This window comes from Pyrus communis, chromosome 13 (genome assembly GCF_041283825.1).
Source record: "Pyrus communis isolate YQ-2024b chromosome 13, ASM4128382v1, whole genome shotgun sequence".
Classification (NCBI taxonomy): Eukaryota; Viridiplantae; Streptophyta; class Magnoliopsida; order Rosales; family Rosaceae; genus Pyrus; species Pyrus communis.
The window spans coordinates 5,406,914-5,479,002 of NC_142577.1; the positions used below are offsets into that span (position 1 = coordinate 5,406,914).

At 37.4% G+C, this 72,089-nt stretch overlaps 1 pseudogene; it reads right to left on the bottom strand.

Moving 5' to 3' along the window:
* Positions 1–28,723: 28,723 nt before the first annotated feature.
* LOC148691649 (uncharacterized) lies at positions 28,724–43,830 on the bottom strand (annotated as a pseudogene).
* Positions 43,831–72,089: the final 28,259 nt, after the last annotated feature.

Sequence of the window (72,089 nt, forward strand, 5' to 3'; positions counted from 1 at the left end):
ACTTTTCAATTTTTTTTTCTTTCATCATTTTTTTTTTCTTTTCTTTTCTTTCTTTCTTCTTTTCTTTTTTTTTTTTTTTTCTAACCGTGCCTATGGCACAAAAACTCACATCCATAATCCTTCCCCCACACTTATTTTCTACACACATTAATCAAAGGGAATTCATTCATGCTTACTATGCTTCAAGAACAAGGGTACGGATGGTCCTAATCTAGGCTAGGTGAAGATAATGTGGGTTAACAAAGAAAGTAGGCTACACAAGGCTCAACGGGGTTAAATCCTACAAAACAAATGAAAAGGGAAATATGGCAATTTGGCTATGGTGTTCACTACACAACTTCATCTTGAATACATGTTATGCAAATCAATGACATGCTTTGAATGAAATGGGCATGAGTTCTAGCATTTGGAACTAAGTGATGAAACGCCTTCTAAGTAGTAACCAAGCAAAGAATAATGAGATCATGCAACGACTTAGACAACAATGATGCAAAGATTATAACTCTCCAAATAACGTTTAGGCTCAAGTCTCACAGGGATGCAGCGTTAGTTTGAGTTCCTTCCTTCAAGCATGTTACAAAAACTAATTTTTTCCTTTGTGATTACATGTGAATTCGTAAACTATAACAACAACCAAGCATAAACCAAAGAGTATATCAAACGTCCAACCATGTTGGTAACTTTCTTTAACCATCATGCAATTAAAAACCAAATCCTCATCATTGCGTTGGAAGGTACCCTACGACACAAACAAACACACAAAAACAACTCTTTTTGGGTTTTTCAAAACAATTTTTTCAAATTTTTATGGTATTTTCGGATTTTTTTAAGTCAACACACACTAAAACACTCTAAAATAGCTTAAAAACACATAAAAACAGTGGGAAACCAGTTTAGACATGTTAGGTGGTAAAACTCTACGAATTTCATGCACAAATATCTCAAAACAGAATGTTACCCCCCCACACTTAAACTAAACATTGTCCTCAATGTTTTAAACACAATTAAAAACATTACAAATAACATAAAGTAAGCAACAAAGGAAAGGGTTTAGGGACGCAAATCTGAGTGTGGAGCGATTCCCAAGTTCTTCCTTTGTTGATTGCATGGGTTGCCTCCCACGAAGCGCTTGCTTTACCGTCTTCCAGCCGGACGATGCTCCCTTGAAGGTTTATGGAACCCCACGGCATAGAGGGGTGCAACTACAATCTGTCCGACGAACCACTTCATGCTTTGGGTCCTTGAATGGAGTGGGATAATGATCCTTTCTTATTGTCGTGTTTTTCTTTTCTACATCAACACGAATTCTCCCACGACGTTTAATTTGATTCGGTACCTGCACCACACGAGGTAACAACCTATTAGTTGAATTGGGAATCGAATTTGGAATAGGTGGCTTACCTTTGTTCGGCAAAGAAGTGGTAGCACAATGGACGGATGCACAAGGGTTGCTCATGGCCAATTGTGGTCCTTTCAAGATTGGAGCCGTGCACTCCTTGTTCTCTACTCCAAGTTCCTTCTCGGTGGTAGTTCGAGAAACATCCTTCTTGATCTTTGTTGAACACTCCGTCCCTATGTGTTCAATTACATTAATGGCACAACAAGAACGAACATCATTAGTAGTCTCAATCGATTCAGGAATCTTAAAGTTAATCATATCACCACCAAAGGCCATAGTGACTGCTCCCTTGGCCACATCAATCTTGGTTTGAGCTGTTTTCATGAAAGGTCGTCCAAGTAAGAGTGGTGATGATGGAGAGTGTGCCGACTCTTCCATGTCAAGCACATAGAAATCTGCAGGAAAAATCAAATGGTCTACCTGCACCAAAACATCCTCCAAAACTCCTTTCGGGTATGCATTAGATCTATCAGCTAATTGAATAATAACACCATCCTTTTTAAGCTCTCCTAGATTCATAGATGCATAAACAGAATATGGCATGACATTAATTGAGGCACCTAAATCTAGCATGGCATGTTCGAACTTTGTATTTCCAATTACACAAGGAATAGTGAAACTACCTGGATCTTTGCATTTGGGAGGTAATTTGCGTTGCAAGATGGCAGAGACATTCTCACTTACATGAACCACCTCTTTTTCTTGAATCCGTTTCCTTGTTGTACAAAGCTTTTTCAAGAACTTCGCATACTTCGGGATTTGCTTGATTGCATCCAAAAGGGGTATGTTGACTTGAACTTTTCTAAATGTCTCTAGAACATCTTTTTCCTCCTCTTCTTTCGTGGATTGCAAAAATCTGCTAGGAAAAGGAACATTGGGTGGAACAAAGTTAGAATTAATCAATTTTGACCCCAACTTACCTTTGGTGGCCGAATGAGATGAGTTGGGTGCATTAATGTCCCTTGGTAGTTGCGGCAAGGGTGTTTGTACCCTTGTCGTGGGCTTGCTTGCTTCCTCCTCTTCATGTTGCAGCTTTTCATCCTCGTTATGACCTGTTTTTGATGTAGGACCTGCCCCAACTTCCTTACCACTTCTTAGGGTGATTGCTTTAGCTGATTCGAAACCTCCATTCGGATTTGGAATGGTGGAACTAGGGAGTTGTCCGGGATCTCGAAACTTACCTACAAACTCGGCAATCTGCCCAATTTGTTTCTCAAGTTGATCCACCCTCTTATCTTGGTTTTGCATAGCCTTCGCTTGATCTTCCTGCCCATTAGACAACTTAGTTAGTATCTTAATAAGTGTATCATTGTCTAAAGAGTTACCTGAACTTGTTTGGGCAGATTGTGGAGGTGCTTGTGTGGGTGCGAATGGCTTGGTGAAGAAGCCCGGAGGTTGTTGCCTAAAGCCCCCTTGTTGTGGTGGTTGTTGGGGCTCTCTCCATTTGAAGTTTGGGTGGTCTCTCCAACCCGGATTGTAAGTGTTCGAGTACGGGTCGTTCCTTGGTTGGTTTTGACCCTGAAATCCAATCGCGTTGGCGCTTTCCCATCCACCATTTTCTATGAGTTGCGGGCACTTATCAGAAGCATGTCCTTGGATCGAACACACCCCGCATACAACCGGTCCTTGCATCCTCATGCCTTCAGCCATCTGAGACACAATGGACGTAAGATTAGCTAACTGGGAATGAATATCGGGGGTGGAACTTACCTCATGCACTTGCTGCCGTGGGGGTCCTCTTTGGCCTACTCCCTCATATTGTTGAGCGTTCAACGCTCGGTTCGCAATCAAGACCTTGGCCGCCATGGGTGTCTTGTCCACCAATGCTCCACCCGCCGATGCGTCAGGCATTTGTCGTTCAATTGGCAGGAGCCCCTCGTAGAAGTATTGCAGAAGCAACTCTTCCTTCATCTGGTGCTGTGGACAAGAAGCAACAAGAGATTTAAAACGTTCGTAATATGTAGGAAAAGACTCACCATCTTCTTGCTGTATACCACTTATCCTTTTTCGTAAAAGGATGATTCGAGAAGTTGGGAAAAACTTCTCCAGAAAGGCCCTCTTCATGCTCTCCCACGATGTGACGGTTCCGGGAGCTAAATCGTACAACCAATCCTTGGCTTTGTCCATCAAAGAAAATGGAAAAGCCTTCATCTTCAATATACTTCCGTCAACGTTGACGGGAGTCATACTTGAGCACACCACCTCAAATTCCTTTAGGTGCTTGTTCGGATCCTCCATGGACAACCCATGGTACTTCGGAATATGATGGAGCAAGCTTGACTTCAACTCAAACTCCTCGGTCTTCCCTTCGGCCGGTGGGGGATATTGGATGCACAAGGGTGCTGCATTAGCCAATCCCGAAGCGGAAAGCTCCTTAAGTGTCCGGTTGTCTACGGCCATGTCTTCTGGCTCCTCAAAGATCCCTGCCGTGGCCTCTTCTTCCTCTTCTAGGCCTTGTTCGTCAAGCTCAGGTTCCGGGCTTGGCGGATTTGATTCGTGATGCTTCTTCCTTCGTCTCAAAGTCTTCTCAAAGTCACTGTCAAAGTCCGAGATACGCTCATGAATCGGTTGAGAACTCCGAGTCATGCACTAGTACCTAAAACAAGGAAAACAAAACAAAATCAGAAACTTCAACAAAATAAATAAATAAACAGAAATTAAACAATCCAAGGGATTAGCAAAGTTGCTAATCCCCGGCAACGGCGCCAAAAATTTGATGCGAACTAAGTAAGCACACAAATTAAAACCCTCTTGTGACAATTGTAGTAGAGATGCAAGTAGGGATCGTTCTAGACCGGGGATTAGGAGGGATTACTAAATCACTTGGACACTGACTCAAAAACGTAAAACAAACGTTAAAAACACTAAACTAGACTCAAAGAATGCAAAACTAAACAATAAACACTAAAACAAACCAAAAGACTCAAAGAATACAAAACACTTATAAACACAAATTAAGACACTTTCTAACTAAATTAGACACTAAGGTAAAGGGGGATTGAGGTTTTGACGAAATTAAACTAAATGCAACGATTGTAATTTAAAGGCAGAATGTAAATATGAATGTGATGAAAATATGGATGAATGCTAGCTAGAAGGTTCTTCTCCACACATGTCACACTTGCATACAATTTGATTTTCAGTTGGTCTTTCGATGAATTATGAAACTCAACACCCCGGGTTAATTAGGTCCGCTTAAATTAACCGTCAAGTTTTCCTTAATTTAATGAATTGGATGGGTTAGCGCAACGCAATTCAAAACATTCTCTAAAAGTCCTTTACGTGAAAAGCACAATAAAGATACAATCAAAGATCATTAAGCATCATGAAAACTATAAGTGTTGACGAGGCATTCGTTACTATGATGAGCATGAAACTAGTGCCAAGAATTCATTTAACGCGATTGTTTATAAGCAACCTCCACTACTTGTGAAAATAAGTTCATAACTATTAGGTGAAATTCAATTATATTCTAGCGTCATATTCATGCATGAAAATTAAGCGTACACTCTCAATCAACATACAAAAATAAGTTATCGATCAAGCAGTTAAACAAATTGAATTCACCATTCATGAAATTCCAACCAAAAGTAATCAAATCATATTGCAAGCATAAACATGGTTTCGAATCACCCCCTAGCTAAATAGGGGTTTAGCCTCTCATGTTCACAACAAGAAAAATAAAATTGAATTTAAACATAAAGAACAAAGGATTGATTACACCTAGAACGCCCAACGAATCCACGTGAATTGGTGCGCGTCGAAGCTCCTCTTTCCTCTTCTCTTTATTGCGGCAGAGATGGTCTAGGGAATTTCTGGAGGTTTTTCTGATTTGGGGATGGATTTAGGGAGGTTGGGTGGTGCGGCAAGGGTGTGTGGAGGTGTGTGGAGGTGTGGAATGGAGGGAGAATGGATGGTGGTGCTGCGGCAGGTTTGGAATGGAAGGGAGAATGGATGCGGCTGATTATGTTAGGGTGAAAGTCACGGCAATCATAATGGGAATTGGCTGCTGGATGGATGAATATGGAAGTGCTGCACGGTTTTGGGATTAAAATTAGGTTGAATGATGAATGCGGCTAAAAGCCAAAAAAATGGGATAATGGGCTTTTTCGGATGGAATGGAGAAAAAGGTGAATAAAATAATGGAATGAATATTGTATTAGGGTTAATGGCATAATCACGGCTTAGGGAAATTATAGAAAAATATTGAATGGTGGCTGCCCTAAAGGACAAAATATTAGGGTATAAAATAGGTTATGGAATGCACGGGTTATGGCCAGGAATGGTGGGATTAATGATTAGAATGAATCACGGCTTAGGGAAATTATTGGGAATATTAGGGTGAATGTTTTTGGACACAAATGCCCCCCCTTGCACGGCAAGGGAAGGGGAGAAAATAAAAAGGCACGGCAAAGGGTTACAAAGTGGCTAGGGCCTTCGTTTTGTGTCCTAAAGCGCCTACAAGGACTTCAAAGTGGCTAGAAAATACGGACGTTTAAGATTAGGAAAGGTTACCAAAACGGGAAACTTTGGGTTAACTTTCCTAAAATAGGAAACCTTGTTTGAGTAGGATTCCTCGTTTTGGTAAGAATTCAACGTTGGAATAGGAATTCGTCGTTTCTTCACGTCTTCAACTCATTCATTCCTCTTTCGCTCCAAAAGGCTCCAATTTGCATCTTCTTGCACACTTTGGCCTTATAATCTGAAAATACAAAAAAGTGGCCTTAAACACTAACATAGATAAGTAAACACAACATAAATGCACGAGAACAAGCTAATTAAGTCGCATGAATATGCTCCTATCAGTGAGACTTCTTTCTCTTTGGCATTTAGTTCAGAAGCAATCATTCATCCTAATGTCATCGTGCCAAGTATCAGCACTCTACTGCAAAGCATCAAGCAGAATAAAAAAGAGATGGCCATAAACTTAGATCTGGCAGAGGACAAACGTGAGAAGGTCATCACCCGCATAGCAACCTACCAGCAGCAGCTTATTTCTAGCTACAACAAAAGGGCTAAGATTCGATAGTTCTTGTCGGGAGATTTAGTCCTAAGAAAAGCCTTCATCACTTCCCGCAGAGAAGGCTCTAAAAAGATGGATCCCATCTGGGAAGGTCCGTACAAGATCAACAAAGTAGGCGGCAGGGGTAGTTACACCCCCGCCAATATGAATGACAAAGAGATCGAAAAGCAGTGGAACGCCTACAATCTGAGGAAGTACAATGCACGACCTCCTGATACATTAAAGCCTAAAGACTCAAGCAGCTCAACGAGGAATTCAGAAGTAATTTACAACTTGGCTCAACTACATACTTACAACAACTGATCACTCATGCACTTCAAAAAAAAGATCGCGCCCTTCTTAGGGATTTATCGTAGGAATTGCACCCCCTTAGGGACCAACTATGCTCTCCAGTACGAAAGGGTAAACCAATTCCCTAACACCCACATGGGTTTGCTCTCTGATGCAAAAGGATAAACTATACACTCTGAATATCCAGAAGTGCATGAGTTAAGCTGCCCTGGTGTAACTAGTGTTGGAAATGTGCCATAAAGCCAATCATATGATGATACTTTACGAACATTTCACATGTTAAACTAATCTAGTTTAATATAAAAGGCAAAGATTATTGTTTAAAGCCGTCTCATATAAATGTTATGCAATTGGGAGAATGTGATCTAAACAAGTTAAATTCATGAGACCATTTTCTTTTGTATACATATCCTAAACATTCATGATCGTAGGATTACTAATTGGGCATTAACAGTCTGTTAAGATACTACGTGCTATGTCTTATCTTAGAGAGAGTGACTGGTCTCGAGTCATTGGTGTGACTGACGCCAAGACAAGCGTGTAGGTGCTCAATACAGAATGAGTCCATTAAACGCGATCAATAAGGAGTTCTTATACTCATGTCACATGAAAACTCATGGTTGAGATAATGCAAAGTAGTCATTTGACCTGAGGCATCATAGATGTCTTATGGTTAGGTCCTTGATCTTTGACTATGTCAAAGTCACTCCATCAAAGGGTGTACACGACATAGTTGGGGTTAAACCATTTAGCCATGGAGGCAAGTGAATGCACAACAAAGCATCTCTAACCTTCAAACCGTTTAAGGAAGAATACTTTATGATATGATTAAGAATCTCTGGCCAGAGTATGAATGAGCTTTAGTAAGTCATTCCAAATCACATTCAAGGTAATCATGTTGGAAATGTGCCCTAAAACCAATCATATGATGATACTTTATGGACATTTCACATGTTAAACTAATCTAGTTTAATATTAAGGGCAAACATTATTGTTTGAGTCGTCTCATATAAATGTTATATGCTTAAACGATAAGTCCAAGGAATATGTGATTGGAAGAATGTGATCTAAAGAAGTTAGATTCATGAGACCATTCTTTCGTTGACACATCCTAAACGCTCCTGATCATAGTATTGTCAATTGGGCATTAACAGTCCGTTAAGATCAGTACGTGCTATGTCTTCTCTCAGGGAAAGTGACTAGTCTCAAGTCACTGGTGTGTGTGACATCAAGACAAGTACGTAGGTGCTCAATAGAGAATGAGTTCACTGAACACGATCAACAAAGAGTTTTCATATTCATGTCACATGAGAACTCATGGTTGGGATAATGCAAATTAGTCTTTTGACCTGAGGCATCACAGTTGTCTTGTGGTTAGGTCCTTAATCTTTGATTATGTCAAAGTCACTCCATCATGAGGGTGTCCATGGCATCGTTGGGGTTAAGCCACTTAGCCATGGAGGCAAGTGAATGCGCAACAAGGGATCTGTAACCTTCAAACTGTTTGAGGGAGAATACTCTATGATATGATTTAGAATCTCTGGCCAGAGTATGAATGAGATGTTGGAATGCGTTCCAGATCACATTCAAGGTAATCATATAAGTACAAGATTCACATTGGATAGTAGACATGAATAAACTATCAAACCAAACAATGTGGTCAAGAGTATTGTATTAGAGAAAGACCGTATTGCATTTGTAATCCTAAACTGAATAGGTTCTCCACCTCTTCTGATTAGCTTGGGCAACCATGACATGCTGCTAGGCGTCAACCATGGTTTGTGGAAGCCCTAAAAGTGTATTATCACTAACGGGAGAATTGAAAGTAAGTTTCAATTCACAATCGATTAGAAAGAGTTTTAATCGCCCACTGCCTCGCTAAAAGGAACCTAATGGATCGTTCACCGAGTAAGGTAGAGTTTGAAGAAACAACGGAGATGAGTAAGAATAATTAAATGGTTTAATTATTTATCTAAGGCTAGGATTAATTAATATGTTAATTAATCAAACGAATAAGTTCGTTAAAGACCTCGGGTTAGTTTTGGGCCGCAAGGCCCAATGGGATTTGAATGTCAAGCCCATTAACTCAAGTTGTATGACAACTTGAATAAAACAAAGGGCTTGAAAGCCCAATAAACCTATAGGCCGGCCATGTGTAAAAGAATAGGGCTTTTGGTCCATTAGGTCACTTATTTGAAGGGACTATATAAAGGACTTTATAGCCTAAAATTTACTAAGGGTTATTTTTGGGGAAAGGATGAGAACACAAGCTCTCATTTCTCTCAAAAATTTCGGCCACCTTGGAGGGATCATCTAGCAATCAAACTCCTCCAAGGTCACTCATTTCTTCTTCATTATGCCTTGGTGATGAATCATTAGAGGTTCTCAATTTTGGGAACTTGGAGAAACCTTTTCATCCATCCAAATCCATGGATCTAAGATGCAAGGAATGAAGGCCCTCTCTTTGGGTGATTAGCCTTTGCTTATGCAAAGAGGAATCTACAAAGGTATTGATTTCTCAACTCACTTTGTTTTGAGTTGAGTCTTGGTTCACCTATCTACTAGGCTTTGAATTTCATGGGTAAATGTTTTGTTTTAAGTGCATACAAGCATGATTCCGCCTTTAATTGTTAATTGCATGCTATTGATGTTGCTTAAATGAACATGTTTTTCACAAATCTTCCTTCAAATCATACAACTAAGAGAATCACATTGGATAGTAGACATGAATAAACTATCAAATCAAACAATGTGGTCAAGAGTATTGTATTAAAGAAAGATCGTATTGCATTGTAATCCCAAACTGAATAGGTTCTCGACCTCTTGTGATTAGCTTGGGTAACCATGACATATTGCTAGGTGTCACTCATGGTTTATGGAAGCCCTAAAGGTGTATAATCATTAAAGGGAGAATTGAAAAGTCAGTTTCAATTCATAATCAAATTGAAGAGTTCTAATCGCCCACTACCTCGCTAAAAGGAACCTAAAGAATCGTACACCGTGTAAGGTAGAGATTGAAGAAACAACGGAGATGAGTAAGGATAATTAAATGATTTCATTATTTATGGCTAGGATTAATTAATATGTTAATTAATCACTACTCACCATGACCGGGCACCCCTATAATGGAGGTACTATTGGGGCTTTTATGCAATTACATAAAGTTTTGACACTTTTGTGTATTTGCACTTTGACCCAAAAGTTTACGTTTTTACGTAAAGGCCCAAAATCACTAAAGGACAAATTGTTTTGCTCCTTTAATGAAGTTTTTGTGTTTGTTGAAATTTTTTTTGGGTTCTAGTTGTAATTACATGAAGTAGTGGACTTTTGTGTTTTTACAAAGTGACCTAAAAAAGTTTGTATTTTGCAATATAGCCTAAAAATTGAGGGATATGGAATTTGCCAAAAATAGTGGGTGGTGCTATTTTATTTAAAGACCCAGATCAAATAGCTTAAAATCAATCAATTCATATTCGTTATATATTTATTTACCGATATATTTGCAAACGCTATCCAAAACTTGACAAAGAAAAAGCCGAAGACTTTAGTTTCCGGACTTGGTACCACAATACCATAAGTTGTCTTGAATGGATTGTATATGTACCTAAGTAGTCTCATCCTCACAATCTTCCTATTGATAATGTGTGATTGGAAGAATATGTTAGATAAGTCTATCATAAAGAGGACAACACAAACAACAAATGCTTATTGCTTTGTTGTATGAACAAAGGAACTTGAGAAGATTAGCACAAAACATGGACACTTTTAGTGTCATAATTCTTCTATTACAAATCGTTGTATGAAGAAATGAGAGTTGCCTTAAGCAACTCTTGAAAGTTTGTAATCATATTTAGAACATAATGGTTGATTGACAAAAATAGTCCATCAACATGGACTTATGATGATTTTGAATCATTGGATGCTGAAGTGTTAAACCGCATGCTTTCCAAATCGTTTGATGTGTATAACACAATTGAAATAAGTTTCAAGAGAGATAGTGGGAGTTTAAGGGACATTACTATTGTAGTCAATGGAGAAGTCAAAAGAAGAAGGCGAAATAACTCCACGAGAACAAACTTTCTTTATGAAAGGATGGACATTGGAAGGGGTATTTGCAAGAAATGTCTTGCAAGTGTCAAGAACACACCTTTCGAAGGTGTTGTAAATTGTTCTTGAATAGTTCAAAATAGTTGGTTCTTCTACTTGAATGCTTGATTCCGTATTAGTAACTATGTTTTACAATCGTTGTAAAAGTGCGGGTAATAAGAAGAAGAAGATTAATGAGAGAAGAGAAAGTACTTCATATTCAGAACGTGAATAAAATATAGATCTCTGCGAAAGCAAATAATACTTACTTCCTTATATGAACTACTAAAGAAATTGGAAAAACAAAGATTGTCTTTACATTCCAATTTGAATAAGGAACTTAATTCCGTCACTATAATTTTAAGAGATGGATGAATGTTTTGTTTGGCAAAACATTGTCCTTTATTAATGAATGATTGGATTATTGTAATATGATTGATTGTCACTATAGTAGAGATGATGTGGTAGTGTTAACTGTTTAGAATATAACTATGCTTAAAACCCAAAAGTTTGCAAGGTAGTGACTAACCCCACTGAGTTGTGACACCTCTAAAACATCAATTACAAGTTGGTCATAGATGGATGCTTTGGATCGTTAGATCTGGATCCAATGCCTTAATTTTAAAATTGTATAGAGGCGAATGTTGGAAATGTGCCCTAAAGCCAATCATATGTTGATACTTTACGGACATTTCACATGTTAAACTAATCTAGTTTAATATAAAGGGTAAAGATTATTGTTTAAAATCGTCTCATATAAATGTTATATGCTTAAACAATAAGTCCAAGGAATATGTAATTTGGAGAATGTGATCTAAAGAAGTTAGATTCATGAGACCATTCTCTTTCGTATACATATACTAAATGTTCCTGATCATAGGATTGCCAATTGGGCAATGCCATTCTCTTTCGTATACATATCCTAAACGTTCCTAATCATAGGTTCTCCACCTCTTCTAATTAACTTAGGTAGCCATGACATACTATTAGGTGTCACTCATGGTTTGTGGAAGCCCTAAAGGTGTATAATCGCTAAAGGGAGAATTGAAAAGTAAGTTTCAATTCACAATCGATTTGTAGAGTTCTAATCACCCATTGTCTCACTAAAAGGAACCTAATGGATCGTACACCGTGGTAGAGATTGAAGAAACAACGCAGATGAGTAAGGATAATTAAATTGTTTAATTATTTATGGCTAGGATTAATTAATATGTGTATTAATCAAACAAATAAGTTCGTTTTAGACCTCAAGTTAGTGATGCGAACTAAGTAAGCACACAAATTTAAAACCCTCTTGTGACAATTGTAGTATATAAATAAGTAGGGATCGTTCTTAACCGGGGATTAGGAGGGATTACTAAATCACTTGGACACTGACTCAAAAACGTAAAATAAAGTTTGAAACACTAAACTAGACTCAAAGAATGCAAAACTAACAATAAAAACACTCAAACAAATCAAAAGACTCAAAGAATACAAAACACTTATAAACACAAATTAAGACACTTTCTAACTAAATTAGACACTAAGGTAAAGGGGATTGAGATTTTGACGAAAATAAATTAAATGCACAAATTGTAATTTAAAGGCAGAATTTAAATATGAATGTGATGAAATATGGAATGAATGCTAGCTAGAAGGTTCTTCTCCACACATGTCACACTTGCATACAATTTGATTTTCAGTTGGTCTTTCGATAAATTATGAAACTCAACACCCCGGGTTAATTAGGTCCGCTTAAATTAACCGTCAAGTTTTCCTTAAGTTAATGAATTGGATGGGTTAGCGCAACGCAATTCAAAACATTCTCCAAAAGTCCTTTACGTGAAAAGCACAATAAAGATACAATCAAAGATCATTAAGCAACATGAAAACTATAAGTGTTGACGAGGCATTCGTTACTATGATGAGCATGAAACTAGTGCCAAGAATTCATTTAACGCGATTGTTTATAAGCAACCTCCACTACTTGTGAATATAAGTTAATAACTATTAGGTGAAACTCACTTATATTCTAGCGTCATATTCATGCATGAAAATTAAGCGTGCACTCTCAATCAACATACATAAATAAGTTATCGATCAAGCAGTTAAACAAATTGAATCCACAACTTATGAAATTCCAACCAAATATAATCAATTCATATTGCAAGCATAAACATGGTTTCGAATCACCCCCTAGCTAACTAGGGGGATTTAGCCTCTCATGTTCACAACAAGAAAAATAAAATTGAATTTAAACATAAAGAACAAAGGATGGATTACACCTAGAACGCCCAACGAATCCACTTGAATTTCTGCGCGATTTTAAGTCCTCTTCCTCCTTTCTTCTTGCTGCGGCAGAGAAGGTTTATTGTGTTTTTGGGTGATTTTCTGGTTTAGGAATGGGTTTAGGGAAGTGTGGTGGTGCGGCAAGGTGGTAGGAAGGTGTGGAAGGGTGTAGAATGGCTGGAAGGGTGGAGAAGGGTGCTGCGGCTGTGATGGAAAAAGTTGGGTGATATGGTTGCGGCTGTTATGAATGAATCTGTGCAAAAATAATTAGGGTGCGGCTGTTTGTTGGATGAAAGGCACGGGTTCAATTTGATAATGGGAATGGGCTATGGTGGTTGCGTGAGATGGAGGAAAATGAATGGGATTATGGCTTGCGGCTGCAAGGGTTTTTTTATGGGATAAAGTGGCTGTTAGGGTGAATTATGTCACGGCTTAGGGTGAAAGGTCCATGGGGGCCATGGCAAAAGTAAGAAAAATAAAAATGGGATGGTGGCCACGGGTTAGGGTTTTAATAATGGGTAATTGGAGAAATATGGAATGGTTTATGGGATATTAGGGTGATGGAATGGATGCACGGATTATGGGAGAAAATAAATCAGATGCTAGGGTGTTTTAAAAGGGTGCGGCTTTGTATGTAAAACCTAGGGTTTTAAATATGTTTGGTTCCTAGCTTATTTTTATTAACGAAAATAAATTCAAAGGCTTCTAGAATTAGGAAATAAAATCAGAAATTAAAGAGGGAAAGATTAAAGGGTGTGGCTAGGGCCTTGGTTTTGTGTCCTAAAGCGCCTACAAGGACTTCAAAGTGGCAAGAAAATACGAACGTTTAAGATTAGGAAAGGTTACCAAAACGGGAAACTTAGGGTTAACTTTCCTAAAATAGGAAACCTTGTTTGAGTAGGATTCCTCGTTTTGGTAAGAATTCATCGTTGGCGTAGGAATTCGTCGTTTCTTCACATCTTCAACTCATTCATTCCTCTTTTGCTCCAAAAGGCTCCAATTTGCATATTCTTGCACACTTTGGCCTTATAATCTGAAAATACACAAAAATGGCCTTAAACACTAAAATAACTAAGTAAACACAACATAAATGCACGAGAACAAGCTAATTAAGTCGCATGAATATGCGCCTATCAGTTAGTTTTGGGCCTCAAGGCCTAATGGGCTTCGAATGTCAAGTCCAATAACTCAAGTTGTATGGCAACTTGAAAACACAAAGGGCATGAAAGCCCAATGAACGCACATGGCCGGCCATAGAGAGTGTGAGGGAGCATTGGTTTTAATTTCAACTATGTCACTTAATGTAAGTGGCTGTAGAAAGGAAATTATAACTCATTCCCTCATAAGGGTTTTCTAGAGAGAAAAGAGAAAAACACAAAAATCTCTCTTTTCTTAGGAGGCCGGCCACCCTAGGTAGAATGGACTAGCATCTGTCTCTTCTTAGGTCACTCATCTCTTCCTCAATGCTCTCCTTGGTGTGGAAACATAGAGGTTCCCTTTCTTGGGAACTTGGAGAATCCATTCCTTCATCCATATCCAAAAGTCATGGAGCCAAGAAGCAAAGTTCCTCCATCGACATCCATGGAGCCAAGGAGCAAGGGGACCATGGAAAGAAGGCCTTTACATAGGTGAATATCCTTTGCTAAGCAAAGAGGTGCTTCAAAGGTATAAAAGTTTCTCAACTCTTTTCTTTAAGATTTGAGTTGAGTCTTGGTTCATCACAACTACTAGGCCTTGAATTTCATGGGTAAAGTTTTGTTTTTGAGTGCATACAAGCATGATTCCGCCTTTAATTGTTAATTACATGCATAGATGTTGCTCAAATGAACTTGTTTTCAAAAAAATTTCCTTCAACTACGTGCACAATGGCCTACGCCGGGATTCCTATAGGTAGCCACAATGATCTTTTTCAAGGCTTAGCTAACTGAAGGATTTTTAGTCTCTTGGCCTATAGGCACTTTACGCAGTACACCTTATGGATGATTGCCTTGGAATCCTAAAGTTGCTACCAAGTGCACTAAGGTAGCCTATGATTTCTAGAAGACTACCTACGACTTGCCCTTCGAGCAGTAAGCCGCACTAAACTTATACAACTGCACATTTTTGTGAAAGGTTAAGCAGTTAGTGTTCATATACAAAGCTCTATCCACTGCTAACATGCTTCATAATCAATAAGCTTCACCTCTGCCAAAGCATGGAATGATCGTTTGGATTTACACTAATTCCTAAAGTGGTGTGATACTTGCTACGTAACCCACATAATTGGTTACATAAAGAGAAAATAGTTCTCTCGGACCTTTGATTTTGAAATTCCATACAATTGCGTACTTTTGATACGAAGGGTTAGTGAATTTCATGACCCAAAATTTTTTAGTACGTTGCGATGCGGGCCACACAACTCAAAGGATTGAAGAAAGCCAAGGTTAACAGCCAAGTGGTCACGTGGACTCATCTGCTTCTGTAAGTAAGGCGTTCGACTGCTGACCTTATGGCTAACAACTTTGTAAAAGTTCTACACCAACATCTACAGCTGTATAGGCTACATGGGCCTGTCTGCTTATAGAAAAGCAGCACGTCTGTTGTTGGTCTAAAGGTCAAAGGTTGGGCGTAAACAAAAGAAGCAAAGATGAAAAAAAGAGAAGAAAGCAACTTTATTAAATTTCCTAGCAAAATTGATAAACAAATACCAAAGGTCGAATGACTTCAAGCAAAATAAAAAGCAACAAGGAAAACAAAGAAAATCATAAAGGCTATCTAGAAGACTACTCCTTAGCAGTTTGGACATCCCACAACTACTCGGTTGCCACACCTTTAGCAGCCGCGACGCTCTCAGCAGCGGCATCATCCAGCGCTTCACCCCCGGCTGCCCCAACTTGGGCACCAACTTCTCCAAGTACTTCACCAATGGAAGCCTCAAAAGTAAAGGCAAACAAGTATTCCGAAGAAATAGAGAATGTCTTGAAGTCTTTCCCAACAAACTCAAAGTCAGACGGCCTACCAAAAAGATGATCTACATAACCCAACTTGTAGAAATTGGCCTAACTCTAAACAAGCGAAACCTCGAGCCTAGCCTTTTCACCCTTTAGTTGTTCGTTCTCCTCGAGCAAACAAACACGAACACATTGCAGCTCATCCACTTCCTTCTTCAGATTTTCGTTGATTTTTAGTGCACCTTGGAGTTCCAACCCTTGGGGTTCAAGCCTATCGACGACCTTCTTAAAGTGGATCACTTGATTATAAGTAGTAATCAACTCCTCATCCTTTGTGTAAACAGTAGAACGAAGCTAAAAAACGGCACGCTTAAGATCTTGAATCTAAGGTATGTAACATCCAATCTTCTTCTCTGCACCTTCATACTTAACTTAATTTGCATCAAGCCTAGTCTTCAAGTCAACGATATCTTGGCGAGCGGTCTCAAGCTACAGAGAAGTGGGGGTAGAGATATTGGACCCCTTCAAAGCAATGAGCTCAGACTCCAACCTCTTGATCTTCTCGGTAGAAGAATAAGCTTCGGCTGCCATAGTCATTGCCATTTCCTTGTAGTCTTAGTATCCTCTTGGCCAAGGAGCATGGACTCGGATTCCAAAATTATCGTTTTTTGCATCATAGTGAGCAGAGCAGTCTTCCTATATTGGGTCATATGTTTCACAAAGGAACTTGGGCAAATAACTCTCCTAACACTATCAACAAGTTTTGGACACGCGTCCATGTCTTCAAGCATATCTGGCTTTAAAAGCGCACAGATCTCAACAGCTTCTCTAGAAAAAGGTTTGGTAGATTTCTCACAACTGCCCACCCAAGCAGTCTCTTTTCTCAGTAGGCAAACCAATCTCAGCAACCGGCTCATATCTAATGGCCTCATCTTTCTTCCTCTTTGAAAAAGTCAAGTTAATCACAAGCCTATCGGCAGCAGGCAGACCCTCACGAGCAGTGGAGGAAGCCTTTGACTTTTTCTCAGCCAGCATTTCTTAAGCAGTAATGGAAGATCTCTTATTTCCACCTTCATTCACAGCAGGCTCCACGATAACAATTGGACTAGCTAATACTTCTGCCTTGATCTGCTTTATCTCCTCTCTCGGGGGTAGCCCATCTTTCTCCCGACTCTGAGTTCTAAGCAGCTAATGCCATTCACAGTACTCAACAAGGATACCTAAAACAACATGTACCTTTTTGATACATAGAGAAGTCTTGGGAATTGAGCCGAATTTCGAATCTATATAAATGGAAGAGGATAATCAACAAATCAGATAGTAGCTCAGCAAAAGCACAAAGCAGCCTAAAGACTAAGTAGTCCACTTATCGATGATGAAAATCATCAGAACGCGCAGCTCAGGGGAAGATTCAGACTCCTACTCTCCACTTATCTCGAAAGTCTCCTTGGCCCAGTCATGATCTCCCTTGCTCGAATGATCGAATAGCCTATGGTGGGGTCGCAGCTGACAACTCCATCAATATGGCCTATGTCAAAGAAGTATCAGAATTCATTGACGATCAAATCTAAGTCAAAGAATTGGCTTAGATTGAGGAATCCTACCATTATATAGACCGTATTTGGAGAACATTGAGTAGGGGCATACTTCATGGAGCAAAGCACTTTTTGGAAAAAACGTAACATGGGAAAAGTAAATCTTAAGGCGAAGTAGTAGGGGTGAAACTTGATGGCTCTCCAAGCCCCACTACATGGCTCATGGTTGTTCCCCTCCTTGACACCCTTCACGCGCACCCCAGACGAAATAGCATGCCAATATGCTTCAAGGAAATCTTTGAACGAGTCATCAGAACTAATTTTGGAGTGAGCAGCCTTGAAGTAGCCCACTTTATTCAAAGACCCGTCTTGACAATACAACGGCGGCACACCATCATCACTCTTGTGGCTTGAAGACATACTCGAAGAAAGTCTACAAAGATACAAGGAAGAATCATTAAACGGCTAAAAAAAAGGCAACGCACAGGCCCCACAGCCCAAGACTGCAAGAGCCCAGCAGCTGCGCCATGCCCCACAGCCTGATCCATCTCCCTCTCGACCCGCAGACTTCATTCTCTCACTTCTCGCATGGGCCAAGCCCAATTGTCCGCAAGCCAACCCATAAAGGAGGCTCGAGCCTCCCTTCATCTTTCCAACATGAGCCCAGGCACAACGACCCAGCCCAGCGCCCTACCAAACCACCCACTTAGCCCAACCAGCCGCCACCATACCAAACCACCCACGGCAGCAGCTATGCCGTGGCTTCCCAAACATTTTTTCACACATCCTCGACTCCTGTCGAGCTAAATTTCAAGCGCTGAGGCTCCAAAAAATTATGAAGACAAGGAAAAATTAATTTTTTTCTTACCTTGGTGCGGCATGAAGACAAAGAAAGCAACAAAAGAGATCCTTTGCATGAGTAAGTGCAAAAATATTGCTAGGGGAGGGGGAACAAATATCCTCTAGCTTTCTCTCTCTTATAGGGTAGAATAAATTGCTCTCTGAAGTTGATTTAATCATCTACTTAAGGTAGATTTAAATAGACTTTGGAAATGATTTATTTTCCTTTCCTAGAAGGATCTAATTTCCAATTAATGTGGGAATCTACATCAAAATTGGAGACAATCTTATGTTTCCTAAAGCAAGGGAAGATCCCTACACCTGTTGCCCTTTCCTGCAAGCAACCCAATGGGTATGGGAGGATTTGGTGAAACCAAAAATAATCAAGAAAATTATGGAGGTGACACGTGGACTTTTGGGTGAAAATGACAAAATTACCCTCAAGGCACACCGAGATTCTCACGCGCATGCAACAGACAATAATGGCTCAATCAAGGAAGAGTCAAAGGTGATCAAAATGGTATTTACTCAAATACCTTTCATCACTTCTCATCAAATCTTTATTCAAAAGGTAACTCCCAATTTTCCTATTTAATTAGGATTGTCATGTTAATTGCAAGATATTATTTCACATAATATCTTGCAATTATTCACACAATTTCACCATATATGGCCGGCCACTACTCTCCAAATAGGGTCGGCCACTCCACTATAAATAGCTCTACTCTCCCACTAAAATGGAAAGCCATTGGCTACCCACAAACTCCTAAACACATTCTTTTCATAATTCTAACCCCCAAATTCATCTTCGGGGCATGAGGCTTTTGGCCTTAATCTTAGGTGTTATTATTTTGTAGGTGCATTTTTGTCAAAGGAGAAGATGGTGGAAATTTGCATCCACACTTAGGGGTTCCTAATATCACTTTAAAACTCATTTAACTAGACAAACAAGAACCCAAAAAATCACCTTATGAATTTGGCCGAAAATACCAAGTACAAAGCCCTTGATTTTTAGATCCAAAATTCATGCTCTATTGAACTACATCTACAACTCTTAAGATAAGAAATTTCTCTGCAAAATTTGCAAACAAAGAGGCAAAAATGAAGTTTGTAACTATTACGACATTCAATTTACAAACTATGAAGTAGTGAATAGTGAACCATAACTATAAAACTACTCCTAGTTAGCCGGCTATAGAAAGAGAGAAATGGAGAGTTTGTGCCTCCAAATTTTCTCTCAAAGAAACCCTAATGAGCTTATGAGTTATAATTTCACTTTTATACCAACTCAAGTTTGAGTGGCATATAATTGAAATTAACTTCTCCTCTAGGCAAGGCCGATTATCTCATGGTTATTGGGCTTGTGTCCCATTTTGTTTAAGTTGACATACAACTTAAGTTGAATAGGCTTTATGGACCAAAACTCATTGGGTCTTGAAAACTCGACACTAATTTAAAGCCCAATTCGAACTTGTTTGGTAGACTAATTAACTTACTGAATTAAACTATTTAATTGCTTATCCATCTTAATTATAGTTTTTCATACTTACCCTTATACTGTGTACGATCCACTAAGTTCTAATTAGCGAGGCAGTGGACGATTGTAACTCTTAATAATTCAATTATGAATTAAAACATACTTTCAATTCTCCCTATGATGAAGATTAATGATTGCTAATCTTCAGGGCTTCCACAAACCATAAGTGACACCTAACAATATGTAATGGCTACCCAAGCTAAGTAGAAGTGGTTGAAGAACATATTTAGTTACAACTGCTATGCAATACGGTCATTCTCTAATTCAATACTCTTGACCACATTGTTTCGATGACAGTTTACTTCATGTCTACTATCCAATGTGGTTCTTCTCTATATGATTCTAGTAAATATGATATGGAATATACTTTCTAAATCATATTATTCATGTGCTTTGGCCAAAGGCTTATGAATCATAACTTAGAGTATTTTTCTTCCACTATGGAAGGTTAGAGATCCCTTGTTGTACACTGACATATTTATATGAATACATCAATGACCCCAACAATGCTAGGAATATGCCCAAGATGAGACATGTTCTTTGTTTGTCAAATGATCAAAGACATACCCATAGACAACTATGGTGTCTCAGGTCAAATGATTACTTTGTATTATTGAAACTTATGAGTTCTTATGTGACATGTATGTGAGAACTCTTTCTTGATCGTTGTTTAGTGTACCCAACAACCTTTTGAGCACCCATGTGTTTGACTTAGTGTCTAACACCAATTACTTCAGCCAAAGTGCTATATTAAGGTGAGATAACACATGCTAGCCTTAGTAGATTGTTAATGCCAATTGACAATCCTATGGCTAGGAACGTTTTAGGGATGAACATAAGAGAAAGATCTCATTGATCTAACTTACTTAGATCACTTCTTTCTTGGGTTGATTAAATTTCTTGTATTCTGGTATCTGATTAAACTCAAAATACATTAAGCAGTGATTAACAATAAACATTGCCCTTCCATTAAACTAAATAAGAGTTTAACATAATAAGTATTCCATTAGCTATTACATCAAATAAGTGGCTTTAAGGGCATACTTCTAGCACTTGAAACTTAACATATTAGAACTTAGCAGACATAAATCTTTGATCAACAACTTGTTTTCCTTTCTACTTGACTTGAGCATCAACATTTTACATCCATTTCACCAGCTCCATTACTTCCTTGATTCTTTAGAGTTCTCAAACTCTCTCGCAAACATTTTAGGATCTTCCTCCTTGTCTAAGATGATCGTATCCTGCTCATCGTCATCAGCAAGTGGATGCACTTCCAATTCAATAGGATAAGGAAAGAAAAGTGTGTGATTCCAATTATATTTAAAAAAAATAAGTATTGGATGAAAATTTAAGGGTTGTGATTTCAGCTTGAAGGGCTAAGAGTAAAGAATGAAGAAAGTTAATGTGCTGCTTGATTGGTAAATCAGACTGACTGACAGTAGATTTAGAAAAGCCAAATCGATTCTTCAGAAGAGTGGAACTTACCTTATAGCTTTGTAGAATGGGTTTGGGGAATAAGAATCACTTCAAAACTACCGAAAGGCTTCACTGTTTCACTTACACAAATCTCAGGGATCATACATGAAAAAGGTACACAAACTCTGTCCTTGGGACTGTTGGATGTATAACATAAAAGCTATCAAATATTGATGAACTATTTAGGGTGATACAATGATTGGCCCATAATTTAATCACTAGGCAAGATCACTAGTGACAGATTACCAAATTAATCTCATTAGTGAGTTCATGGATACCACTTACTTACATAACAAAGAGTTAACTTAAGGATAAAGTTAAAGAGACCAAATTCCTTTGTGTTATCTTAAAACTATTCCCAATTGTTGGATTAATTGATGAATATCTAATAATCCAGTAGGTAGTACTATGTTTGCACAATTGTAGGATACGAGTGCATAACTAGTGTGTAGGTGCTTAATAGATATTACATATACATACTAAATGCATATTCATGTCAATAAGAACTCGATAGTGGAAATGATGCAAATTAATCCCTAAACCCAAGGCAACACTGTCTTTTGCAAGTTTTCTGTCAATTTGCTTGGATAGAAATTTGCATCCACATCAGTTTTTAGATTTGAAGTTGAGTTGTATAAAACATTGTGTAGTTTCCGTCATTGAAATTTTACAAAAGTATTGTGTGAGTGAGTTTATAAGCATAGTTTTTTATCCGTTAGTTTATAGAGATTGGTCGGAGAAAACAACACTAAATGCATGGGATCCGAAGTGCAGCCGTGTCGAGAGAATTGGTTCGCTGAACAAAACCTTTCTTCCCACTAGCAAATATGTCAATGCGATATTCTGGGTTTTAAAATCATTTAAGATGATACTATTTACGTATATAACATGTTTATAGAGACAGATGATACTATTTATAGTGCTGCATTTAACTATACATCGGATTAGCAGTATATTTCAGCTTGAAGGGCTAAGATTATTGGAATAGAAAAAGTTAACGTGTTGCTTGAGTGGTAAGTCAGACTGACTAACAACGGACCTAGAAAAGTGATAGACACGTATTTATTACTTTTGTTATCTATTATTTATATTTGTTAGTGCTTCAATTAGATTAATTAGGAGTTAATTACTATACTTTTGTAATTTATAAGTATTAGGATGTGTATTGATAAAAAATGGAATTTAACAAGATTTTGACGCATTTCATACATTGTAGTTTTCCAATCACATTGACTTTATTCATTTAATTAATCGTTATTTACTTGTAGGTTGAAAATCAATTGGTGGTGTGCTTTTTACTTATTTGGACCACGAGCTAATACCTGCAAGGGAGGGCTTTTTGACTTATTTGAGACTGATGGACAAGATGATTACATGAGGCGATGGAGATATCTTAGGAAAGAATCTCAAATTGATTGGAACTCCTATTTTTTAGCAAATTTGGACTGGAGGCATAGATATTAAGGGGAAGATACGATTAGGAAAGGAGGAAATTTGGTTCTTGAGTTTTATTTTATGCATATTTTCCATAGAACTACCATGAATTCTTTGTTCATGGGGTTCTAAACTCTTAGCTAAGGCTAAAATGAAGCACTAACAACGAGTACTTTAGTTACCTGATTATTTGATTCATGGATTTCAGATTAATGATTAATTTTCATTCATTAGTTGAATTGCAATTTTGATTTTTGGTTCTTTGTGCTTGACCATAGCCTAGGATTTGAGTATTGAAATTATTTGCATATGAATTTATTTCTGACCATGAATTGGATTGTATCAATGCTTTGTGAATGAGAACCATGAACTTATATTTTTATCCTACTGTAGACGAATATTGGTTTGTGTGGTTTCCTAGAAAATTAGCTATTTGTTTGACACGACCAAGTTGATAAGTAGTTAAGTTGTTTCTCACTGCACTTAATTGAATTTCTGCTTGTTTGTGTATACTGGACCATGGATATATAACACATAGGTATAGTTGAGTTTATGCATGACCACAGTAAAGTTCACATCTTTTTGGTAAATTATTGACATGTATACCTAACCATGGATATATGTACAAAAGTTGTTTCCATTAAACTGATAATTCATGGATTCAGAATTGGATACTCGTGACACACCCTAACCCGGAATGTCCACTAGGACTCCGAATCGAGCTATGCTAGCCGACACCTTGAAAGTGACGAAGCCATAAAGTACGGTGATGTGGAAAATATGAATAAATTTAGCCCTAAAAGTGCCTAAGGACCAGAGTGCACTGCGAGCGAAAACGAGCCCGTTTCACACACAACGTCAGAGCATAAGTAAAGTATAGTAGTGTGGGTAAAGATCATACCCTCAGAGGTAGCCACCTATACTGAGATTCGCCACAAATCCTCGTCGATATGAACATCCAACAACTAAAACCTGGAGGGGCACAAAAACAAGGGTGAGTGGGCCTGAAAATAAATTTTTTAATAAAAACTTTTTTGAAAACATTATAACCCCTCGCCATAAAACACATATAATTTCCCAGAAATTAATAATACATGTGTATATAGAAATCATGCTCGAGAGTAATGAAAACCAAGTATATGCCATGTCAAGTATCTCAGTAATGAAATAAGTAAGCCAAGTGAAATAAATCAATGTAAAATGATATGCCAGCCGGAGTCACCTAATGTGACCAGTACAGCTAAACCTATAGCTCATTAACCAATTCCTGCACACGAGTTGGAACCGCCTAATGTGGTTTGTACAATAGGGTGGGTGTAAATAAATACGCTCAAGGGCTACGATCACGTGAAGGCTGTGCCAAGCATTACAAGTCACCTACGAGTCGGAACCACCTAATGTGGTCCGTACAACAAGCTAGCACCTGCCCTGGATCCAAGGTGAGCATACAATGTGGGTGGTGAACGATCACGTGAAGGCTGGCCCTGACCTCGGGTGGAGCACTACCACCGGGGTGCAGGATAATGAGTACCAAATGCATCTAGGCATAACCATATACATCACAACCACTAACATCATAATGTACTCACCTGTAGCTTACCTAGGCTCTGCAGCATCATGCAACGTTATACATGACTATACCAATGCATATACTAAAATATAACGCATATATGACATGGCATTTCAATCACATTTCATTTAAAAAAATTTATGGGAAAAACGTAAAGTATACATACGTATATATGGGAAAAAAATTTATGGGAAAAACGTAAAGTATACATACGTATAAAGTATACATACGTATATATGGGAAAAACGTAAATTTATGGGAAAAAAATTTATGGGAAAAACGTAAAGCCCACTCACTTGGAGTCCACGCTACAACTCCCTAGCACAACATCAAGGCGTCACGAACTACTGGCGCCTAGAACAATTATCAAATCATGTCTTAGAATTCTTATCAATAGAACATATAACTTACATATCCTAATTGGGAAGATCCGTATGTCGGATTCCCAATTCGTAAGTTTCTAATATCCTCCAATATTACGTATTATAACGTATCAAAGTTTTGTGACAAACCAACGATCGGATCATCAATTGCTATAATAATCAAGCGGTAGACTTTCATGGAACTACGTTCAAATGACGAAAAATTGTCAATCGGACTTCACCAATGGAATCAGGGTACTCAAATTTAACCTAGGAAGGTCAGGGGACATCTCGGCCCACGCGCCGCCGCTGGTGGCGGTTGGCCGCGCCGACTCGCCAGAAAATTCAACTATTTCTAAAAATTCTCAAACTTCACAAAAATGAAGATCTTAGTGAGTGGAGCAACTTTCATACCTATGACTAAGGCCAATTTGGCCGGTAAAAGCCCCAATTTCATGAAAACCCTTCGGCACCCTAGAAATGGGTGGTTCTTGATTCGACTCCATACAAGCTCCGACGCCTCCAAGGTTGATTGCACTTTGTTTCTGGGTTCATGGAGAGTCTATTGGTATTGTTAATTGAATGAAAATGTTTCAGGTTTGGTGGATTTCGGCCGAGGGTCCTCACGACACCCATGGTTCCCGTTGGGATGTTTTCCCAAAATACTACCAAATTCATAATAGGTTTAGGTGGAAAAGGAAGAGGGAGGGTAATGGAATGTTTTCCAGGTGATAGATGGCTGCAATTTACTGGAAATCCGATGAAAAACCATCGAAATCCATTTGCGCTCACCCGTTCGTGGTGACGAGAAGTACGAGGATACACCAAGAAATTGAACCTTATGTGACACAACACGGCAGTCAACAAAAATCAACATTTTACGTCGAAGGGCATTTTCGGAAATTAACACTTAAAAATTATAAAAATTATAATAATTGGGGACGGGTCGTTACAACTCGGGTATGACAATTAATGGTGGAATCAAAGCCTTAGTGTTTTCTTACATTTGTTTTCAATCATATTTTTATTTAATCATTAGTAACTATAATTCTTCTTTATACAGACCCAATCTTTATTTCAAGTAATAGATATAGGATTAAATTGTTAAATCAATTTTGGTGGATTCTTCTTTATACAGACCCAATCTTTATTTCAAGTAATAGTTATAGGATTAAATTGTTAAATCAATTTTGGTGGATTCGGTCTCGTATTTACATATTTATACTACAGCTGATTTGTGCACTTGCGAGTAAATTTGGTTTGAATTAATCTATTTATTAGGTTAGTTTAAATTCACATCAATTGTGACAGCCCATCCCAGAAATTTTAAAACGTAACGTGAAATGACGATTTTGCCCTAGCGTGAATTGTCGTTGCGTAGTTGTTCTTTTGGCTTGGTGTGGCTGGTTTGGCACCACACACTCACCCTCATTATTTTCTCCCTTTCCCTGCACCTGTCCCGAGCCCCATTCCTTTCCGATTTCCATTGAAATGTACGGACACACCCATAAACCTATCAAACCTCCACAGATCAAAGAAACCAAGCACATATTCGGACTCGTGAGGCTTGTAGGAGTCCAACCATGCCCATTTCAGGTAAGAACACCTTCGTTTTCACGTCGATTACACGATGTCCGATTTGAGGTACTGTTCATGCACACGTGATTTCTCACGTTTTAGGGAATTTCAAGCTTGTAGGTAGCTTGGTGAGGTCCCTAGGAGGCTCGGGGTGGTTCGTTTGATGGTTTTGGACGTCGGGATCACTAGTTTCGCAGTTGGCCGGAGTTGGGTTGATTTTCCAGGTGAGATTTCATGTTTTTTAGCACTTGAAAGTGGTATGATTGTATTCCTCTAGTTCTAAGCTTCATTTTGGTACCAATTTTGTGAAATTTGGTTGAAAAACGAAGGAGGTAGGACGTTTTAAAGTTTTCGCGATTTTCCGGCGCCGGAGGCTCGCCGGGGAAGACGAAGGAATATTCCGTCAAGTCTGACAGAATATTCCTGACGCCGTTGACAGACTCTGTTAAATCTGACGGAATATTCCCTACGGCGTCAGTTGACGCCGTTAGCATTATTAGTTGTATATATATACATATGCATATTGGGTGCTGCGGACGCACAGGTAAGTGCCAGGTAAGTGTTATTCATGTTTACATTCAGTAGTGATTCGAGATGCTTGGAGAGCTCATAACATGCACCCCCGGTGTTAGTGCTCCCGCCCAGAGTAGGGCACAGTCCTTCACGTGTTGTTCACCTCCCGCACCACATACTCAGCTTGGATCCAAGTTAGTTGCACAGTCCTGTCGTACAGACCACTTTAGGTGGTTCCGACTCGTAGGTGACCCGCGATTATTCGTACAGCCTTCACGTGATCGTAGCACTAGAGCGTTTATATACATTACACCCAGGCCTGTCGTACAGACCACATTAGGTGGTTCCGACTCGTGGGCAGGTTTAGTTATTGAGATTGAGATTTGAGCTCTAGATGCAGCCGTACAGGTCACGTTAGGTGACTCCGGCTGCCAGACTATATGTTATGGATATGATTTATACCCGTGCACTTGCATTTCATTCTGGGGTTCCGACATGGCATATTCTTAAGCATGATTGGTATATATATATATGTACATATGTTTATTTTCTGGGAAGTATACAGGTTTTACGGCGAGGGGTTAGAACTTTTGTTAAATGGTTTTCAAAAGGCTTTGTTTTTGCCCACTCACGCTTTTGTTTTGCACCCCTCCAGGTTCTAGCTATCTAGCAGGTTTGGTGGTTTCCCAGAGAGCTTTCCCGGCATTTCTGACAGACAATCACCAGCGTAGGGCCACCTTCGGGTGTACTGTTGTCGCGTCATTTTCGTTTGGACTGCTTTAGGCGTTATGCTCTGAACTTGTGTCTCACTTACGCTGGCACTTATTTCTATTACCTTATGTATGCTAGTTTTTATTTATTCGTATTTTTACATTACTATTTTATTAGCTTCCGCACTCTGCACATGGTTACGTCACTTCTACATGACGGCCAGCATGCCCTGATCTCGATCGGGGTGTGTCATCAATTTTTTGGCACCGTTGTGGCTAGGGATTGTTTTTCTCAATTTAACTCTTAAATTGTTGTTTATCATAGTTAGTCTACAGTTCTTTTTTGTTAGCAACTTCTTTTTCTCTTCTTCCGTGTGTTCTAGTTTAATTTTTGTTTATTTTTTTAGGTACCATTTTATTACTGCTTTATTTTGGTGGATGCAAGGACGTTGATCGCTCAATCTATCTCTTATTCCCATTGATCATGAACTGGACTGTACTCTACGCATCCTAAAGGGGCAGCAACGATAGCAATTGATTCCAAAAGAAGCGAAGATGGCTGAGCAAGAGCGGGAAATTGTGCCGGTTCGAAGGCCTATGAGAGATTTTTTTGACCCTCAAGATTTGGATCGACCCTAATGTATTGCATTCCAACCTAAAATTGATGAGACTTGTATTTTATCTCCTCCGCTACTCAACATGCTTCCTCACTTCAATGAATAATCTCTCAAAGAACATCCTTATGCGCACATTCAAGTCCTTTGACATATGCAAAACACCACACATTAAGGGACTTAGTGCTGATGAGATTAAATTGCTTTTATTTCCCTTCTTTTAAAAAAAAAAAAAAAAGGAGATGCCAAAAAATGGTTGTGTTCCTTACCTCCAATTCCATCACTACTTGAGGACAATTGGCTAAAAAGTTCATAAAGAAGTTCTTCCTTGCGCACAAGAAAATAAAATTGAACAGAGAGATCCAATCCTTAGTTCAAAGAGACGGCGCCCAATATTGTTGTATAAAAAATATAAAAAAAGGTGGTTTTATCTGAAAAAACAAGAGTGCAGAAAATTTGAGCCAAAATTTTATATACCAGGTGACTAGAAAAGTAACCCTTGACAGGCTGGAAACAAACAGAGAGATTGAATAATCAAGGGATAGCACCACCTACCTTATCATATCATCAAATGAACGCGTCTCGCGAATAATTTTCTGACGGTTCATGATGAGGATTGCTGCAACACAGAAGACGGGTAATTCATCATCCCCATTCCTAGTTGATGAGACCGCAGTGCAGATGTGCATCCGGTCAATCCTTGACCAAAAATTCCTTGTCAACCCGCAAAAATGATAGGCTGATCCAGACGTCAAATAATGCGCCTATAACCCTATAACCAATATTATGAAATATGACCCTTTGACGTCAAATAATTCAGGAAAAGTCACACAGCGCGAAAAGAAGAAGCAAGCCATCATTTACTCTATGGAGTATGGCAAGGTCACACAATTAAAATTTGCATCTAATCAATGCAGGCTCTGTAGTCCAAATTTTCATAAATGCTTTGGGTAATTTACCATATCAATCATGAGAAAGCAACTGAATATCACAAAGCTCCCACATACAAAGAGCATCATTAAAAGACAACTCCCGACGAAAGAGAATGAGCAGCATTTGGAATGCAAAATGCAGGCTTTCAGCACCTATGTGTGACAGGTGTGCAACTATTTCCCTGTCTGAGTTCCAAGATATTCCACAATGCTTGCAACTGCTTCATTACCCCAGTCGGTCCTTCCATTTGGAATTTTTCACGCTGAATGAAGGGTTTGAAAAGAAAATGTAAGTGATCGAGTATAGAACTATCAAGCTCAACATATTTGTAAAGCTTGGAATACCATTCTTCTTAGAAGCATATTAAAGCACCAAATGCATCAGCATTATCCTCAAAGACAACGACAAATGGAGACAGCAAGTCACTCATAACTAAAATACCAAATTTCCTTTCAAGTCAAACTTACATCTGCAGCTTTTGAGATAAGTTGGTAACTTTAGATTTTACCGTACGAAAGAAATTATGTGGCGACAGAAAAGAGCATTAAGAAAACAAAAATAATAACAAAACAACCTTAACAATGTCCTGTAGCTGGATCCACCCATGCATAAACAGCAAGTATATGACATCCTAGCTAAATTTTTTACATCCTCGTAGAATTCAAGATGACTATCTGTTCTTACCACATCTGTTGAGTTGTAAGTTATGAGCTGTTTTAGAAATAACCCTTTTCCTAAATTGTGTATTCACTTAGTCTAGAATCTTAGGTTATGATTGAATGAGTGGCTGAAATCATTTGGTTGTAATTGTGAAAATTCCATCTGTGTAACTAACTGGGATACTGAGCATATATTGCTGCAGCCCCACGTTTTCAGTGTGAATGAAATGGAAACATTCTTCTGCTAATTTGCAGAGAAGAGAATATCAAAATCAGTCTCTTGCAAACCACCCTTATCTTCTTTTTCTTAGATCATCATTCCTTCTTTGAATTAGAAGTTTGCATCTCATAATTTCCAAGAACACTAAAATGGCCTTAGAGCCAGGTTGCATCGCAAAATCTGGGCATAATCTGTGAAATTGGAGATTGTTTGGTCTGAGAATCAAGCTCTCAAGTATCTGGGCTTGCTCAAAATCCGAAACAAAATTTATTGAAGCTTCGAAGAGGTTGGAATTTGCCTTAATCCAGCAAAATCGAAGTGTGAAATGGTTGGATTTGGAAGCTCTGGGGTACGAACACCGATTTTCTCTAGTGAAAATTATGAATTCTGGAGAATCAAGTTGGTAACAATATTTAAATCTCATGGGCTATGGAGATTAGTTGACAAGGGGTCACAATCCTAGATTCAAAGAAAAAGAAGAAGGTCGAAGGGAGCTCAGGAGATGAAGATGATGAACAAGCAGCGGCTATGTATATGCAAGATGCAAAAGCTTTGGGTATTATACAGAGTGCATAATCTGATTAAATATTTCCTCGAATCGCCAACGCAGATTCAGCGAAGATGGCCTGGGATCTGTTATATGGAGAATACCATGGTGATGATCAGGTACGATCGGCTAAACTTCAAAATCTCCAACGTGAATTTGAGTATACTAGAATGCATGATGATGAATCATTATCTGGGTATCTTACTTGTTTGAATGAATTGATTAATCAAATGAAGACATTTGGTGAGGTGTTATCCAATGAAAGACTTATGCAAAAGGTTTTAATCAACCTTAGCAAACCTTATGATCCCATTTGTCTTGTGATTGAGAATACAAAATGTATAGACTGTTGAATTACAAGAGGTTGTTGCTATCCTCAAAAGTCAGGAACAACGTTTTGATTTGCATTCATCTGATACCACTGAGAAAGCAATTGCATCTCTCTCTGTGAGTCCAAAGAATCAGGTTAGGGGAGCACTCAATCTAATGCTTTCAAGAGTCAAAAGAACTGGAATTCTAGAGGAAAAAAATGGGAGCCCAGAACTAAATTTCAACAAAAGAATCATGGCAATTCAGCTCAAAATGCCAATTCATCACAATATGTAACTTAAGGAGTGGGAAAACCATAGTGCAAAGTGTGCACTAAGTACCATTTTGGTGAATGTAGGTACGAAGGCAAAACCAAATGTCACAACTGCAACAGGTTTAGACACTGGGCCAGAGATTGCACAGTTGGAAAAGCCATTCAAAAGGCAAATTGTGCGAATCAAATGGAGGTTGCAGGAAATCTATTTTTTGCAAATAGTGTAGTCAATGATACAAAAGTCAATGGAGAATGGTACATTAACAACAGGTGTAGTAATCACATGACAGGGAATGCAAATCTCCTTGTTGATGTAAGAGTAAATATAGCAGGAAAAGTACATATGCCAACTGGAGAATTAGTAAATGTTGCAGGAATGGGAACACTGGTGATTGAAACCAACATAGGCAAAAAATATATCAAGGAGGTTATGTACTTACCTAGTCTAAAGGAAAATTTGCTACAGTATGGGGCAAATGGATGTGAATGGATACTATCTTTTATTTTGAGGAGTATGTGTTGTGTTTTTGACAGTCTATCACTTAACAGTCTTGTGATAAATATGAAAATGAAAAGGAATCAATGTTATCCATTGTTTCTCTTGCCTGAAGATCAACTTGTGTTGAAAGCCAATGTTACTCACTGCTTTAAGATCTGGCATAGAAGATTGGGGCACCTGCATTCTAGAGGGCTCACTAAGCTAAGAGTAAAATCTGGTGCATGGACTACCATACTTGGAAGAGTATAATGAAGTGTGTGAAGGTTGTCAATATGGTAAGCAGCACATGGAAAGTTTTCCAAAAGAAAAAGGTTGGAGAGCTACTTCTCCACTTGAATTGGTTCATGTAGATCTTTGTGGACCAATGAAGAATGAATCTATTGCAGGGAACAAATATTTCATGCTGCTAGTAGATCATTGCACTAGGATGATGTGGGTATATTTTCTAAGGTATAAATCAGAAACTTCCAATTGCTTCAAGAAGTTCAAAGCCATGACATAGTTACAATGTGGCTTTAAGGTGAAATGTTTGAGAAGTAATAGGGGTGAAAAGTTCCTATATTCAGAATTCACTCAATTTTGTGACACTAAGGGTATTCAAAGGCAGTTGACACTTGCCTACACTCCACAACAAAATGGAATGGTGGAAAGAAGAAATAGGACTGTGGTAGAGATGGAAAAATCCATGTTGCATGACAAAGATGTACCATATTATCTTTGGGCTGAGGTTGTACATACTACAGTTTATATTCTAAATCGTTGTCCAAGCAAGGCACTGGACAATATAACTCCACTTGAAGCTTACAGTGGAAGAAAGCCTGGTATTGCACACTTAAGGATATTTGGTTCACTTTGTTATATGCATGTACTATCTGAGTTAAGGCACAAGCTTGAGGCTAAGTGCTAAAGGAGTGTTTGTCAGTTATGCAACATGTGAGAAAGGACAAAGAGTCTTTAATCATATCTCTAAGCAACTTGTGCTATCAAGAGATGTTATTTTTTATGAAGATGTATCTTGGTGCTGGAAAGATAACTAAGAGTGTAACAACCCGTCCCCAATTATTACGATTTTTAAATGTGAATTTACGAAAATACCCTTCGAGGCAATGTGTTGACTTTTGTTGACTGTCGTGTCGTGTCACGTAAGGTTCATTTTCTTGGCATATCCTCGTAGTACTCGTCGATACGGACGCGTGGCCGCAAACGGATTGTGATTTTGGAGTTATAACAAATAAGTTATTAACATTTAAAGTCGAGGGCAAAATTGTAAATTTATTTATTTCTAGAATGCTCCAAATTTTTGAAGCAAAATCTGGTGGAGCCACGTGTGTGGCCCAGATTAAAAGAAAAAAAGATGAGCGGTGGTGATGAATTATAAAGGAGAGAAATCAGGGGGATGTGAGACCAATCGGAAGAGGAGAAAGAACTGAGGTGGCCAACCAGGAAAGAAAGAAATGAAGGGAAAGGAGAAAGGTGAGTGGCACCCAACCCAGACCTCCATCCCCTTAACCCGTATACCTATGGATCCGACCGGCGGTGCCGCTGGGTTCAAAACAATTTATTGTAACGACCCGTCCCCAATTATTACGATGTTTAAATGTGAATTTACGAAAATACCCTTCGAGGTAAAGTGTTGACTTTTGTTGACTGTCGTGTCGTGTCATGTAAGGTTCATTTTCTTGGCATATCCTTGTAGTACTCGTCGCTACGGACGCGTGGACGCAAACGGATTATGATTTGGAGTTATAACGAATGGGTTATTAACGTTTAAAGTCGAGGGCACAATTGTAAATTTATTTATTTGTAGAATGCTCCAGATTTTTGGAGCAAAATCTGGTGGATCCACATGTGTGGCCCAGATTAAAAGAAAGAAAAATGGGCGGTGGTGATGAATTATAAAGGAGAGAAAAGAAGGGTATGTGAGACCAATCGGAAGAGGAGAAAGAACTGAGGTGGCCAATCAGGAAAGAAAGAAAGGACGGTAAAAGAGAGAGATGAATGGCACCCAACCTAGACCTCCATCCCCTTCACCCGTATACCCATGGATCCAACCGGCGGTGCCGCTGGGTTCAAAGCAATTTCCAGCGATTCTCACCCATTTTTCAGGTGATTTTCACCCATTCACCACCACCAAGCCTCATCACCATATACCAACATCCAATTCTAGCCAAAATTGACACAAAATGGTGGAGATTTCACGAAGAAACCCCGTGGGTGCCGCGGAAGACTTGCTCCAAATCCACCAATTCTGAAATGTTTTCCTTCAATTACCACCACCAGTATACTTCCCTTGAGCCTAGAAACAATGCCCAATCATTAGTTAGAGCGTCGGAGTCGATTTGAGGACGAATCAAGTGTCACCCTTTATAGGGTTTCTGATGGATCGAGGGGAATTTGAGGTGTTTCCCGGCCAAATTGGCCTTAGTCACAGGTATGAAACTTGTTTTACTTAGATCTTCATTGCTATAAAATTTGGTAGATTTTACAAATAGTTGAATTTTACGGCAAGTCGGGGCGGCCAACTGCCACTTGCAACAGTATGTGCGGCGATGCATGGGCCAAGAAGTCCCCTGACGATTTGCCGTTGGTGAAGTTCGATTGACGATTTTTCGTCATTTGAACGTAATTCCATGAAAGTCTGCCGCTTGATTATTATAGCAATTGATGATCTGACTGTTGGATTGTCACCAAACTTTGATACGTTATAATACGTAATATTGAGGATATTAGAAACTGACGGATTATGAATCCGACATGCGGATCTTCACGAATAGGATATGTAAGTTGTATATTCTATTGATAAGAATTCTAAGACATGATTTGATAATTGTTCGAGGCGGCAATCGTTCGTGACGCCTCGATATTTGTTCTAGGGAGTTGTAGAGCGGACTCCAGGTGAGTGGGCTTTTAGTTTTCTATATATATACGTATGTATACTTTACGTTTTTCCCAGAAATTATTTTAAATGAAATGTGATTGAAATGCCATGTCATATTTGCGTTATATTTTAGTATATGCATTGGTGTAGTCATGTATAATGTTGCATGATGCTGTGGAGTCCAGGTAAGCTACGGGTGAGTACATTATGATGTTAGTGGTTGTGATGTATATGGTTATGCCTGGATGCATTTGGTACTCATTATCCTGCACCTCAGTGTTAATGCTCCGCTCGAGTTCAAGGCCAACCTTCACGTGATCGTTCACCTCCCACACTGTATGCTTACCTTGGATCCAAGGCAGGTGCTAGCCTATCATACATACCACATTAGGTGGTTCTGACTTGTAGGTGACTTGCGATGCTTCGCACAGCCTTCACGTGATCGTAGCACTTAAGCGTATTTATTTACACCTAGTCTGTCGTACATACCACATTAGGTGGTTCCGACTCGTGTGCAGGTTTAAAGCCGTACAGGTCACGTTAGGTGACTCCGAATCTTGTGCAAGTTTTAGAAGAGCACTTTGATGAATACCCTTAGATTTAAAGTGAAGAAATTCCCTGCCTAGGAAAGATGTAGATTTGAGGCAAGTTGATGGCCTTAAGCAGGGCTAATGTATCAGTAATTGTGTATCATCAGAGACTTTATCAACCAATTTCATCCCTATCCTCTAGCCATCAGTATTAAACTTTTCGAGATTAGAAATCTGAAATAGTTTTGATTCCTTGGCAGTATCCGTTAGAATACCACCTATTAGAATTCCTACGAGTCTACTTTTGTCAAGACTCTAGAAATGTCTCATGTGATGATGGTGCTAAAGTGGTAGCACTCAACGGAATAACATCTTAGGAAAATCACTTTTGGCCATGATAGCTCTAATACTTTTGTGATGTTACTTTTCAATCATCAAGAAACCTTATTAGCCCATTCTTAAATTAGATCTTTCTACTTTTGGTAGCAGACAAAAACGGAATTGTTTAGTCCTTCGGCATAATTCATCATTTTTGAAATTGTCTGACTCTTTGATATTTTAGTCTGCATCAGCTCTGTTCGTACCCTTAGTTTCACCTCTTGGTATTAAAGGTATTTTAGTGGATTTTGAGCCATTCGTCTGTTCCCTATATCATTTCTGATGTTAAGAAACTGTCCAAGAGGATCGCTTAGACGTCGAAACTTCCAGTTCAGATCATCAGTCCTTAAATCACCCAATCAACATTCTATCGAGCAAATCGTCATTATCGGTGATTTATTATTCATGGAGCTATTGCTGTAACAAACTATTGTGAATTTTGAGTCAAGGAAAAATCTAAGTTTCCGTCTGTCAACCCTCCTTAGACTATTGTTCGAATTGAATTATCTGCCACCCATTTCGTTGCTAGTGCATGAGTAAGTTAAATATTTACACGTGTTCAGACATAGAAATTGTATATTCAATCCAGATATCTTGTACTCTAGATTTCGTGGACTTGTTTTGACCCTCAAATTCTTAAGTATTCTTTTAGTCTTCTCGACATGGTTTCTATCTCAATCATTGAGGAATTCATAATATGTCAACTTGGCAAATGTGTGCACCTGTTTCATATCAATGCTAGTAGAAACCATTGGAGTATAATCTTCTTACGAGTTTATTAGATTTACCAAAAAGAATTCCAAGTGGCTTTGAGGATTGAGTAGTAATTCAGCTTGATATTGGTGAAGGTATGAACATAGGTTGTGAGCTTGGTGACTGTGGCGTTAATTTTTAAGTGTGGCTCGAGACTGCAACTATCATTCGAAGGATGTCGTCAGAAATATGGTTTCTCTAATTTAAGCTTTCATATTTTATACCCTTTGATTTGGAGAGCAACTATAGTGATAAGCCATGAATGAAGCTTTTCGCAGTATGTGTTCGTCTCTACATATATTTCCACTGCTTCATTCCAGGGTCACATTGTTGTGGGAATGTGGACGTCGAAACACTTCTAGCAGATGGTTTGGTACATTCTGGGATAGTATGGTATGGCGATCGAGGCATGAATCGGGCGATCTAGGCATACTCGCACATGAGAAGCAAAACGATATTTTGGCATCCGCGGGAACTTCTCACTAGCTTATTGAGACAACAATGGGTGATCGGCATTACAACAAGCAGACTGTAATATATATGGCTTAATTGTTGGGTTCACTAAGCAAGTGGGCAAGACGGCTCATCTACGGCAACACTTATTAGTTTCCTATGGTTCGGACTCATTCTCGGAGTTCGTGACACGAAAAATGTTTGGTGAGGTCCATTTTCAATTTGGGTTTTGATTTTTCTCGTACAAATATTTTCTCACTAAATTATTCTATTTATGTGGGTATTTCTGAAATTACAAATTTTGGGTGAGTTATTTGCACTCTTGGTGTTCAGCCTTATGGGTTATATGAGTATTACATTACTATGTTATTAAGGAAGGAAGAAGGTATGAGATTGGAGGCATGAAAGAGGAATAATTGCAATCTGATTGCGACGGAATGGCATTCTCTTTGATGCAGCCACTCTAACTTGATTTCTTTCTTATGTTTATATAAATATGTTCCTTCCTATTTTCAAGTATCATCAAGTTATTTTAAATTTCAGGGACAAAATTTTCTTAAGGGGTTAGATTGTAACGACCCATCCCCAATTATTACGATTTTTAAATGTGAATTTACGAAAATGCCTTTCGAGGCAAAGTGTTGACTTTTGTTGACTGCCATGTCGTGTCACGTAAAGTTCATTTTCTTGGCGTACCTCATAGTACTCGTTGCTACAGACGCGTGGGCGCAAATAGATTATAATTTGGAGTTATAACGAATGGGTTATTAACGTTTAAAATCGAGGGCAAAATTATAAATTTATTTATTTCTAGAATGCTTCAGATTTTTGGAGCAAAATCTGGCGGAGCCACGTGTGTGGCCCAGATTAAAAGAAAGATAGATGGGCGGTGGTGATGAATTATAAAAGAGAGAAAAAAGGGCGATGTGAGACCAATCGGAAGATGAGAAAGAACTGAGGTGGCCAATCAAGAAAGAAAGAAAGGAGGGGAAAGGAGATAGGTGAGTGGCACCCAACCCGGACCTTCATCCCCTTCACCCGTATACCCACGGATCTAACCGGCGGTGCCGCTGGTTCGAAGTAATTTTCAGCGATTCTCACCCACTTTTCAGGTGATTTTCACCAATTCACCACCACCAAACCTCATCACCATATACCAACATCCAATTCTTGCCAAAATTGACATGAAATGGTGGAGATTTCACAAAGAACACCCCGCAGGTGCGGCGGAAGACTTGCTCCAAATCCACCAATTCCAAAATGTTTTCCTTCAATTACCACCACTAATATACTTCCTTTGAGCCTAGAAACAATGCCCAATCATTGGTTGGAGTGTCGGAGTCGATTTGAGGATGAATTAAGTGTTACCCTTTATAGGGTTTCCGATGGATCGAGGTGGATTTACAGTGTTTCCCAGCCAAATTGTCCTTAGTCACAGGTATAAAACTTGTTCTACTCGTTGAGATCTTCATTCCTGTAAAATTTGGTTATTTTTAGAAATAGTTGAATTTTCCAGCAAGTCGGGGCGGCCAACCACCACTTGTGACAGCGCGTGCGGCGGCGCGTGGGCCGAGACGTACCCTAACCTTCCTGGGTTAAATTTTAATACTCTTATTCCATTGGTGAAGTCCAATTGACGAATTTCTGTCATTTGAATGTAGTTCCATGAAAGTCTGCCGCTTGATTATTATAGCAATCGACTATCTGACCGTTGGATCGTCACCAAACTTTTATATGTTATAATACGTAATGTTTAAGGATATTAAAAACTTACGGATTGGGAATCCGACGTATAGATCTTCCCGAATAGGATATGTAAGTTATATGTTCTATTGATAAGAATTCTAAGACATGATTTGTTAATTGTTCTAGGCGGCAATCGTTCATGACGCCTTGATATTTGTGCTAGGGAGTTGTAGAGCGGACTCCAGGTGAGTGGGCTTTTGGTTTTCTATATATATACGTATGTATACTTTACGTTTTTCCCAGAAATTGTTTTAAATGAAATGTGATTGAAATGCCATGTCATACTTGCGTTATATTTTAGTATATGCATTGGTATAGTCATGTATAATGTTGCATGCTGCTGCGGAGTTAAAGTAAGCTACAGGTGAGTACATTATGATGTTAATGGTTGTGATGTATATGGTTATCCTTAAATGCATTTGGTACTCATTATCCTACACCCTAGTGTTAGTGCTCCGCCTAAGGTCTGGGCCAACCTTCACGTGATCGTTCACCTCCCGCACTGTATGCTCACCTTGGATCCAAGGCAGGTGCCAGCCTGTCGTACAGACCACATTAGGTGATTCTCACTCATGGGTAACTTGCGATATTTCGCAAAGCCTTCATGTGATCGTAGCACTTGAGCATATTTATTTACACCCAGCCTGTTGTACAAACCACATTAGATGGTTTCGACTCTGTGTGCAGGTTTAGAGCCGTACAGGTCACGTTAGGTGACTCTGGTTGGCATATCATTTTACATTGATTTATTTCACCTGGCTTACTTATTTCATTGCTGAGATGCTTGACATGGCATATACTTGGTTTTCACTACTCTCGAGCATGATTTCTATATACGTATGTATTATTATTTTCTGGGAAATTATACAAGTTTTACGGCGAGGGGTTATAATGTTTTCAAAAAGGTTTTTATTGAAAACTTTATTTTATGGCCCACTCACCTTTGTTTTTATGCCTTTCCAGGTTTTAACTGTTGGAAGTTCATATCAACGAGGATTTTTGGCAAATCTCAGTATAAGTGGCTACCTCTGAGGATATGGTCCTTACGCACACTACTGTACTTGACTTATGCTCTAATGTTGCGTGTGAAACGGGCTCGTTCCCGCTAGTAGTGCACTCTGGTCCTTAGGCACTTTTAGGGCTAAATTTATTCACATTGTCCACATCATTATACTTTATGGCTTCGTCACCTTCTAGGTGTCAACCAGCACAGCTTGATTTGGAGTTATAGTTGATATTCCGGATTGGGGTGTGTCACAGAGAGGAGGGTTACAATACTTGAATGTGAAACACAATATAAAATTGCTCCCATGGTTGAAAATGTGACTAGTACTCCTAGTACTTCCAATGTCTTGTCACCAGCAATGCAAAGTGGAACTTGTTGCAAAAATAGCTATACTCAGTCGACTTCGACATCATCTACATGTGAATCATTTGGTAGCATTGATAGAAACATAAGTTATGTTCAACCTTATGATCATGCTCCACTAAAATGGAGAAAACTGGATGATGTGCTTGCAATGCAATCTGTGCATCTTAGAACCAAAAAAATATGAAGATGCAGCTTATGATGAATCATGGATGAAAGCAATGAAAGATGAGATATCTATGATAGAGAGAATGCAACTTGGGATCTTGTTGATCGACCTGTTGACAAACCTGTGATTGGGGTTAAATGGGTGTTTAAGACTAAACTTAATCTTGATGGGACTGTACAAAAGAACAAGGCAAGGCTAGTTGCAAAGGGATATGCTCAAAAGCCATGGGTAGATTATAATGAAACATTTGCACATATGGCCAGATTCGATACGATTAGAACTTTGGTTGCTTTAGCTACTCAAAAGAGTAGGAAACTTTATCAGCTTGATGTTAAATCTGCCTTCCTTAATGGTTGCTCTAAGAAAAGGTTTGTGTGGAACAACCTGATGGTTTTGAAGTGCAAGGAAGAGAAGATAAGGTGTGTAAACTACACAAGGCATTTTATGGCTTAAAACAGGCACCTAGGGCCTAGTATGGAGAGATTGATACTTATTTCTCTCTTTGTGGTTTTGAAAAAAGCCTAAGTGAAGCAACTCTTTACATCAAGACAAGGGGAGAGTTTGAGATATTGATTGTGTCCATCTATGTAGATGACATAGTGTACACTAGCAATAGTAAAACCATGCTGGAAGAGTTCAAAGGAGATATGATGGAAAAATATGAAATGACTGACCTTGGCCTACTTCATTTTCTTGGTATGGGGATTATTCAAACTCACTCAAGCATATTTATTTAACAGAGAAAGTATGTTGCTTCTTTGTTGAGTAAGTTCGGTTTGAGTGACTGTAAACCAGTTTCCACTCCACCAAGGATGATGGGAGTGGACCAACTTGTGAAGAACAATATAGGAAAGTGGTTGGCAGCCTGTTATACCTGACAGCCACTAGACCCAATATAATGTACGCTGCTAGTTTTCTTCCCAAATTCATGCATAATCCTACCAATAAGCACTATGGGACATCATGAAGGGTGTTGAGATATGTTAAAGGAACCCTAGATTATGGGCTGGAATTTGTGAAAAGAATGAATGTTATTCTGATCGGATTTTGTGATAGTGATTAGGATGGATGGATTGATGACAACAAGAGTACATCTAAATATGCCTTTTCTTTTGGCAGCGGTGTTTTTTCACGGGCCTCAGTTAAATAGAACTGTGTAGCACTCTCAACAGCAGAAGCTGAGTACATAAGTGCATCTGAGGCCACTGCATAAGCAATTTGGCTTAGGTTCGTGCTGGAGGACTTTGGAGAACTTCAAACAGAAGCTACCCATTTGCAGTGTGATAACACATCTATAATAGCAATTTTTAAAAATCCCATGTTCCACCAGAAAACCAAACATATTGATCTAAGATATCATTTCATTAAAGACGCTTTGCAGGAAGGAATCATCGACTTGGTGTATATTGTCCTACAAATAAGCAGGTGCAAACATCTACACCAAAGCTTTGGCAAGGGACAGGTTCAACTATCTCATAGACAAACTTGGAGAAAAGTCAGCTCAAAACTTAAAGGGGAGTGTTGAATTGTAAGTTATGAGCTATTTTAGGAATAAGCCTTTTCCTAAATTGTGTATTCACTTAGTCTAGAATGTTGACAAGTGTAAGGCAAAATGATGTAAGGCTATGAATGCGCATGAGAATCCCAGGTTATGATCAAATGAGTGGCTAAGATCATTTGGTTGTAATTGTGAAAATTCCAGCTGTGTAACTAACTGGGATACTGACATATATTGCTCCATCCCCACGTTTTCAGTGTGAATGAAATGGAAACATTCCTCTACTAATTTGCAGGGAAGAGAATATCAAAATCAGTCTTTTGTAAACCACTCTTATCTTCTTCTTCTTCTTATATCATCTTTCCTTCTTTGAATTAGAAGTTTGCATCTTAGAATTTCCAAGAACACTAACAACATCAACAACTGAAAAAAGGCAGATTTTATCAACTTAAAATAATTCTTTATAAATATCCATTGATGAGAATGAGTTAATTTCCCACCTCCATAAAAAAGTATGAAAATACAAGAATAAGGAAGAAAGGAAAACTTATCTTTTCTGTGGAGAGTCCAAATCCACTCAGAAACTGTCTTCATTCACAGCCCCTCCTTGAGACATGGTTGTCTTTCTAAATTCTGTTTCTGGTACATCTGATACACTAAACCTGTTTACCATTTCTGTCTTATTACCCATATTACTGGACTGCGTCACAGATTGATGGGCATCAGTAGAAAGCAATTCAATTTCAGAGTTAATGGCATGTGAAACTTTCTTGGATGGTGAGCTGTTTTATTCAGTAACTAAATCTACATTGTTATTGACTTGAAAACCGTGCATGCTGTCCTTTTTCGACCTGGACTTATGTTGTGAGGAAAATTCATCATCATGCACTCCACCTTCAATTTTATCTTCTTCACTCTTTCCAAACAAATCCAGGTAAAGGAGGAAAGTCAAAATAACTTTGTGGTACATGTTTCGTTCCATCTGCTTTGCTCCCTAGCTTTGGGGAGCTGCAGTTATGTGGCCCTGAAGTGTGCATGAAACAAGAAGAATCATATGCTACACTATTTGTGCTCTCCCATACACTGACAAGGTCAGCTGAATCGCTAGAACTCTTTTGTTGGCATGCATTGATGTATTTGTACAATTATTCTTCCTATCACAATAATTCTATAGTTTGTTAGTATTATCAAAAGATGAGACCTGGTTTGCCATCTACTTTCATAGCACAAGCAAAATATCAAGAGGTTGAGATCGAGTGATATGCATGACAAGCCATATAACCCGTCACATTATGGAGTAAAATGTCGTCCTTATTTTTTGACTAGTGAATGGAAAGGTACTACATGCCCTGAATACGTAACTGGAATAAGTGATCACTTTCCCAGGGAACATAATCACTTTCCCAGAAGTACAAGAGATTTAAATAAAAATATAATAAATAAAACAAGAAGAAAGAACTCGACTTCCGGGCTATCCGCAACTGCTGCCGAGACTCTTCAGTGCTACCCAGGGTATACAAACCAAGTAAAAATTCCCAGACTTCTGATCTTACAAATTTCATTGTAATCTAAGTTAGAAAGTTTTATTAGGCCATCTTTAAGACAGGGATTTCAATACTTCATCACAAGATGACCCAACATTCTTAAAAAAACACGTATGAAACAAATTGCTCTTTCACAAACAAATCAAGAACAGTAAGCCGGACTATGATTATTGAAAATCCCAAAAGAATACCACCAGGATAGTTAACGTTTAGGACAGAGTGAAATGAGAGGGTTTTTTTGGGTTTTAAATGAGAGAATATACACCAGAAATGCCATGCCTATTCACAGCTGACAGTACACGTGGAACCAAATATATAAGTATGTGCAACTTCTCTTCATACAGTTTTACCACGTTTCTAAAGGCGATGAAATCAAGTGAGAGGATTATGGATGTTGCAAATAGAGGGCATCTGCAACCCTAGTAATGCTGTATTTATAACCCCAATCACAATCCTACTATTTGTAAAACAAATTAGTCATAAAATATAACATAAACAGACCTTTAATTTATAGAAAATTCAATTGAAATGTTATAAGAAACTCACTACATATGAGACACATAATATATTTCATGGTAAAACAACACACTACTATTAATTTGAGTGTCTTCTGAAAACCTAAAATCTTCCCATCACTATCAAATGGTGCCTGCCACTTCTCCGGCATAAGCATTTTGTTCACCTGAACCATTGGAACATAAAACAGCAATGCTCTATCACGATTACAACAATGAACAAAAGAAAACTCATTATGGTATTTAATTACATGGAGGTCGACTAGTGGTACTATTCACAAAATGTTCCAGCCTAGCCATGACTCTACTGTATCATATGTAACTCCCAAACTAATAGAAAGATCTGACGTAAGTTTATATGTGACTCACTTCTAATGCCCTCATCCTTGACCAAAAACCCAAACTACCAGAAGATTAAGGCACAGTCTGTGGCTATTGGAACCTACCAACAAGGTGCAAGTGGAGTTCCTTTGATTCAATAATGACATTGGTGCATGATATGCTACAAAAAAAAAACATGTGAGGGAACGTACAATCTCACATCAGTCATAAACCAAATCCTAATATGTTACATGAGCTTGATTTCACCAGAAAATAGGCATGGCATAGTACTGTTGTATTTGACAATTTTTTTGGGAAACTCCTACACTCCCTACCTAATTAAATATTCCCCTACCCACGCAAGTGATAGGTGCATTATTTATCACATTTTCATATTAATTATGCCTAAGTTTTGTTAAGGAATTGATTATAAAAGAGCCTTATTACTTTCCCTTTCTCTCTTTCAGCCAATCTGCGCATGAAGGACATTATTGGTGATAATTCGACTTTCCGGAGGAGTTTTGATGCAATGTCAATTGGAGAAGGAAGCTAAGAGGCTGAATATCGTTGTATCCAAATTTCATAATTTTCCATGACGCCATTCATTCCAGTTTTACAAATCAATCCCAAAAAATTTGTTTTCCCGTCAGAATTGCGCAGCTGTGGGAGAATGAAGATTTGAAGGCTTTCCCGATTTTTCCTAGTGGTGTGCGATATATTCTTGGAAAGATAAGAGATAAAGCTACATTTACCATATTTTTACAGAATTTTTCAGAAGATAAATCGACCCAAAAACTGGCTTGCAAGACAGATGACGTGTTTCCCAAGCGAAGAATGATTGTTTCCTAGTTTGTGTCATTAATTGTTTAGGAGTTTGTTTTGTTTTAGGAGTGTTTTTCCCACAGCTTTAGGGGTTTTTTTTAGTATAAATAAGGTGCCCTAAGCTCTCTCTGGACAATTCATTCATCCCCGCACCCTATATCACCCACACCATACTATACCATTCACCATCTCCGCAATAAGTGAAGAAGAGCTTAGGGACGTGCTTTGCCATGGACTCCGGGTTCTATCTTTCTTTTATTTTTATTTCTATGTGTAACTAAGTTATTTTCTAAGGTTTATGATGAAGTCATGACATGAATATTTGCGAAGTACTTTGTTAATTATTATCCGATTATATGCCATGTTATATTCTTAATCTTTGTGGGTATTTTATTCTAGGTTCGAATTTCTAATGACTGATCACCTTTAGGAATTTTGCATCTAGAGATTTAGATAAATCTATGAGGATGACCAATCAATTAGGTTTATTGGAACTAAGATTAAGAAGAGTAGACAAACTAGTGAGGATGACCAATATCAAGCTAGTCCTACTTGGTTGACGTGATTCTTCTACACTTAATGGGTTTTTATTGTTTAATTGTATGCCTAAACAATAGAATATAATTATCATGTAGAGATACAAGAGTTGATGCTTGACCACGAATTAATTCATACCTTAGAAAGAACAACCTTTAACATTGACATGGTAATTGGATAGTAGTTGGCTCTAAGAAAAGTAAATAGGATTGTTGTTGGTGGATTCATAACCTTAGGTTTTCTTGTGTCGTGTATTGATTTTAATTTATTGTCTTTTCTTTTTCTTGTTAATTTTAGTCTTAATCAATTACTCAATTAGTCAATTCAATCTATCTTTTGTTTGTTTAATTACGTCTAGCGTGATTAATCGGTTAAATTGGTGTTAAAGCAATCCTTGTGGGATCGACCTCGTATTTGCATATATTACTAAAATTGATTCGTGCACTTGCGAGTTTAATTTGGTTTAGATTAATCTATTATTTAGGCTAGTTTGAATATACATCAAGTTTTTGGCGCCATTGCCGGGGAAACTCCTACATTCCCTACCTAATTAAATATTCCCCTACCCGCGCGCGCACACCATATACAATGTGTGCACATATATCTAAAAATATCTCTAACGAGATTGTAAATCCTAACAGATGTCCTAGATTAAAAAAAATAAATAAATAAATAAATCAACCTAATGAACAGTGTAGACAGATTGTCGAACAATATAACATGTCAAACTATTTGATAAGGGAACGTTTCTACATATATATGCATGCGAAATTCAATATTCTCAAACTTAATCAAGTATCAACATTGACAACGGAACCCAAATACGCACAAAAAAGTCAGTTGGATTGATAATTCATATGCCATAAACAAATATTGGTAATGTGAGAATCTTACAGCACTTGATTTCCCAAAACCACATTGCTTGTCCTCTTCATCTCCAAAAGACATGCTAATACCACAGTTAATCAAAACCGAAACCAGCCAATGCAACCACTACCTATCCTCTTCTTCTCCTTCTCCTTCTCCTCCTCAAACCTCCATAACTACCATTACACAGTAGGGAAAATAAATGGGAAAAACCTCAAATACCCAATCCAGAAATCCAACAAACTGCCAAAGGAAAATCCACAACCAAAAAGATGGTGTAGTCAACTTAGGATTTGAAAGGATTTTAATAGATTTCTTAAGTGATGGATTTCATAGGATTGCGAGACTTCTACAAAATCCATATTGATTTTGGAAGATTTGAGAATATTCATATAATAGATTTTTGTGGATTTTGCAGCGTTGAAGCTTGACCGCCAAATAAATCAAATGGTTAAAAATGTATCTAGGTCATAAACCCAATAAAATGAAGCTGCATTTTGTTCATGCACTGGAGATGCATTCCTTTGAGCCGAAATAAAAAGTCAAGATTATCACATAAACCTAACTATTCAAAGGTCTCCTGCTTCACCCTTTCCAATCCTATTTCCCCCATTTTATTCTTCTCTCTTTCCCGTCGTAGCTAACCTATCTCCTTTAATCCTTTTTTTTTCTTTTTTTTGGTCAATACTCCTCTAATCTTGTTTTCCACGACTCTCTCTTACTCCTCGTCCTTCACAACCCAATTCCAATTCCTCTTCTTTGCCATGAAGAAAAAATTGCACAAAATTGCAAAAAGAACGTAGAAAAATTGCGATGATAAGGTGTGAGAGGAAAAGAGAAGGGTTCTTGGATTTGAAATCCTAAGGTGTGGGTTAGGATTCTATTTGGTCTTGATTGTACTTACTTCTTGCTCTCAAATCCCACAAAATTCACAATGTAATAAAATCCTTCAAAATTTTTAATTTTTCAATACACTTGGATTTGGATGGATTTTAAAAATGACTATTAAAATCTTGATTGACTACACCTAAATTTGTATGGATTCTAAAAATCCTTTAAAATCCTTTGGTTGATTACACTAGGTTTTTAAACTCTTTTAAAATTCTCTCAAATCCGAGTTAGGAATGAAAATTGAAACATGTAATCGGATCCAGGAATTGATTGGTGATCAAACAGTGGTCGGATCATTGATACAAATGTTTGTGTGTGAATCTATGTTGTAAATATACAAACAAAGAGAGAGGAGCTTACCTAAGGAAGGGAAGCTAGCATGAGATCTTTGGAAGAGAGAAAGGGTTGAGGTGGTGCTCCTCCGTTACCGTTTAACTCACCGTTTTTGTTGGATTTCCCCAGTGTTTTACTTTCTTTTCTTTTCTTCTTTTTCTTGGTTTTCTCATTTCTTTTACATTTTATTGTACTAAAACATTTTTCCCTAGTGTTGGATTTCCCTAGAATGATCAAAATGATTGATGATGGACAATCTTAGGGATCACTTCTATTGATTTTAATTCTCAAGGGCCAAAGTAAGGAGTTATACCAATTTCAAGAACTATTTGGATAAAAAGAAAAAAAAAAACTTTTATATAAAGTGAGAAGAATAAATTCAAAATGTCACAAAATGCCCCTCTTATTATCTATATGTCTTAACAGTTCGAATCTTTGTATTTGGGATGCTTGTCTCCCAGTGGATGCTCACCTAACTTTTCAATTTGACTGTATTAGTACTAGCTGTGTAAGAGGTTTTTCGCTATAATTTTTTCTTTTTCTATCAAAAAAAAAAAAAAATATATATATATATATATATATATAGTGAGAGCCCAAAATGGTGAAACTTTCCAAAATGCCAAAAAAACTAGGGCAAATTGGTAAAAAAATTATAATTGAGCAAAATATTGTATTGAAAAAAATAAAAACATGATAATTATCCTCTTGAACTTTGCAATTATGGAGAGGATAGAGATAAAAGAAAAAAAATAACAAAAAAAAATAAAAAAGAAAACAAACATGAAAAAAAAAAGAGCTAATCCAAACCAAAATGACAAAACCATATAGAATAGGAGATGATGAAAGTTGGAACCAAATTTGCACACATCCGCGGAAGGAGGCAAAATCTAATCGAAATTGCTCATGATATTCACCGAAAGGAGAATGGGGTTGATTGGTGGGGTGTGGTTGAATCCGGAAATGATTGCTTACATATCTTCAGGATGGAGAACCAAACAACGGGTTTAATTCTAAGAAAGAATGGTATGATGAGTAGTACACCGTGAACCATCCTTGACAAATAACTTATGATAGGGCGTTAAGGATATGAGTTCTCCATGGATGTGTCTATGCGTAGATGGCAACATATGAGCCTCTGTTAGGCTAAAGAGAATGTGTGTATAGTAGTCTTGTAGAGAAGATGAAGAGAATCATAAAGAAGTCCTTCAGTTGTGAATGATTGGTTCCTATGGGAGTCGGAGAGAAGAAGTCATTTGAGAAATACCTAAGCTAGAGTATTTAAAGAGATCTTGAGATTCCTTGTAAGGAAAGTAATCCCAATTAAATCGGGAGGATATCTAGGAGAGGGTATAGAATAAAATAACCAATTCTCCTATGATTATGATTATGTTGCCTAATCCTCAAGATATCCAAATTTGACTTTAATTAGGATTTACTTACTTGGGAGACAAGTAATATCTTCAATAGTTCTAAGCCTAGCCTACCAAACTAGGGCCATCAGACTAAGCTCCAAGGGCTATGGGTATTCCAGTTCTTCTTGCCACCCTATTGGGGAAATCCATTATCATATGGTGCTTCTTTCCTTGATACCCTTCAAGGAAACTCGAAAAGTGTTCCTCTCCTTGGATAAAATCTAAGGAGATTAATACTTTAGACGTCTTACTCATCAACTTACATTCTTAAGTTCTTTGAAACCTTTTGTAAAGTATTCGAACTTGTGTTTATTCGAAATACACGAGAGTTCAACCGCTAGTGATTTTTGGTGAATGTCATACACCATGAGTAGCATTATGTAATGGACATATCCCACTAACAACTAAGTGAATTAACCTCAACAACTTTGTGACTCTATCTTCTTTCTCAAAGAATAAAGATTCGAACATTTTGCCCTTATACAAGTTTAACAAGAAGGCATTGGATCCAGATCTAGCGATCCAAAGCATCCATCTAAGACCAACTTGTAATTTATGTTTTCGAGGTGTCACAACTTAGTAAGGTTAGTTACTACTTTGTAACATTTTGTGTTTTTAGGCATAATTGTATTATAAATAGTTAACACCACCACACCCACCATCTCTATGATGTAGAGACAATTAATTGGATTACAATTATCCAATAATTCATTAATAAAGAGCAATGTTTTGTCAAACAAAATAATTCATCCATCTCTTAAAATTACAGTGACAAGATTAAGTTCCTTATTCAAATTGAAATGTAAAGACAATTTGTATTCAAAATTTCTCTAGTAGTTTATATGAGGAAGTAAGTGCCAACTACTTTCGCAGAGATCTTTATCTTTGTTCACGTTTCGGATGTGAATCACTTTCTCTCCTCTTATTAATCTTCTACTTCTTACCAGTCACTCTTTTACAACAATTGTGTTATACATATCAAACGGCTTGGAAAGTGTGTTGTAATTGTTCACTATATAGTTTACAATAACCTTAGTGAACCATTTGGTTAAAGACACAAAGGTGAAGTCCTAACATAGTTCCCATCTAGTGAAGTGGTTTAACACCTCAACATTCAATGATTCAAAATCATCATCAGTCCATATGATTCAAAATCATCATTACTCCATATTGATGGAATATTGTTTCTTAACAACTATCTTGGTCTTAACAAGATTACAAACATTCAAGAGTTGTTCAAGGGAACTCTCAATTCTTCATACAACAATTTGTAAGTGAAGAATTATAACACATAAGTGTCCATGCCCTTGTGCTTACTTCTTAAATTCCTTGTTCATTTAACAATGGAACAAACACTAGTGTTTGTGTTAACTAAGGGTTATTCAAAGCAACTCTTATTTCTTCACACAACGATTTCTAAGTGGAGAATTATGGTACATAACGCATTCATGTCTTTGTGCTAACTTCTTAAGTTCCTTTGTTCATTTAACAAAGGAATAAGCACATGTAGTTGTTTTATCCTTTCTATCTTAGACATATCTAACATGTTTTTCCAATGATACTTTATCAATAGGAAGATCTTGAGGATGGGACTACTTGGGTACATTGACAATCCAGTCAAAGCAGTCTATGGGATTATGGTACCAAGTATGGAAACTAAAGCCTTTGGCTTTTCTTTGTCAAGTTTTGGATAATGTGTTTGGAAATATATTTGTAACAATACACAATGATTATAAATCGATTGATTTTAAGCTATTTGATCCGGGTCTTTAAATCAAATAGCACCACCCACTATTTTGTCAAATTCTATATCCCTCACCCAGAATTCAAGAGTTTCGGAGGATACTCTTGATAGGGTATGGGAGGCTCATCATTAACAAGCCCACCTCACAATGATATAATGTTGGTTAGCATATTTTCATTTGTTGTACGTACCCAACTCACAATGATATGAAATTGGTGTCACTGCACTTCGTTAAGTCGTTCCCACCATGCAAGTTTGTGTAGGGGTTCAAGAACAAAGTCACAATAATTTGATGTTCGCCATCATTGCCTACCTTCACCACATCATGTATGCATATAGAACTCCTCCTATGAGTAAGCACATAATTTGTACTCCCCCATGAAATGGTGAAGTCGGTGTATGAGTCACAAACGATTAGAGCCTACAATGGTGGAAGGCCACAAAAGAGTGTTCAAAGCACTCACGCTTGTCAACTTAATATTGGCGTTGATGGTTTAGGTCTCATCACATTTAACATTCATTTTAACTAATTAAAACTATTTGGTCCGATCACAACTATTGGTCCATGTAATTGATTTAGTATCATATGATACTCCAACTATTTATGTAAAATTTTTTTTGAAGCAAAAGTATATGGTACTACTAATGAAAGTTTTGCATTCTTTGATGAACTATATAGTTGCCTTAGAGCCTTAAGATGACCATAAACCTTCAATTTGATCTATCACGAGCCTAGTGTTAGATCTCAGTCTAGGGATGGTGATTGATTTTTGTTACGTGTTTAATCACATTTAGGGGTCTTTCCCTTTTGGGCGTGGGACCTAACTACTCCAATCTGCATGCATATCAAATAAAACATAAAAAGAGTTCTTTAAAGTAAACGAGGGCGTAGGCTCTTTTACAACACATTTGGTCAAATCAAATTACAACCAAAATCTAATCTACACATTCCCATGGTTCTAAACAAATTTAAAAAACAACCAATCACATAGCTTGTGAGAACCCGAATTTTTTTTTTATTAATTAGTTATTAATGCGACTGTATGATTTAACTCTCTAATTTATATAGTTAGATTAGTAAGTAAATTGGGTCATATATATATATATATATATAGACACACACACACACACTTTTGGCAAAAATGACAAATACAATATTTAGTTATTTATTAATTTATTGAGTTTATTTTAATTTTTTATTTATTATTTGTTTCTTTCTTCCTGGACGATAACTCCTAGAAGGAGTTTACAAACTCCTTTTCTCAAATCTACCGTATTCTGAAAGGGACAAAAAGCCCTAGCTTTTTCTCTCTTCGAATTTCAGAAGCAAGAGATAAATTTTGTCTTTGGGTTTACAATTCATGCTTACCTAGAGTCAAATTGGAGTAGCCAACAAGTAATTCATGAGGTAAGTTTATTTTTATTCCTTGTGACTGTACAGATAAGATTGTGATTTTCATACCTCTTTCTCTCTTACCACCACGTAAGAATTTAAAATCAGGAGGTGTATTATTTTCATTTGCTAAGATTTTTCATCTCAATCTAGTTACCATGTGGGAGTCAGGTGAATCCTCCTCTTACTGCTAGCAAGCAGGAAGTGTCCAATTTTTCTGGCTCGGTGGCTTGTGTCACCCAAGTGTTAGTTCCAAGATAACTTGTGGATGTTGGATTTATTCCAATGTAAATCAACCTTAAATGGTCTATAACATATAATAGGAATGTAATATTGAAGATTAATTTAGATATTGTGATTTTATTTTCTAAAGATATCAATCTTTTATTAGGTGTCTTGTAATACAAGTAAGATTGATGGAGTCCTTGATTTTATGTGATTATAATACATAATTGATGGGCTAAAAAAGTGGGATTTGGGATTCCTTTATGGACGGAACCTTAATACCTTAGCCAGTATAAGTACTAAAGTCCCTGCAAACCCTAGATACACAACAAACGCTTCCCATAAAGTAGTTGTATCCGGCTAGGTGCTTTGTAGAAGACTTTGGTGTTGCCGCATCCTACATCATCTCCGATTGGTATTCAATGGCTATTGCTTCACAATCAGGTTGGTCAACTCCTTGTTTGTGTTTTAATTATATAACCACATAAAGTTGAGCCACTAGTTATATAATTAAAACCTATTAGGTTTAATGTTGGATTACACAATATTATCATGAACTGTGTGTGTTTAATCCAAGTTGTGATTGTATATGATTGGCAACACCACCTTGCCGGACCTCCTTGAAAACGGGATCAGTACGTTTCCGCATATAATTGCATATACTTGGCATATTAATATCATGCACAGCACATATTTTGTATAAGTTCCTATTTGGTCTTAGAGACCGAAATTATCAGTTAAATAAAACGAGTACATAATTGGATAATCTATTCTGCGAGTGGTGTGTCTTGACTTCAAGTTTTGCTTCCACCGCCACCACCCTTCAAACCCAAACGTGGGCCTTTATTTAATTGAAGCGCTTAATGATGATACTAAATTAACTATAATAAAGAAAGATTGAAATAGTTAGTTCATTATTTTATTGAATTAGTTTTAATTGGAAGACCTGGTGCTTTAGGCTTCCTATTTCAATGTTCATGTTATTGTTTTGGTTCGATTGAAATAGTCATGTGTTCTAACTTTGCACTGGAGAAGTTTTTAGATGATCAGTGAGCCCAATGAGGAGGTTCATATATGCATCGGCATATGAGATCCTATATGTTTTTTTTTTTTTTTCCTTTTGATCTTATGATTAGAAAGGGTTAGTTAAATATAAAAGAAATCAGAATCAGATGGAGGTCGGTTAAAGAGCGGATAAAGCCAGCGAACCGTGCCGAGTCATAAAGACAACGTCGTCCAACAAAAGACAAGTCATGGACGTCACCTCCCAAGGCATATGCAAATATATACTTTTGTTCTGACCTTGCCAAGGGATATTGATGAAGTGTCCCAACTCAGCACGCTCAGTAAAGTCCTCTATCAAAGCAAATGGTGTTGATCATTAAATACGTCAATTGTCAAGTACGAAATAGTTGATCATACATATAGTTAGTTTTGATTATTAAGTTTTGAACTTGATAATTATAACAAAGAGAAAATATATGCTTTGAACATGATAAATTCTTATATGCATATGAAAGGCATACCGAGAAGCATATGTAAATATGCATAAATTATTTTACTTGTTTTTTAGACTATATTCTGTCAAAATAGTCTGGGTGTTTCGGCACTAGTACATAAGTAAGTATATTGCTCTGCTATTCATGGGTAATATAAATTCATGGAAATATTTTCAATTAGTTGTGTTACATGCTAATGTGTAGGAAATATATATAGACCGAATGTAATAGCCATGTCATTGGTTGTTGTTGGAAATAATCAATATGGATTAAAATTTTAAGTTTTGTAAACATGTAGCAAAATGACATATGGCATATTTCTTTTTAGGGGGATTGAGTTGTCCTATATTGTTTGAGATGATCCTATGCAAAGACACAAATATATGATAAATCTGGTAGATTAGCACTAATAATGCGGTAAAATTATTGTTATGTCCAGAATATATACAATATGTACTCGTACTTGAGTATGACTAGGGATTAATTCATGTTTAGAGTCATATTAACTCCATAAGGAATCTGCATGACTAATCAAAATTAGTTTTGTCTACAATTTTGCTTTCCTATCTCAATATAGTCATGTAATTGTACATGACTAGTTAAAAGCATCCGATGGCAAGAACAAGAACATTATACAAGTGAATGAGGTTTGCAGTATGTACAATTCTCATTTGTATTTTATCTATTTATATGAGAATTATGGTTGGTCATGTGATTATATATATGTTTATAAAGAAGTGGTGAACATAGGAAGGCATGAGGTATGTATTTCATTGAAAGCATATGACTAAAATTGATAAGCATAAGTTTTCAAACTTGTATATAGTTTGTTAGTTTTTCCTATGCCTAAAGAATTTAAACAATGTTTTGATGAGTCAATTTTTATGTGCCATAAGGGGAGAAGAAAAGAAATCATTCAAGGCTAATGTATGGCATGTACTGGAGTTTTTTCTTTTGGAAGAAAAGAATTTTGGTTGTTCCTTTACTTAATTTGGTATTTACAAGGCTAATGCGCAATTTTGATGCTAATGTTTTAGGAGTCTTGTACTACGGAAATAAAGGTACAAAGGAAAGGAACCCGTTTAACTAAAAAGAGCATTTAGGTGATATCACAATTTGGCTTTTGAATTAAAGCGATTGTATTGTTTAAAGTGTTTCTATTTTGAATCTATTAGCACCATCATGTTCTCTCATACATATTGACATCCTTGTGCTGGAAGAATGATATTACAGTTCTTATACAACTTGTTCTATATATGATTAATCTCTTTCAAGTGTGTTGTCAGATTTCTTAAGATTAATTGAATATCAAAGGGAGTCATGAAGGAGATTATTAAATTAAGGCCGTTTGTTGGCAAGACTCGAAGCTTGAATTAGGTTATCATAATTTTGTCACTTACAGCTAATTAATCCATGTGACGTTTGTATTATTTCAGGCGAGAGTTGATCAATGTCTTGTCAACTAAGCAAGTCGTAGCGGCTTAGTTGATGCTGGGATTGTGGTTTAAGTTACTTCGATCAACATTGCATCTTAATTAGAATAAAAGGGATAATCTTCTTGCCCGTAGGTGTGGATCATTTCCTTTGTTTTAATTAAGATGGCATAGTATGGGTTTTATTTCACAGGAGTTTGTGAAAACTTCATCTTGCCCATAGGTGTTGAAGTTTTTTATGAAGGTAACTCTTGTGACATATAATTCAATACTAGGAACTAATTAATTTACTTGCCTATAGGTGTAAATTAATCTAGTTTCATGAAGTTTATTGGGGTAAAGTTCCATGCCATCAATTACAAAATCCCATATGAGCCCCATAATAGGTTGTGGTTTTAAGGCATGAAAATCGGTTGCATCATGACATATTTTGTGTCTTTTCATGAGACTTGTTGATGCAAAGTATTGGACCCATGAAGGTTAATCAAGGATTGCTAAGGTACGCATTCTTTAAGTCTTATGCTTGCAAATCTTTTCAATTTGAACTATGATGTCATTTTAGAGGATGAAATTTGACTACTAGAGTTTTATTTGGACATCGAAATTGAAATGATATGAAATTGAATTGTTATGGATGTATAAATTCATGATAGAAGCACATAATTGTTTCTGGTAGATTGCGTGTCTTGATTTAAATCTGGTGAATGACACGTCCAATGGTCACAAAATGACCTGAATTTTTTATATGTTTAACATATATATGTCTACTATGTGTCTGCAAATTTTTGTAAATTTTCCATGTAGTGTAATTATGGTAAATTTACTAGAAACCCATGCTCGTACAGACAGTTTTGCTGGCAGATTGTTTTTGTCTTTTGAGACATCACTTTAGACAATTATTTTGACCCTAAAACAGCTCTATATTTTTATTTTATGAAGATTAGTATGTCTATTTTGATCTGTAAAATTTTGGTAGCAATTAAGCTTATAAATTAAGTATGACAAATTCTAAAGTAAGTGTAATTCATTGCTGAAATTCTGTTTGATAACTTTATGTTGGTTGTGATGTCTATTATTAATTATATCTAAAATATGAAGCAATTTTGTTTAGGTACATCCTTGAAAGAATATATGAATGAGTGTTTGCCCAAGTGGGAGAATTAGTGAAAGAAATTGGGCTTGATGCGAACTAAGTAAGCACACAAATTAAAACCCTCTTGTGACAATTGTAGTATATAAATAAGTAGGGATCGTTCTTAACCGGGGATTAGGAGGGATTGCAAAATCACTTGGAAACTGACTCAAAAACGTAAAATAAAGTTTGAAACACTAAACTAGACTCAAAGAATGCAAAACTAACAATAAAAACACTCAAACAAATCAAAAGACTCAAAGAATACAAAACACTTATAAACACAAATTAAGACACTTTCTAACTAAATTAGACACTAAGGTAAAGGGGGATTGTGGTTTTGACGAAAATAAATTAAATGCACAGATTGTAAATTTAAGGCAGAATGTAAATATGAATGTGATGAAAATATGGAATGAATGCTAGCTAGAAGGTTCTTCTCCACACATGTTACACTTGCATACAAAATGATTTTCAGTTGGTCTTTCGATAAATTATGAAACTCAACACCCCGGGTTAATTAGGTCCACTTAAATTAACCGTCAAGTTCTCCTTAAGTTAATGAATTGGATGATTGCATGCGACAACCCAAAGCATTCCCCACAAGTTCCCTACATGAATTGCATAATAGAGATACAAGCAAGAATCATTAAGCATCATGAAAACTATAAGTATTGACGAGGCATTCGTTACTATGATTGCATGAAACTTATGCCAAGAATTTATTTAACGCGATTGTTTATAAGCAACCTCCACTACTTGTGAAAATAAGTTCATAACTATTAGGTGAAATTCACTTATATTCTAGCGTCATATTCATGCATGAAAATTAAGCGTGCACTCTCAATCAACATACATAAATAAGTTATCGATCAAGCAGTTAAACAAATTGAATTCACCATTCATGAAATTCCAACCAAAAGTAATCAATTCATATTGCAAGCATAAACATGGTTTCGAATCACCCCCTAGCTAACTAGGGGGATTTAGCCTCTCATGTTCACAACAAGAAAAATAAAATTGAATTTAAACATAAAGAACAAAGGATGGATTACACCTAGAACGCCCAACGATTCCACTTGAATTTCTGCGCGTCTAAGCCCTCCTTCTTCTTCTCCTTGCTGCGGCTGTGATGTTTTGTGTGTGAAGGCTGCTGTATGTGTATGCACGGGTTGATGGGAAAAAAATGGGATGGTGGAGGTCACGGCTTATGGAAGGAAAATGCAAGCAAATGTAGATGGTGGCTGCGGCAGTTTTTTAATTAGGTTATATGGATGCTACGGATTTGGGGGGAATTGAGGGAATAATAAAAAAGTGGCTGAATGAATTGGTGGGATTCAATGGGAACCCACGGCTGAATAAAGAATGGAAAAATGAATGGGATTTTTGCGGCTTAAATGGAATGGTGTTATGGCTGAATATTTTATTTAGGGTTAGTGGAATGCACGGTTTTGGAATGAATAATGGGAATGAATGGAGTGAATGGCCTAGGGTTTTTGGAATGCACGGGTTGTGAGGGAGTAAAATGGGATCTTGGTGGCTGCGTGAAGATGGGAATTATGGGAGAATAATCACGGCCTTGATTTCTTTTTGGTTTATTAGGGTTAACTTTGATAAATGGGGGGGGGGCCACGGCCTTGTAAGGCTAATGGGATTTTTGTGGCTGTTTTGTTTTATTATAAAAATGAAAATAAAATGGAAGGCTACGGATTAAAGGGGAGGATATGGAAAGGTGCGGCTAAGTATGTAAAACCTAGAGTTTTAAATATGTTTGGTTCCTAGCTTATTTTTATTAACGAAAATAAATTCAAAGGCTTCTAGAATTTAGGAAATAAAATCAGAAATTAAAGAGGGAAAGATTAAAGGGTGCGGCTAGGGCCTTGGTTTTGTGTCCTAAAGCGCCTACAAGGACTTCAAAGTGGCTAGAAAATGCGGACGTTTAAGATTAGGAAAGGTTACCAAAACGGGAAACTTAGGGTCAACTTTCCTAAAATAGGAAGCCTTGTTTGAGTAGGATTCTTCGTTTTGGTAAGAATTCATCGTTGGCGTAGGAATTCGTCGTTTCTTCAAGTCTTCAACTCATTCATTCCTCTTTCGCTCCAAAAACTCCAATTTGCATCTTCTTGCACACTTTGGCCTTATAATCTGAAAATACACAAAAGTGGCCTTAAACACTGAAATAGATAAGTAAACACAACATAAATGCACGAGAACAAGCTAATTAAGTTGCATGAATATGCTCCTATCAAATTCCCCCACACTTAACTTTTGCTAGTCCTCGAGCAAAACAAAACAACTAAAGTAAACAATACGAAACAAAAGAAACAAAACATAACCTAAACCTTCCAACGTTTGCCTCAGGGATTTCCAATGAAACATGACATGTCAAAAATCATTACTCACATAGCTTTTAGTCCTACTTCCCCTTAAGCACATACTTAATCATAGTCACCATTCACTAGTTCGCATTTAATCAATTAAAACACATTTTGAATGTAGTAACATGCCTTAGAGAATTCCCTCAATTCCTCACTAGTTATGCACTCAATTTTCACTCAGATTTTCTGACTACACACCCTACACTAGTTATATGTGAGAAGATTGATGTAAACATGAAAGACTAGTACTCACATACGTTATAACAAAGAAAGCAATTTCTGGAGTAATTAAACGTGTTTGGATATGATCTCATGAATGGAATGCTACTACTCAGATGCGAGAACCAGTGACACCATATGCTCATACCAAATTCAAACTCCACAATTGAAATGCACAACACTCAAGATAGAAGTCAAAGGTTGTAACGGGGCTTGGGGAATTGGCTAACAAGGAAAGGTAGGGATAAACAAAAGTTCTTTAAGCAATAGCAAGTAAAGCAATGAAATTAAGACCTAGAATTCCCTTAGAATGCAAAAATCAACTTTTAGACAAATAGGGGAAACACAAACAACTCTTAGGGCCTAATTCATTGTTTTGGGCCCTTATTTCAACAACCAATACTTTTCAATTTTTTTTTCTTTCATATTTTTTTTTTCTTTTCTTTTCTTTCTTTCTTTTTTTTTTCTTTATTTTTTTTTTTCTAACCGTGCCTATGGCACAAAAACTCACATCCATAATCCTTCCCCCACACTTATTTTCTACAACACATTAATCAAAAGGAATTCGTTGCTTACTGTGCTTCAAGAACAAGGGTAAGGATGGTCCTAAACTAGGCTAGGTGAGGATAATGCGGGTTAACGAAGAATATGGGCTACACGGCTCAATGGGGTGAAACTTAAACACAAAATGAGTGAAGGGCACATGGCTGTTTGGCTTTGATGGTGGTCACTACACAACTTCATCTTGAATATGTGGTATGCAAATCAATGACATGCTTTGAATGAAATGGGCATGAGTTCTAGCATTTGGAACTAAGTGATGAAACGCCTTCTAAGTAGTAACCAAGCAATGAATAATGAGATCATGCAACAACTTTAGAAAACAATAATGCACAAATTTTAACTCTCCAAATAAACGTTTAAGCTCAAGTCTCACAGGGATGTAGCGTTTGTTTAAGTTCCTTCCTTCAAGCATGTTACAAAAACTAATTTTTTTTTTTTTTTTTTTTTTTTGTGATTACATGTGAATTCGTAAACTATAACTACAACTAAGCAAAAACCAAAGAGTATATCAAACGTCCATCCATGTTTGTAACTTTCTTTAACCGTCATGCAATTAAAAACCAAATCCTCATCATTGCGTTGGAAGGTGACCTACGACACAAACAAACACACAAAAACAACTCTTTTTGGGTTTTTCAAAACAATTTTTTTTCAAATTTTTATGGTATTTTCGGATTTTTTAAGTCAACACACACTAAAACACTCTAAAATAGCTTAAAAACACTTAAAAACAGCAAAGAACAAGTTTAAACATGTTAGGTGGTAATACCCTACGAATTTCATGCACAAATATCTCAAAACAGAATGTTACCCCCCCACACTTAAACTAAACATTGTCCTCAATGTTTTAGACACAATTAAAGACACAATACACATAACATAAAGTAAGCAACAAAGGAAAGGGTTTAGGGACGCAAATCTGAGTGTGGAGCGATTCCCAAGTTCTTCCTTTGTTGATTGCATGGGTTGCCTCCCACGAAGCGCTTGCTTTACCGTCTTCCAGCCGGACGAAACCTCCATTCAAACTTCCCTAGGTCCCACAGCATGGAATTGATCCTTGAATGGAAGGTGATACTTGAAGTGAACCGGCATTGGTTTAAATTCTAGAGTGGGTGCCTGGATCATTAACAACATATTAGTAAAAAAGAAAATTGAAATTCGGGGAGGCGGCTTACCTGTGTGCTCCGACAAGAACTCAAGGATAAATACATCTTCTTTGAACGTTTCAGGGACTTTGCACTCGCCCAGATTTGGTGTGAGGATTGGTCCTTGTCCTGTGTCATAACGTTCAACTTCTTTGGGGTTGTTTGCCTCAAGTATATCCTCTTTGATGAATTCTAGACATTCCCCAGTCACATCTTGCTCTTGATTCTTTGGAAAGGATTCGAAGATGCCTTTCTCACCCTCTTCTTCCTTGGATTGCATGATCCTGCAAGGAATAGGGACATTCAGTGGAATGGGGTTAAAACTAATTAAATTTGGAACAACCTTACTTGAATTAGATGGCGTGGGAGCAATAGGTGCCTCCGGCAAAGGTGTTTCCACTCTCGCCGTGGGTTGGGTGTATTCCTCTCCCTTGTGATTTGATTTTGATGGTTTAGGGTCCGTTCCAACCTCCTTGTCATTTCTCAACATGATTTCCTTGGCAGTTTCAAATTCTCCCTCCGGATTTGCAATGGTTGAAACAGGGAGTTTGCCTTGATCTTGAAATTGTCCTACGAACTCCGCTATCTGCCCAATTTGCTTCTCCAAGTTGTCCACCCTCTTATCTTGGATTTGCCTTTCTTTGCTTTGAGTTTGGACTTCCTGCGTCAAAGTAGTAAGTAATTGAAAAATCTTATCATTATCACTTGAAGTACTTACATTGCTTTGGGCAGGTTGTGGTGGCTGCATAGGCGTTGTATAGAACTCCTCATGTGGTTGCCAATTTTCTCCTTGTTGAGCCTCCTCGACTTGGTTTTGTGAGCCCTGCACCAAACAAAGTAATTCATTAAGCTTTTGATTATAATCTATTGACGAACTTGAGTTTGGTTGGGCATATTGAATATGAGGTTGTGGTGGATGCATAGACGTTGAATAGAACTCCTCATAAGGCTGTCAATATCCGTCTTGTTGAATATGTTGAGGTTCCCACCATATAGAGTTTGAATGATCACTCCAATCCGAATTGTAAGTATTGTAAAACACGTCGTTCCTTGATTGATTATGATCAAATGTACCAACTCTTTGCGTTTGGTACTCTTCCTTAAGCTGTGACAAAAGAGAAGCACTATCAAATGCCATGTCTTGCGTCTAAAATAAAACTATAAATATATACACACAAATGAAAATAAAACAATCCAAGAGATTAGCAAAGTTGCTAATCCCCGGCAACGGCGCCAAAAATTTGATGCGAACTAAGTAAGCACACAAATTAAAACCCTCTTGTGACAATTGTAGTATATAAATAAGTAGGGATCGTTCTTAACCGGGGATTAGGAGGGATTGCAAAATCACTTGGAAACTGACTCAAAAACATAAAATAAAGTTTGAAACACTAAACTAGACTCAAAGAATGCAAAACTAACAATAAAAACACTCAAACAAATCAAAAGACTCAAAGAATACAAAACACTTATAAACACAAATTAAGGCACTTTCTAACTAAATTAGACACTAAGGTAAAGGGGGATTGTGGTTTTGACGAAAATAAATTAAATGCACAGATTGTAAATTTAAGGCAGAATGTAAATATGAATGTGATGAAAATATGGAATGAATGCTAGCTAGAAGGTTCTTCTCCACACATGTTACACTTGCATACAAAATGATTTTCAGTTGGTCTTTTGATAAATTATGAAACTCAACACCCCGGGTTAATTAGGTCCGCTTAAATTAACCGTCAAGTTCTCCTTAAGTTAATGAATTGGATGATTGCATGCGACAACCCAAAGCATTCCCCACAAGTTCCCTACATGAATTGCATAATAGAGATACAAGCAAGAATCATTAAGCATCATGAAAACTATAAGTATTGACGAGGCATTCGTTACTATGATTGCATGAAACTTATGCCAAGAATTTATTTAACGTGATTGTTTATAAGCAACCTCCACTACTTGTGAAAATAAGTTCATAACTATTAGGTGAAATTCACTTATATTCTAGCGTCATATTCATGCATGAAAATTAAGCGTGCACTCTCAATCAACATACATAAATAAGTTATCGATCAAGCAGTTAAACAAATTGAATTCACCATTCATGAAATTCCAACCAAAAGTAATCAATTCGTATTGCAAGCATAAACATGGTTTCGAATCACCCCCTAGCTAACTAGGGGGATTTAGCCTCTCATGTTCACAACAAGAAAAATAAAATTGAATTTAAACATAAAGAACAAAGGATGGATTACACCTAGAACGCCCAACGATTCCACTTGAATTTCTGCGCGTCTAAGCCCTCCTTCTTCTTCTCCTTGCTGCGGCTGTGATGTTTTGTGTGTGAAGGCTGCTGTATGTGTATGCACGGGTTGATGGGAAAAAAATGGGATGGTGGAGGTCACGGCTTATGGAAGGAAAATGGAAGCAAATGTAGATGGTGGCTGCGGCAGTTTTTTAATTAGGTTATATGGATGCTACGGATTTGGGGGGAATTGAGGGAATAATAAAAAAGTGGCTGAATGAATTGGTGGGATTCAATGGGAACCCACGGCTGAATAAAGAATGGAAAAATGAATGGGATTTTTGCGGCTTAAATGGAATGGTATTATGGCTGAATATTTTATTTAGGGTTAGTGGAATGCACGGTTTTGGAATGAATAATGGGAATGAATGGAGTGAATGGCCTAGGGTTTTTGGAATGCACGGGTTGTGAGGGAGTAAAATGGGATCTTGGTGGCTGCGTGAAGATGGGAATTATGGGAGAATAATCACGGCCTTGATTTCTTTTTGGTTTATTAGGGTTAACTTTGATAAATGGGGGGGGGGCCACGGCCTTGTAAGGCTAATGGGATTTTTGTGGCTGTTTTGTTTTATTATAAAAATGAAAATAAAATGGAAGGCTACGGATTAAAGGGGAGGATATGGAAAGGTGCGGCTAAGTATGTAAAACCTAGAGTTTTAAATATGTTTGGTTCCTAGCTTATTTTTATTAACGAAAATAAATTCAAAGGCTTCTAGAATTTAGGAAATAAAATCAGAAATTAAAGAGGGAAAGATTAAAGGGTGCGGCTAGGGCCTTGGTTTTGTGTCCTAAAGCGCCTACAAGGACTTCAAAGTGGCTAGAAAATGCGGACGTTTAAGATTAGGAAAGGTTACCAAAACGGGAAACTTAGGGTCAACTTTCCTAAAATAGGAAGCCTTGTTTGAGTAGGATTCTTCGTTTTGGTAAGAATTCATCGTTGGCGTAGGAATTCGTCGTTTCTTCAAGTCTTCAACTCATTCATTCCTCTTTCGCTCCAAAAACTCCAATTTGCATCTTCTTGCACACTTTGGCCTTATAATCTGAAAATACACAAAAGTGGCCTTAAACACTGAAATAGATAAGTAAACACAACATAAATGCACGAGAACAAGCTAATTAAGTCGCATGAATATGCTCCTATCAGGGCTTCACACTCATTAACTTATTTGCAGTAAGTGTATAAACTCTAAAAGTTTAGTGGGAGTTGTTCTAAAATTTTGAGCATTAAGTGGACTTGCATAATGTGTTATTCTATCTTCCATGAATATGTGTTTTGGTTGATGAAATTAGAATTTTCCATGACTCGAATTACAATAATACGATTAAGTTTTAGAATGAGTACTTGGTGTATGTGTATATTTTTACTTGAAATCATTTGGATGCCTTGATTGATTTTTTGTTAATCTTTAGAAAGAATTTTGGGGCTCATGGGGACTTATGTAAGATCCCACATCGCCCAGAGGAGTGATCCTTATATGTACATTCTCATCCCTACCTAGCACGAGGCCTTTTGGGAGCTCACTGGCTTCGGGTTCCGTAGGAACTCCGAAGTTAAGTGAGTTCGCGCGAAAGCAATCCCAGGATGGGTGACCCACTGGGAAGTTCTCGTGTGAGTTCCCAGAAACAAAACCGTGAGGGCGTGGTCGAGGCCCAAAGCGAACAATATCGTGCTACGGTGGAGTCGAGTCTGGGATATGGCGGGGGCCCGGGCTGGGATGTGACAGTTTAGTATCAGAGCCTAACCATGGCAGTGGTGCGCCGACGAGGACGTCGAGCCCTTAGGGGGGGTGGATTGTAAGATCCCACATCGCCCAGGGGAGTGATGCTTATATGTATATTCTCATCCCTACCTAGCACGAGGCCTTTTGGGAGCTCACTGGCTTCGGGTTCCGTAGGAACTCCGAAGTTAAGCCAGTTCGCAAGAAAACAATCCCAGGATGGGTGACCCACTAGGAAGTTCTCGTGTGAGTTCCCAGAAACAAAACCATGAGGGCGTGGTCGGGGCCCAAAACGGACAATATCGTGCTACGGTGGAGTTGAGCCCAGGATGTGGTGGGGGCCCAAGCCGGGATGTGACAATTTAGCACAAATATGGAATTATTAATGCAAATAAGATGGTTGTAGGATGCATGATTTTGTATAAATAGCGGTGAATGTCTTAGTTTTACCTTTCATTGAGATTATGCTATTTAAGGTGTTAAGGAAAGGTTAAAGAAAGACAATTTTGTAGTGATATGCATTCATTGGCTAAGTAAGGGTGTTCCCACAAGCATATTTCAAAATGTATGATTTAAGTATGGATTTGCAAATTAAGTGACGATGTTGCAGATCAGTGGGAGCTTGAGTTTCATGTTAGTAATGCCTTACATTTGTAGATGACCTATAAGGTATGTATGATTTTTTGAATCCATGTATTCAATTTAATCTCCGATTGGATTCATTGAGTAACATGTTTATGTGTTGGTCAATTATCAAATGACGATATATCTTATATCCAGTTAAGCAAATTGCATTTTAAATCATACAAGAATGGTTAATCTTCTTGCTCGTAAGTGTGGATTAATTCTTTTGGTTCGACTTAAAATGGCATGACATGACTTATATGTTGTATTAGTTGTGAAGCTTTTTTCATCTTGCTCTGAAGTGTTGAAAATTTTCTCACGAAAGTAACTGAATGGTATACGAATCAGTGTCAAAAACATGTTAATTCATCTTGATCGTAGGTGTGGAATTAATTATGTTTTATGAAGTTTTGTTTGCAACTGCAGTAGAAGTTTGCATTAAAGAGGACATGAGATGATAAAAGTTGAGACACATTCAGGTAATTAAAGTTCATCTCTGCAATCATAATTTGACGGTGTTTCATGTGGATGAGGATTTTAGGATGTGTGATTATGAAGGTTTTAGGTTGTGTCAACCTTAGAACCGTGTTAGTTCCATGTTGAAAGACTTATTTGACAGAAACTTGTATCAAGGATAGGATGTTATCACAACTATGTGGCCATTAAAGTGACATTAATTTCCAATTTCAAGTATAAACATAAATATTATACGTGTAGACCAGTGGGAGAATGTTAGATTTATTCCGATGTAAATCAACCTTAAATGGTCTACAAGATATAATAGGAATGTAATATTGGAGATTAATGTAGATATTGTGATTTGATTTCCTAAAGATATCAATCTTTTATTAGGTGTCTTGTAATACAAGTAAGATTGATGGAGTCCTTGACTTTATGTGATAATGATACATAATTGATAGGCTAAAAAAGTTGGATTTGGGATTCCTTTATGGACGGAACCTTAATACCTTAGCCAGTATAAATACTAAAGTCCTAGCAAACCCTTGATACATAACAAACGCTTCCCATAAAGTAGTTGTATCTGGCTAGGTGCTTTGTAGAAGACTTTGGTGTCGCATCCTACATCATCTCCACTTGGTATTCAATGGCTATTGCTTCACGATCAGGTCAGTCAACTCCTTGTTTGTGTTTTAATTATATAACCACATAAAGTTTACAGTGGAGTCTATGGAAGCAGGAGGTGGAGGTCCAAGAAGTAGGTGGTAGAGAGTCTAGAGTTAGGCCCCTTGTGATTGCTAGGATTAGTTTGAGTTTTTAGCCAGTTAAAAAGAAGCAAAAAGCTGTATAAATAGGGAGTCAATTCTCTTGAGAATCAACGATAATAGAAATGTCAGACAAAAAGCTTTATAGTTTCTGAAGGCTAGTGAAGGAGAAAGAGTGCTAGGAGTTGAAGTAATCCTTTATTTGGTTAGACTTCTCATTCCTTTTATTTGATACATCTTTCTGATAATTTTAGTGGGTTTTGAAGAGGTTGGTTAATCAATAGTCAATCTCTTTCAAGGTGAAATTTTGAAACATGAAACTTTTGAACTACTCATCTAAGTCAGTAAACAAATTTTGGTCTTGGAAACAAGTTCTTATTGTAATAATACTATATTAATGGTGGGTTTGTACTGATATGCAATATTAATTTTGCATAACAAATTTACACCATACAAAAACTTTTAGTTTTAAAACTATTTTTCTAGAGAATAGAAGTATGTTTTGTTTGGTTATCATTATACATACTTATCAAAGTATGTATTCTACAGAGTCTATTTATAATACATGAGTTGTATTTTAAATTGTGTGCTTAAATAATGATAGCTTATACTTTAAATAGGAACTCACGAGCTGGACCAAGATACTTGATTAGTTTGGCAGTGGCGTGGACTTACGTTGTAGCTATGGAAATGAGTAGGGGGTGCTTGGGAAACCTTATAACTATTTGTCCATATATTCTGATCATTATATGTTAATTTATTGATATTGATGTACTTGGTTGGATATAAACTGTTTGCTTATATGACTTATTGGATGTATTGACATATATGATTTTCATTCATTTTGTTATATTTCTCTTGAATTAAGAATCTTATGACGGAAAAAGGGAAATGGAAATAAAAAGAATAAGTAAGACTTTTGTGTAGTTGAGCCTAATTCTTGTCAAGTACCAAGTCTTAGGCCAACCCCAGAGTGCACAATAATTTAAGGGTAATATGGGACTGGCAAAAGGGAATTAGGCAAGAGTATTAACAAAAGGGAAATATGGTGTTTGGGTTTAGGTTAATGGGTTTGAAGAGAGGAATTTTGTGCATTCATACATGTCATTTTTCTAATGTGTTTTAACTACGTAACATAATATACTCATGGTTATATGTATTAAGGTGTAATGTCCCAACTGAGCTTTATGCTCACCCTAATTAAATTTGCATAGGTTCAGAACCAAAGAATTAAGTCTTGTGCTAGAGATGATACTTGCAGTATGATATGTCTAGTGGCGAAGCTACGTGAGGGTAAGGAGTGGCGGCCGCCCCTCCTTTCGCCGGAAACACGCCTAAGAGAGTTGGTTCAGCCCCCTGCTCTTGTCGGAAATAAGAATTCTTGCTCCGATGATCTGGTTTCTATTGCTGCGCACAGCTTTTTTTGATTTTGAAGAACGAAATCTGGAAAAATAAAAATGCAGAACTTGTGAAGAAGATGAAGGCTTATGAGTTCGATATTCCCTACACAAAATGGCGTCATTTGACAAAAAAAAAAAAATCAATTTCATTAAGGACACATGTCAACACCTGGTAGAAATGATTTATTTCATCTAAATATTATATTCAAAATTAGGCCTTGAAAGATTCTATAAATACAACCATTTCAGGGGACCAATTCACATATACATTTCTCTACTCCCAAATTGGAAGGGAATTCCCCAAATCCTTGAAGCTATGAAACTCTAAAGCTTTCAAGCATCCAACCTCGCAAAATTCCCAAGACTCCCGAAGGATCAAGAAAGCTCTCTTCGTTCCTCATCAAATCCTTGAAGAAATCCACACAACTGTTCATCAAGATCAAGCCCCGAGGGCCCTTGAAGATCCGTTCATCCTTGTTCATCAAGATCAAGCCCAAAAGCCCTTGAAGATTCGTTCATCCTCATTCATCCTAAGATCAAGCCTTGACGGCCCTTTGGATCAACAACATCAACAAATTCGCACCACTGGTCATCCCTAGATCAAGCCCCAACGGCCCTTTGCACATAGCTATCTTTCTCTCTCTCTCTAATAACTTTAAAAGTTTTGTTCGCCGAGTAGGACTCGTCGACTATCTTTCACGCAGGTAGTAACCCATTGACTCAGGTACCAATCCCCTTCATGCAAGGTGTGTGATTGTAATGCTTATTCCATTGCGGCGCTCACTTCTTTGTACCATATGTAGTTTCAGTATATTCATTCATCGAACATACCCTATTCATCGGCAATCAAATTGTATCCAAGTTATAGCGCGAACATGCTCCAGTTCCTTAAACAGTATGAAGAATTTTGATCATGAGCTGCACTTTTACATTGTGTATGAACACTTGATTGTGATTTAAATGTGAGAATAACAAGATTTTTATGAAGCTGACACTACGTGGGAATGATATTTTAGTAAATTGAGTTCTCATTCCTTCTCACTCTCTCGTTCTGTAGGTTTTTAAACTCTGCTATACGCAGCTGACTCTGGAATTCGGGTAATAAATTTCTCTTCCCTGTGTACTATTTTGGAAAAATTATTAATGGTTTATTGTTCTTGAGCTGTTGATTGGTCTTGGTTCCTTTCAAAGATTGTTTTAGATAATATCGGCATAATCCTAATTAGCTTTGAAAAAGTTATTGAAATTTGATTTTTATTGTAAATTGCTATATAGCAAGATATACATGTATGTGTGCGCGTGTTGTGTTCTTCAGATTTTTAGTGGTGGTTCCGGTAGTGTTTTCATGTAGAAGACTAGAATATGCAGAGTTTATGATGGCAATGATTTTGAATTCGTAGCTAGGTTGGCTATTTTGATAATGTAAAACTAAAGATGCGTTTGCATTTACAGTTGAAAAAAAAATAAAAAAAAAATAAAAAAACAAAAATTGAGCCTAGCTCCATTGTTTTTCTGTTCTAAAGAACAACGGTAAAAAGAGTTTTTTGGTATTCCTAATGACTTGGAGATTGTCTGGCAATGAATTTGTCCATGATGACTCTTAACGCCTTCTTTCTAATGTTATCTTTGTATGTAATAATTTTCATAGAAGATTGACTACCAAAGTGACATAATGTCACTTTGGTAGTCAATCTTCTATGAAAATTATTTTGTACTTTTCCTTTTTAGGTTTAGGTATTATCCACTTTTGATGCTTTGGACAAATAGTAAACACGATTATGATGAAATTTAAAACTTCAACCAATAAACTGTGACACTCAGAGCAAGATTCACGTTATCATTTGGGCATCTTTGTTTCAACTATTTCGTGTTCGAAGAGATTTGAATTCTTTTTCAGGTTTTCTTAGACCTTAATTATAGCTAAGCTGGAATTGGCATATGTCATTACTCAAATGAAAGACTATTATCGTGACACAGCACAAAAATAAGATGAGGACAGCATGACAGCATTGCAACATTAGCTTAATTATACCTAAGCTGGAGTTTAAGTTTTGGACGTTATCTTTTGTGTTTTTTATGCTGATTCATTCCAACTGTGCGCAGGTATCTTTTTCCACCTTGTGCCTTTTGAACCTGAGTTAAATTATGTTTGCTTTCCTTATGATTTTTTTGTTTTCTTTCCGCAGTGGAGGATTAGAGCTTCTATACAACTCTGTAAAGATTCATAATGTCAACGTTGAAATGCAAAACGGAGCAGAAAAGATGAACTTCAGCTTTTGTTAAGGCTAAGAAGAATAAGTAAACACCTGAAGCGGATTTGTCATTTCAGCGCTTTTATTTGTTCCTATTAGTCAACACGATTTTCGTTTTCTTCTTCTCAGCTAACCATGAAGGATTTGCTCTCCTGGATCCGTACCCATATGATCAAGGAGAGGCCTGAAATGTTTATGAAGGGCGATACTGTGTAAGATAAAATCTGCATCAGATATAATTTTAAACTGAACGTGTTCCTCAGTCGCTTAGATAATTTTATAATAAATATGCTGTTAATGGTTTTGATAGGAAAACAAATATTGAAGCAAGGGTATAATACTGTTGTTATATAACATGAAGCTTGGGTTCTCTTGCAGAAGACCCGGTGTTCTAGCCCTTGTGAACGATTGCGACTGGGAGCTGAGCGGGCAACTTGATACAACGCTAGAGGAGAAGGATGTGGTTGTTTTCATTTCAACCTTGCACGGTGGATAGTACGCGGCTCATTGTAATAACTTTAGGAAATGAACCAATTGTTTGTATCGGGACTGTAAGATGTTGACGTTATTTGATGTACGTATGTGAACATGACTACTTTCCCATGTAGTGGTTGGCTATTGTATGAGATTTATGTACATGTATCTAGGAGTAGTTAGATATTGATGCAAATAAAACCTGTAAATTGCTTGTGATTGTTATTTGGATATAGGATAATGGCAAATGGGTTGGATTGTTATTTCGATATAGGATGATGGGGCTTGTTTGATAATCATTTCGCTTTTTAGAGCGAGAAGTGCATAATGAGATTTATGAAAATGCTAATAACAGTAAATTGTTCAGTGTCATATCCCGGCCCGGGGCGGATCACTTCCCAGGCCTACTCTACCACTGTAGCACGATATTGTCCGCTTTGGGCTTACCATTCCCTCGCAGTTTTGTTTTTGGGAACTCACAAGCAACTTCCCAGTGGGTCACCCATCATGGGATTGCTCTAGCCCCCTTCTCGCTTAACTTCGGAGTTCCTATGGAATCCGAAGCCAGTGAGCTCCCAAAAGACCTCGTGTAAGGTAGGGATGGGAATATATATTTAAGGATTACTCTCCTGGACAATGTGGGATGTCACATTCAGGATGTCACGTTATCAGCAAGACTCAATATAGTCAGAAATCGTCCCTAAATTGAAGTTAGTCATGCATCAATTTGGCATCGGAGCAAGGTTCAAGTCATACCAAAACATTTAGATAAGACCCTTAGAATAATATACGTAGAAATTGTTTGAATTATGGGTATAAAACGGGAACATAAGGGCCTAATGACTTTAATCAATTGACTTAATTCGCTTATTTTAAGGGAGTTTTAATGAAACACTTTTGGTATTGTTCACTTTTAACGTAAAACCACATTTTTACCTTTCTTGATAATATTTACTTACACATTTATTTGTCATTTTTCATTAAAATTAAAATTTATTTTTGACTTTTCGTTAATTTTCCTTTATTTTTTTTAATTTGGTATTGTTTATGCCTGGTTATGAATATTCCAGTTTCACAAAAAATATATATATATATATATATATATATATGTCACATCCCTGCCCTGGACGGATCGCTTCCCGGGCCCGCTCCACCACCGTAACACGATATTGTCCTCTTTGGGCTTACCATTCCCTCACGGTTTTGTTTTTGGGAACTCACGAGCAACATCCCAGTGGGTCACCCATCATGGGATTGCTTTTGCGCGCGACTCGCTTAACTTCGAAGTTCCATGGAACCCGAAGCTAGTGAGCTCCCAAAAGGCCTCGTGCTAGGTAAGGATGGGAATATACATATAAGGATCACTCCCCTAGGCGATGTGGGATGTCACAATATATATTTGGTATTGTTGCGTTTAAAAAAAAAAAAACAACTTTTGTTGTACTGTAAGAATAAAAAATTGCAAAATTGAGTAGTTAAATGTTTGGTAAACCTTTTTGTAAAGTACTTTTAACAAAAAAATGCAGTATCACGTGTTTAACAAACTTTTACAAAAAACTGTTGTCACTATATTAAATGACAAAAAAAATATAAAGTTGAATGCAATATAATAAATTATTTTTTTTTATTTATATTTTCATTTATTTATAATATCTCTCTACTCTCTCCTCTCCTTCATTTTCTCCGTCTGATTATCATCTTCCTCAGCCCCACAAGGTCCTCAATCAGAGTCTGGAAA